This window comes from Epinephelus lanceolatus, chromosome 22, assembly GCF_041903045.1.
Source record: "Epinephelus lanceolatus isolate andai-2023 chromosome 22, ASM4190304v1, whole genome shotgun sequence".
Lineage (NCBI taxonomy): Eukaryota > Metazoa > Chordata > Actinopteri > Perciformes > Serranidae > Epinephelus > Epinephelus lanceolatus.
Genome location: NC_135755.1, coordinates 24,306,069 through 24,374,975, shown reverse-complemented (window position 1 = coordinate 24,374,975; position 68,907 = coordinate 24,306,069). Strand labels below are relative to the sequence as shown.

At 40.2% G+C, this 68,907-nt stretch overlaps 1 protein-coding gene across 2 annotated transcripts; it reads left to right on the top strand.

Annotated features, from left to right (window-relative positions):
• The first annotated feature begins 8,709 nt into the window (after positions 1-8,709).
• usp53a (ubiquitin specific peptidase 53a) lies at positions 8,710-41,076 on the top strand. 2 transcript variants are annotated; one of them, XM_033610020.2, is made up of 17 exons: positions 8,710-9,224; positions 17,745-18,446; positions 21,156-21,248; positions 21,436-21,570; positions 22,948-23,061; positions 23,957-24,039; positions 24,292-24,376; positions 24,632-24,778; positions 26,267-26,416; positions 28,606-28,774; positions 29,830-29,976; positions 31,316-31,462; positions 33,338-34,109; positions 34,989-35,053; positions 39,898-39,964; positions 40,048-40,772; positions 40,857-41,076. In XM_033610020.2, the coding sequence occupies exons 2-17, from the start codon at positions 18,303-18,305 to the stop codon at positions 40,931-40,933; spliced, it is 3,120 nt and encodes a 1,039-aa protein (XP_033465911.2). In that variant the 5' UTR covers positions 8,710-9,224; positions 17,745-18,302; the 3' UTR covers positions 40,934-41,076. The 2 variants fall into 2 exon arrangements, with proteins under 2 accessions (XP_033465911.2, XP_033465914.2); XM_033610023.2 differs by having other exon boundaries at positions 8,711-9,224; positions 40,051-40,772.
• Positions 41,077-68,907: the final 27,831 nt, after the last annotated feature.

The following is a 68,907-nucleotide window of genomic DNA, read 5'->3' as shown; positions in this document are numbered from 1 at the left end:
TTTGCATGTACGTACCTATTTAGAGTGCAAGAAATATATCAGCACTTTATATTACCGACGTGTCTCTTTACTGTCTTGAACCCTTTTGCACATTTACTACGGCTTCTTAACTGACAATGGTATCAGAAAACCTGAGGCAGTGAAGAAGGTCATATGTTTCACAGCCCTTTTCCAGCTCTTTTATTTTTCTGTTAAGATCACACTCTTTCCTTGTGCTCTCTCAGTATTGGAGCTTAAAGCCAGAAAAGAGCATATCCACTTGTTTCAACTGTGACCACAAGTTTAAAGTGCTAGTAACTAGTCTTAGTATGAAATGTACAGTCGCAAGAATCATAATTTCAAGGCTCAAATGTAATGGGTGAAAATGTGATGTGACGGATACACAATGATGGACAGTCTGGAGGTCAGTTAGCAACCCGGTCACCAGAATAAATGTTGGCACTGTATGTTTTTGCAAACCTTGGATATGTAACAATTGTAAGTTATCATGTTGCAGATATATTGAAATTGTGTTTCTTTGTAATTCTTTGTTTCTACGGTTACATTTAGGCATGAAAACCACTTGGATGTGCTTAAGAAACGATCATTTCTTGGCTTAAAACACCTGGTTTTGGTGGCAAAATCACGGCTGGCAATGACAGCAATGTCCCACCCCAAAAAATAAAAATGAAAACAAATAATTAAAATAAAATTTAAAAATTAAAAAATGTTGCGGTGGCACAATCGTCGCTGGAAATCCACCAATGTCTCTCTAAAAAAAACACATGTTTTGTTGGTTGGTTTTTGTGGTCCGTGGACTGCAGCTTGGCAGCTTGGCTGTTTAACATATCAGTGGTTTCTAGAAACATGCAATACCAACATTTTATTCTGGTGACTGGGCTGAAAGAATTGGGCTTGGTGTCAGTCCTCTAAACCAGTTTCTGCTTATTGCTGGTAGATTTTAAACAATTTCTATGAATCAAAAACCTCTTTTGTTATGCTGTTTGTGATACCATGTATTTAAGTTATGTCTACACTTTCACTCACAGTGGTTTAATAATAACAGTAGAAGAGTGCGCCACTTATCCTGCAAATAGCTAAAGATTTGGTGAAGTCGCTCACAAAATCTGCATCCTCATGAAAACTGTGTTTGAGCAGGACAAATGTTTTTCTAGGATATGACTTGTCTATAAGGGAATGTGTTTAATTTTGTTATTGACATCTTTTCTTTCTCTAACATATGAATTAGGAAATGCCTTTTCAGATTTTCCTCAGAAATGTGACTAAGTCCAGCATCAGCATTCCTCGCCTCTGTCGGAGACCCTTTGGAATGTGCAGCTCCCTGCGCCACTCCCATTTCGAGTCCTATTGAATGCCTCCTGCCAGCCTCTCCAGGAGAACGGTGTGTACAGCACACCGACCAGCATCCGACAGTGCCGGTAGCTCTGCCAAGTACCACAGTAAATATTGAGCAGTGTTTATCAAGGGCAGGCATGAACTCTCTTTGAACTTTGATTGTAGCCATTATCAAAATGCAGCAACGGAAATATTATTGGCAGGGACTGTAGCGTAGGCTGAGGGTTGGGGAGCCAGACGATTCAATTATTAGTCTCAAACTGCAACCAGTTTCCCCTCAGGCGTGTTTGCTTTGGCATGAGATGGCACAGTAGGTAGTGGACACCGGATTATAGGCTGTGAGGTCCACAGATTGCTGGGGACAATAGGGTGGCCTAGTGTTTAGAGTGACACTCCCAGGCTGAAAGGCAGCAGTCTAGCACCCTTGAGCAAGAGACTGAACCTGGCATACTTAGTCCTAAATCACTGTGGATAAGAGCATCAGGTAAAGTGAGGTGATAGCATGGTGGAGCCTCAGTAAGCTCAAATGCAGGGCAGTCCTTTTAGAAAATACTTTTAGAGAGGGAGAAACAGCACATAAACACCTGATATGAATCTAAGACTGGAGTGACCACTTGTTACACAACAACAAGGCTGATAAGATGGGAACATGCCGTGTTTGTTTGTGTGTGTTCAACAGGTGCAAGAAGTGAGAAGGACGTCTAATTCGACTCAGTTTCATCATTCAATCCTGTGGTTTGTACTCTGTGACCCAGCCCAGTCTGTAACTGAACAGCTGGCCTTCAGCATCTTCCTCAGCAGTTAACAATGGAGTCTGCTGCTGTTGCATTCACTGTCATGTCTCAAAGCGAAAGTCCCACGGGCTTCCATCTGCGCACACAGCACCGAACACCGAGTGTGCAGCATGCTGCTGACACAGACGACTGCTAAAAGGTTGAGCCACATGACCAGCCGATAGCTTTTCTCTGAGTATGCACAGGTCGGGTGAGAAAACAAAAGTGGTGTGAGATAAAAACTGCAAGGGCACCGAGCAGTGCCTAGAGGGAGACATACTGTGTGGTTCTCTCAGAGGTTTTAGCACACAGACACACTTTTCAGAAGAGTCAGATTTTAGGTGGAGTTTATGCTCAAATCTTCCACCAGACATGTTGGAAATCTGGGATTAACCTTGTAATATTGTGTTAAAGTGACCTCGTAACATGAAAATCCATAAAAAGCTGAAAAGCACACAGCTAATGGTTCGTGAACATTTTCATGACATCTGATGGCACGATGGATTTGTCAAGCATGATGGATGTGTGCAGCAGGTGGTCATTCTTGCAGGATAGTGTAAAGCCGAATGGGATATCTAAAAATATGAGTGAAAATAAAGCATCCCAGGGGTCAGTGGGGTGGTGTTGGGTTGCCGCCGAGGTGAGGTGACAGGGTCAGGGCATACATTCCTCTCCTGAAATGACGCAATGGGTTTAACTCATGTTTCACCCTGAGAAAGTTTTCAGTCCGAGGTACCTGCATGCACGTATATCCATAAACAAAGATGACTGTGCTTGTATTTAATTCGAATGCCAGATCTCTTCGTACAAATAATAAATACGGAAAATGATTGTCAAGCAATGTGTACTCATTTTCATCAAGTGCTGATGTTATCCACACACAAAAAAAATTACCGCTGGAGAAACCACTTTATGGAAGAATGCACACTGCTGGGCTAGTAATTAGCCTGTTTGGACAAATGAACATTCAAGATTGTGTTCCTGTTTACTTGCAAAAGCCCCCGAGACCAATTAGAGCTGTGTTCCCTCACAGTAATCCGACCGCTGACTTTTCACTCTTGGGGCTCATCTATATTCCTGACTGGTCAATATTTGTTAACCTCCTTTCTTTGGTTAATAGTCAGTGAAGAATTATTAACTTACAACTGCTAACACAACCAGTGAGTAAACAAATTGAGGCCTTCAGGTGACAAGTGAAAAGCTCTTTGCTCAACTAATATGGCTGGGAACGAGCAGAAAATACAGCTTTAAATGTCCTTAATGTGCAGATAGAGAGAAAATAGCTCATTCTTGATGATGTTGCCAGGGAGAGAATAATTAATGTACCTTATCTTAGTCAATGAAGGGTATTACTTTCCCTACTAGACAGCACTGAGGCGATAGCATGCTTTTCCTGTGCGCTGCAGCTACCGCGGATACGGCAAACACAGCAGTGAAATATATCACAGTCACTCCTTTGGCTGCACTCCAGAATTAATGTAACATGGTCAATTGCCAAAAAATGATGCTTATGTCATCTACTTTTCTGCAGTAAAACAATGAGCACAGTCCTACTCAGGGGTTAGACTGAAAATGGAAATTACTACAAATGGATAAAGAGAAAAATAAATGCATAAAGAAGAGTCTGGGGTGGACAAAGTCTCTCACCTGCTCCTACAGTATGAAACACACCCATACTTGGACATCATGTTATGTTTGTGGTAATGCAGTGTCATCACGACAGCACACAAATACCATTCCAGTGAGTAATATACAATGTAGACATGATGAACTAAAGGGAAATGTGTTGTATGCACTGCACTGACATGAATTTTCAGATGTCTCAACCAAGAAGAAGTGGCTGAACATAAAGTTCCCACCAAGAAACGTTACTTAATTGTTCTTGAGAAACATGAGAAGTGGTTTCATTCCAAAAAAACTCATCATTACAGGTTTTTAATCCCCGGTTAAATATAGCAGGAGTTGCTTCAGAGGCGTCGCCTCCCCGTGGCCTCCATTGTGGCGTTGGAGCATGTCTAATCTCTTATGTAACAACGGGGCATTCACCACTGTGTGGTTCCTCATTAGTAGTAATTCAATAGCAACACAACGAATGGTGTTCACAGAAAACATTACAAGCTTTGCTTTGTTCAGCCATTACACTTTGTGCAGCTTTTGCAGAAAGTGACAAAAGGGCATTTTCATTTAAGTTTAGTAACCTTGACTGACACTCTCACAATCTGAACTCACACACAAATGTATTCTTGACAAATATTCCATATTTGTTTGTGTTTATGCGCGTGGTCAGGAAAACTTGTGTCCTCATATTACTTTTCATTAGTACAGGCTGTTCTATTTGAATTATTTGCATTTCCCATGATACCACACACATCCAGGTTTGCATGTGCATACACAAACATGCACACAAACTAGGCCATTTATTATTACCCAGGCTGAGACAGGAGCAGATTAAGTTTACATTTTAATTAGATGCTTAAATTTTGCAGCAGCAGATGAGCGCAGCAGCACAAGTAGTTGTAGCTTTACTCATTCAAATTTTTGTGTTTTATGCTACGTGCCCACTGCCCCCTCCGAATGTATTTAAATAATTGATTATTGCTTTGTGATTAATCAGAATAATTTCTAATACAGTTTAACTCTGTGTGGTTAATTCTGTGCCTTGGTCTAAAAAGGACCACCCCGAATGCACAGACTTTTAAAAACAGTTGTACGGTTTTGGCATTGTTGCCCCACTTTCCCTTTGTGTCTCAGGGCTATTTAGTACAGTAAGTATGGATTGAAAAGCCAGACAACAGGGCTAAAAATATCCTACTTCAACTGGCGCAGCACATTTGGGGTGAAATGGAATTCAGCTGCTCAGTGACCTAATGGAGTCATCAATGAATCTATCTATCAGACAGAAAAAGGCATTTACAACCTGGTGGCTGTGTAGTGAGAGAAAAGGCAAAATAAAACATGTCACATTAAAAGTAAACTTAATTCCTCAAAATTGACATGTGCAATATTAAAAATAATAATAACTGTTTATACAGCACTTTAAAAAACAAAGTCATGGAGTGCTTTGATAAACAAAAAAATATTTCAAGAATGACATAGAATCAGAAAATCACAACAACACAAATGGCAAATGAAAATTAAAGTGAGAAAAGATCAACTTTTTAAATTGCTTTTGTAATTTGTTTTGCAAATGCAATGTCGCTGTCAAACAAAACATCCAGGTTTCTGGTTGCAGGTTTAACATTCTGTCTTATCACATAAGACAGAGAGCCAAAGACATTTTGTGGTATAAGGACTGATTTTGGGAGACCGAATGAATTGTTTCTGATTTTTGGATATCCAGCATTTAATTTCTGACAGACAAGAGGTAACTTATGAATATTGTTGCGTATTTCTATAGTTTTAATGGGACATAAAATTGGGTGTCATCTGTACAACAGTGGCACTGAATTTTGCGTTTATGTATATGTCCCAGTGGCAACATGTACAGAACAACAAGGGGCCAAGGATGGAACCTTGGGGAACACCACAGGTCCCAGGGGTCACAGAAGAGGACTTCTGTTTAAAGAATAAAATAAAAAAAATATAAATAAGACTTAAACCAGTCAATGCCAACCCAGTTTACAAGAGGATCCAATAGAGTAGAACGATCAACAATGTCAAATGCAGAGCTCAAATCAAGAAGAGTCAAATTAAATTGAAAATCACCAGCATCGGCTATGCATAAAAGATCATTTTTCACTTTAATTAAAGCAGATTCGGTGCTGTGACGTGAGTGAAAATCTAATTGAATTTGACAGAAATCCACTCAAAATTAAGAACCTTCTCTAAAATGTTTGATAAAACTATCTATTTACACATGGGTCAAAGACAGGTCTCTTGAGCAGTGGGTGCATAACTGCATGCTTGAGGCACAAGGGAACACAGCCAGTGGAAGGAGTTTTTTAAAATAGGTTAACAAGTGGGAGCAACACTGCTAAAAACCTCCTTCAGAAATCTGGCGGGCAAAACATCTAAAGGGCTCGATGTAGGCTTTAATTTGTCAATTATGTCCTTTCAAGTGCACAGTGAAGGGCCTCACATTTATTGAGCAAGTCCGAGGGGCTGCAGTGTGGAGAAGGATCACCGGTGACATGACCAATCTGCTGTTTCATTTCAATTATTTTGTTCACATCGTGGGGGAGGCTTCAGTTTGCTGTTTAGAGTCAATGGATTTGAAAAGGACTCTGGGGTTATTACTGTTTGTAGCAGTTATGTTGGAGAAATAGGAGGAACCAGCTTTACATAAACACACAAGCTAGTTTAACAGAGATCGAGGCTTTCAAGTGAGACCAAGAATGTTCAGGGTGTGTCCCTGTATGTGAGTGGGACCCTCAAATGAGTGGGCAAGATTTAAAGATTTTACAATGTCTATTAATTCTTAAGCAAACAAGGAACTTGGAGGGGCAGTATATGTTAAAATAACCTAAAATTGAGACTCTATTAATTCAAATGGGGAAAAGTTTCAAAAGCTTTATTTAATGTTAAATAAAATGAAATCTACCACTGCTGCTGTTGCTGGTGCTGACGAAATTATAAAAAGAGCAACACAGGCAAAGAAAGGACACAGGTTTGTCATTTGAGCAGTGTTTATCCACTGTGTTCAGCAGATCTCTTGCTGTTCATCAGGGGCTTTCTCAAGGTGAGAAGTCAGGGCAATGGCATCATCTCTCAGTGGGACGTTTACTGTGTGCACTGTCTCCTTGCAGAGCTGGCAAAGTCTCGCTAATTAATCTTAAATTAAAATGCCCTTCACAATAGCATCACACTTGTGTAGGACCAGGGCTTTGCCAGACCGTTAGATTTAAGTTTAAGAACAATTTGATCTCACATTCAGACGGTTATACAGATAATCCGAAAGTTGCTAATACAAGAAAAGTAGTGAAAACTTTGGACAAGTAGACATATCATGGGGCAGAAATGAATAAATCATACCCAAAAACCAATGAGCCACGATTCTGCAGAAGTCATTCACAGCGCACGCCAGCCAGGCAATGATGTGTCAGTGCAATGATACAGTCATTTTTAGACTTTTGGCTCAGAGTACAGGCAACAATGCTGACAGGGTGCAAACTGTCAGATTCAGCAGCTGGATTGCGAGCTGTCCACCGAGGTCAGAAAAGAAAAGTTTACATTTGTGGAACTTGTTAAAGACCCGATCTGTTTTAGCCGTCTGATCCATAATTTATAGGGGAGTATAAGATATTCAGTGGCAGCACTTCAAAGCAAGGAGGCCCACAGTCAGGGTGGGAATGTCCAACACCATAATGTGAATCTTCTCTATGTGAGCTCAGAGCACCACACTGATACAAAAATACTTTTTTTGTTAATCCTGTCTAAAAAGTTCTGAAAAAAAAAAAAAAAATCTTAACATCAATCCTCCAGAATGCCTACAGGCTGGCTTGGGTTATTTCATCACCACGTGGGGTTACAAGGTAAATTGAATACTTTCCCACCAAGATTGTTAAAAGCTCACATCACTCAAACTGATTATTACCACACTCTCGAACTTTTTCATATGTCAGGAGGAAGCATTATATGTCCCTCGAGGAAATGTGTGAGGAGGGAAATGCCATTGTCTCCTCAATAGGCCCTTTCAAATACTTCCTGGGGAAAGGCTGGACCACGCTGATACATTGTGACCCCTCACCACACGCTCAATCATTGCATATGGTTTCCTCAGCCTTAATGAGTGACTGTGATGAGTTTTGTTTTGAAGCAGAGGATTTCCTTTAACACAAAGCATGTTGAACATATGGCCTGATTTTGAGGGGTTTCAAAGAGGGCTTCTAAATCTATATTTCTCATTTATAATCAAGATAACCCAGTCGTTGCATGTTAGAATGTTATCACCGACATTAGAAATGTTTTCAAAATAAATGAATGGAACATCAAAAATATAGTTTATGGCTTTACAGTTATATGCACCATATAACATGCCCTCTTGTGGAGGCAATCTAAACTACTTATTTTATATAATATAATATAATCTCCCCAAATTAAAAAAAAAAAAGTGGTCAGCTTGCTGGGGGCCTTGAGCCATGAAACATGATAGGGCTATTACACTCTGTTGTCCCTTGCTTCAAAAAGGGGAGAAAAGCTTTAATTGCACATCTCTCTCAATGCTTTTCTTTATATAACAGGATCAGGCAGATGGTGTTTGGGTAACAGGAGCCTTACATCACTCTCCTCTGCTCTCAGTTGTTCCCAATCATCAGTGTTATGATTGTATTCACATTGTTGGGGTGTAACTAGGCAGGTAAATTTTTAACACCCCCCCACATAAGCATGTTTAATCATTGCCCACCACTCTGCTGCAGTGCATACTTTATTTGCAAATGTATGCATGCAGGTTTTCAGGAAGGTGCTGGCTTTGTGACACTATTGCACCACTGGATAAAAAAAAAAAGCATTTTCCAGTTATACTTTTAAACAAATTTCCAAGTATGTGATGCATGTTTGTATTGGGAGAGTTGTAAAGCACGCATTGTAGTGGGCTAACTGCAAGCCCTTTCACCATAAAGCAACATTAACGAGCCTGCCAGCAGAGTTGGCGCTCTGCAAATGTTGGAGTGTGTGTGTATGAGAGTGTGTGTGTGTGTGTGTGTGTGTGCTGGAGCTGTGGCAGTGGTGTACAGTAGCATGGCAGACTGCAGTAAATACACTGTTGAAGAGGCGGGGTTTGACATCTCAGCTCTGAAAACATCTCTAATCCAGTATTTCAGGTGCCGAAGTCGACCGAGCGACCACAGCTCACTACCGCCGCGCATCAGCGAACTGCTGCGGAACCGCACGCCTCTGGAAACCGGAATATATCAGTGGACGGACACGGCTGCTGTGTCCAAAGAGGGATTTTTGAGAGACAAGAATTCCCACAAAAGCAAGTGAGAGTGAAGTTTCGTGGTTTTGTGGTTGGTGTGTGAGTTTCCAGCGTGTGGCTGCGTCTTGAAGTACATTTTCAACCAGGCAGCGACTCCAACTGCTCCTCAGTCCCTCCCCCCGAAACTCAACCAAAATACTTCAACTCTTGCGCTCACTGGAGGATATTACCGCACTTTGGTGTCATTTTGCCTCTCTTAGGTGAGTTGTTCTTTTATTTAAGTTTCACACAAGTGCTGTAGCTCTTCAAACTTTACTAGTTTAAGCTTTGGCAGCTGTGCTTGGGGCGGAAATGTCGCTTTACCTGGAGCTCAGGTAAGTCGGAAACCAGGTAGGCCTAGCATTAGCTGCTTCTACTCGGTTATGTAGCGTTAGTTAGCGCACTTGTCAAGTTAAAAAAATGCGGTGTGTGAGTGTGTAAAACACTAAAATACATGTATTGTGATTGTGGCAGCTCATTTTGTATCACTTGTGAACTTATTTGTTGGCATTTTCTTTTGAAAGTCAGCCGTAGTCGCGTTGTTGTTGACAGCTAGCAATGTGTCGGTTTATCATTAACTATTTAAAATATGTAGCTAGCTTAACGACAATGAGGCTAAAGTGGCTGCTTGTGTCGTGTTTAATTTGTATTTCAACACACTATTCCCCCAGTTAAGTCAAATATGTATATACGGGCATATAAATATGGTTTTAAGGTAATTTAATAACGAGAAAACACCAGCTTTCCCCTGGTGTTGTGTCACCTCAGGATAAACAAGCACAGTCCAAGCTGGGTGCCAAGTCTCCAGATAAGTGCTGGACTGAGAGGTTTCACGTTGCGTAATTTCTGCACACCCTTTTCATATTTGGACATAACATCCAGAAGTTCATGGGAGCTCATTCAGAAGTCATTTACAGACCCCCACCCTCCATAGCCTGCTGTGCACCCCCTGTGATCTGGTTTCTCCCACTTTAATTCATTCTGGTGATAAGACCCATGAGCAGCAGCAGCAGAAGACTTCAGTCCCATAAGCACAGTGGTGATGAAGCAGTGAGATCATCAGCCGTGTAGATATCATGCACACTCATCCTTTATGTAGAGGGTTATGGAACATTTCCATTAGGATTAAGATCGTGAACTAAATGTGGAGGCATGCTGAAGAACCAGTTTTGACAGTGCGCTTTCAGTCACCTCTTTGTTTGCAAGCATGTTGAGCAAGAGTACTTGGGGTAAGTGTACTTTTATTAGGTATTGTTTGCTCAGTTTACTATGTGTGGATCTGCTTGTGATAAAGATCGTGACTCTTGACTCAGGAGTTTAAAGCTTTTCCTTTTAAACTGAATCAATCTACTATATATGTATAAAAAGTTGAAGATGAAAAAAGGAAACAGAGTTGTCGGTCATTATCATCATGCTTGATATTTATTGGCAAGCTCCTGAGAAGTGGAGGGGCATTAAGGAAGCAATTACAAGATTAGAGAGGAGGATGTTATATTTCAATCAGATTCGTAGCAGTATGGGATCCTGGATCATGTGCTTTTGTTCTCCCTTTTCCTCTGTAAGGAATAATGGGTGACTCAGTGTGGCGTGGGTGACCTGTTCAGTTTCACAGGGTTGAATGCGGTGACCGTGTGCTGGAAAGCGGCAAGCCTTTGAGCAGGAAGCCCACACAGGAAACGACCGCTGCATTGTTGCCTGAAGGCTCAAACCATGTCTGCAGTCCGTAGGGAATGTTCCAGTCAAGTTTCACTGTTTTCAGGGTTGTAGTGTGCAGGGTCATGTTTTATTGCTTCTTCTTGGACACGCAGTGGCGACTTGTACTCAGGCTTTGTGTATTTCAGACTTTTGTGTGTTTGCCCAGCCCTGGCTCTTAATTAAAATAAACAAACCGACAGAAGAGTTGTGGAGACCAAACGCATTAAATCATCGAAAATTAGAACATTGTGTTGACAGTGGAGAGGAAATGTAGAGAAAAATGTTTATGTCCTCCTGTCAGACAGTTAATTCACCATTTTATAAAAAAAAAAGCTAAAGTGGACGTCTGTGTGGGAGACTGTCATCTGTGAGGCTTCTCTGTAAAAATGTGACGTCTTCCCTGTGTTTACCATATGAGTCAGACTCCTAAGAAGTTTGAATGACTACATCTGAAATAGAGAGATCTTTTTTTAACAAGGTAAGCTTTTCCATGGAAAATGGCCACATGCTAATTGTCACTGTGTACCAGTATATGATTTTAAAATTAATAGGGATTAACTCAACAGTTAAGTAAAATTCAGCCATGCATATGTAGCAATAGGAGGAGTACAGCCTTTGAAACTGCAGTTTATAACCACAAAAACAATACAGTCTGTTTCCTTCTTCTGCATTTTTTATTCCATTCATTAGGATACTATTTGTTTTTTCCCCCAGACTTCGGCAGCACACCGCCCAGGTAATTTTCAGATGTAGTTAATGGCTCTCACATCATCTGTTCATAGAGTAGAATTTGTTTTACATAAAAGTTTGTATCTTGAAACACTTGTTTCCCTGTGACTCTGGCAACAGACTAGCTTTAAATACCATGTAGTTATGTTGTCAGCCTGCAGTTCAAGTTCGTTTGTGTTTTGCATAAAAAGTGTGTGTGGAATACTGAAGTGTAGGTGTGGAAAAGATAGAGGAAGATTTTTTCCCCATGTTACACTGTCATAAGACACAAAGTATGATCCAACATAGCTCCAAAATTATTAATCTGAATGTAACACTGAATTATTCACAAGTTTCTTGTTTAATAAGAGTATAGTTATTATTGCATAAACACACACAATTCCATTTTACTAAAAATAGAGGGGGAAAAGATGTGTAGAGGAAAATAGAGGAAAAAAAGATGTGCGATACTTATGGGAGTTGAAGTTGCTGTTGAACGTAATCCCCTGTAAGGAAAGTCATTCATCAACACCGAGTCAGAGTTGAGGAGTAACAAAGGGGATGCTCTTAGTTGTCATGCAGATGGATAATGCACCAGTTTGACGGAAAGATATATTGATCTGCTTTGAGAAAAAGGTAGAATGTACTCCAGTTTATCTCCTAGCATTTCAGAAGTTGTGGGGAGACTGAGAGTTGTACTGTGCTATGGGGCATGTTGTGTTTTATATAGGAAACGGAGGATTAAAATTAATTTAAAGGCTATGTATGACCCATGAGTAACTGTATGGGTTGTAGGTGTTTGAAAGGGAAGAATTGAGAGAGAGTATTGTCGTCTTTTATTGTGGATATTGGGAAGTGAAACTGTGCTAAATTGTAAAAGAAAGGTCTCTTTCCATGCATCAAATGCTTCAGTCTTTGTTCTGTTCTCGTCATGTCTCTTTATGTTCACATCTTACCGACATTGAATCAGTGTGACTCAATTTACCACGGATTGATTCATCAGCGGCGCTTTGAATTACCATATGAAGGGGATCAATTGAATCATTCTTAATGAGGCTATCCATCAACAGATCACTAATAGATAAATTATAGCATCCGACTCCTCATGCCTTCACACCAGACATGCCCGCATCTCGCTGTCTCCCCGCGCTTGTCAAAGGTGCTGATGCACAACACACTCTTTGGCTGATTGCTCCAAGGTGCTAGCCTTAGCATTTTCCCTATGACAAGGAAAAAGTCAATCCTGGACTTCGCCTGACAAGTGTGAGCGAGCCTTTGTTTATAAAGGAAGACTGGACTTCCTGTGCCGGTGCTGCTGAGAGAAAAGTGAAATTACTTCTTTTGTTTGACTTCCACTCAGATCTGTACAACATTTTTTGGCAACACTGCCATAATGCAGGGAGAGTTATGTTGGTTTTGTTTTTTACCTGTAAATACTCACAGGTATATCGGTCGATGTCACACTTCTCTTGACGGCTTTTTCAAAGTTGCCTTAGAAATGATTGCACACAAGCATATATGACAATGACTTTAACAGCTCCTAGCATCATTAGGGTCATTGAATTATTACTATACAGTTATTTAGAGTGATTCAGTTATTATTAGATAACATTGATATCAGTAAGATTTTTATGTTTCTCACTGTGTTGTGTTGTGTTGTTGCTTTGTTGTACAGTGTTAAACACACAGGGTCTGTCTCACGAATAGGGCTGCAACTAATGATTATTTAAATTGTCTTAAATTCTTATTATTAGTTTCTTGATTAATCAATAAGTTATTTGGTCTATGTCAGAAAAATGTCGATTAGTGTTTCCCAGAGCCCAATATGATGTCCTCAAATGTCCTGTTTCATCCACAACCCAAAGATATTGAGTTAACTGTCATAGAGGAGTAAAGAAACTGGAAAATAATCACTTGAAATTTTTGACTTTTCTTCCTTCAAACATTACTCAAACCAGTTAATGAAATTAGTTGATGATTAATGAAATAGTTGACAACTTATCAGTTAACTGATTTATCATTTATCAACTGATTTATCATTTATCATTGCAACCCTAGTCCTGAAGTAGAATTAGTACAACTAGTGTTTTTGCCAGCCATCTTTTGCAAATTAAATGCAGCATTTCGGTTTTAAAAAGATGGTTAAGTACAGTCTGAGTCCCCCAGTTGTAGAAGAAAATTCCACCGACCAAACCTGCAAGCAGCGTTTTTTTAAAATTTGCATTTCAAATTTGATGTATAAAAAAAGAAAATACAATATATAGGAGGACAAATGCCGTGATCATTCTCATTGAATCACTTTATGAACAAAAATATAGCATTAGCATTCAAAATAAAATAAGTAAATAATAGCACAGAAAAAATTGTTACAAACTGGTACAAAGACTCAGCTTTCCATGACAAGTTAATGTTTTGCAAGTATAACAAATGTTTGCAGTACAACCAGCTCTCCTCCCTGGTCATAAAACAGGGTTTCTGATGAATTTTGGGAGGACAGTTTTTGTCAGTATCAGCATTAAATGGAATACACAGTTCTTGTTCAATTTGTGTTTTCTTGTTAGTGAAGCCTGTTGTTATCAATTGCTGCAATGATGAAACAGAAGATGTCTCTGTGTTTCACAATAGTCGTTCTGTAGATTATATTGGTACAAAGTGTTCCACTGTGTTGTGATTATCTGGTAATTAAGGATAAATATCTACACAGTGAAAATTAGTTTTGTTGTCCTATTTTCTGCTTTTTCAATTGGTTCTTATTATGATTTAAGTGGTGTGCTTCAATTTGATGTCTTGTACCTCGCTGAATATTACTTTATGCGGCAGTCATGACCTGATTTCCCCAGGGGGATCAATGATTTCATCTCATTACATATCAAATACAGTGCTCTTGATCCGTCAGTGTTGCATGTAATAGGACTTGGCGTCTTTCCTGTGCTTGAGCTCATAGCTGAATTGAAAGACCAGAGTCGTGTTAGCCATTTGTCCAGGAATCACCAGTGTTAGGTTAACTGAAATCAGGAAAGACCCCAGAGTTCATTTTGATTACCCATTGCGTGAACCTAGAGAGTTATATAAAAAAAAAAAAAGGACAAACTTGTGAGGATCAGGCCGAAGTTAAGGAAATCAGCCTAAAGAAAATGTTCTATTTACCACTAAGACTTGAACCGGAAGGGTGTCAACAGCCGTCTTGGCTTACATTAGGTAATGACGTAAACTTGGCTCCTGGACAAGATCGTGACCTGCCAGTTGAATCATTTTCTCCACCTAGGTTTATAAACAAGGGGGCCAATATATCACACGGCTGCATTCACTTGAAGTCAATTATGAGGGATCTGTTTTCAATTTTGAGAATAGTTCTTTTATTAAAAAGTAATAAAACCGCAGTATATGAAGTACAGCAGGAATGTTCATATCAGCATAACCACCTGTTCAGACAATGTGCATCAGTCTTTCCAACTCTCCAGTCTTTTATCTGTGTCCCTGCTCACAGGTCAGTTGAGCACGCGCCACTTTAACCTCTCTGGACTGTAACTCAGCCAGTCTATGTCTAAAAATGTGCGCCTGTCCTGCAGTGCAAACACTACATGGTGCCAGTCACATGATGTTGTCAGATGAAAGGTGTCATGCTTAATCTAATAAGCCTGGAATGTTTTCTAATTTCTCGTGGGGGGAAAACAGATGTGGTAGAATTGTTAAGGAGTTCTCATAAAAGAAAATTAAATGACAGTGAAAGTGATGTTTGTTATTAAGTGAGGGCAAACATATTAAAGGGAATGTAGTATTATATTCCAGAGTTTTAAAATGGTACATTTTGCCTTAAGGTATCAGAGCATAATCTTTGAAAAACGATGTAATTGAATTGTAGTCAGCAAGTGCCAATTCTGCTCAGGCTAAAAGATAGCTCAATGTAAGTGAGCTTGGCAGCTTTCAAGTGGACCACCATAATTTAATCAAATTTCCAGGACCAGAAAGGCAGAGCCATATTTACTCCCGCTGTTGTCAGCAGTGTCACAATACAAAACATGCACTGGCTTCATTTTGGTGCCATCAAGTGGATGTTGAGGAATGTGGACATGCGGATGTGTGGCTTTGTCTTTCCTTGCTGGCAAATTGATGTGGAAGTGATGCCACACGGTCACATTGGCCATTGTGCGCTATCTGAACTACACAGGTTTTACTTGGGTGGATGTTCATGTATGTTCCTGGCTTATGATGAATCACACAACATGTCGGGGCTTGCGATGTCATTGCTCAAGGTGGAGTGCACAGCTTTTTCCTCTTGCACCCCAGCCCTGAAGCTAATCCGAAAACAGCAGCTCTTAAGCAACTGTGAGCTGATTGCTCTGGAATGGAATTCAGTCACAAAGCACAGAGGCAGACACATTCGCATGTTCAGTTGAATCATGTAAAGGTGGCTGTAAATTCTACATGTAAATACTAAACTCCAGGTTGCACCATTAACCTGCTGTAAGGTTACATTGGTACAACTTCATCAGCCATTGAAGATTCCTGAAATACCAGGGCGGAAATGTTGTCCGACTGGTTTTGGCTGAAACTTTATGTGGTCCTGGAGACTGTCACAAGAGGGAAGTTTCATTGTGCAAAGTAGGGCAGTAGTTTTTTGTCCTCACTCTGAATAACAAAATGTTTGAGGTTTATTCTTTGGGGTTATTTTTTTTAGGTGTTGGAGACTAAAAGGGTGAATCACCATGTATCACACAAGGAACTATTGCTCATTGTTGCTTTTTTGGTGCTGAAAAAGTACATCTGCTTCAGTTTTCCATAAAGTCACAGGACAAGCTCTGCATCATTTAGAATGACATGAAAGATTATCCTATAAAAATCACAATAAACACATTAAAACATCCAGGCTGTGACTATACAGTATGTACCTCTTGGAGCATTCACTATTGTAATAACATAGACACGACTTCCACCACCTCACTCAGCACAAACATATTCATCCATCATACTTCTCAAAGTAGTCTGTGTTCGGCGCTGCTGTCATCGGTGCACAGTGCACATTCACTGCAGATTTTCTTGGTCTTTCTCACTATGCTGTTGAAGCTGCATAGACTGCAAGTTTCATAAATTGAACTGCGTCTTCAGTGGTTTGTTGTAATGTCCTCCACCGCTCATCTTGTGTTAAAAATAGGTCAGGCCAGCACTCTTTTGTCGTTGGGTTTAGAAAAGAATGACAATGCCGGGAAAACTGACAAAACGGGACACAAAAGAAACTTGAGGGAATTTTTTTTTTTATATGGAAATTTTTGAAACTCTCGCCACAAATTGCTGACCAACAACTTTAGTGTGGGCTCTCATCTGGAGCTAAAACTGCAAACTTAAAACACATGGAAACATGGCAGTGTTTACCCAGCGGCGTTGCTTTACTTTTGGGATAGGGAAAAGGCTGTTGGGCAGTTAGTCTTTAAACGGAAGATTAATATAGGTGATTATGATTAAAGCATGTCTCAGGTAGGGTTAGGGTTAGTTCACATGATAGTAAAATGAAGACCTTTGTAGTTTTCTATTTGTTGATCAGCAAAATAAGCACTTTTTAAAACTTAATTTAGCTTCAGTTGCCTCTCACACACATTTTGATATATTCTAGACTTAAGTGGATAAAAAAGAAACAGATTAATCAATAGTGAAAATTATAATTTGTTGCCTTCCAGTCATATGAATATCAAGACGGTGGAAAGACTGTGGTCAGCAGTTACCAATACTAAGAGCTGGGGAAGATGTGTCGGTAGTAACAGTAGAGTTTTACAGCAGTTAACGTTGGATATTATTGCTGCCACCCTTATTTTTGTTTTATTATTTGTGTACAATTTCAAAATGAATATGAGCTTAATTGTAGTAAACATGTTTATATAAAGTCTGCTCGAGGTCAACATTTTCTTTATTCCTTTTAAATGTCTCCTGGCTGTTGTCACCATTGTTTAGGAAATTGAAATAAATCTGTCCGAATGTTAATATGCAACTGCAGCTGTGGCCAACTTTAGTTTGACACGCCTCCAGTGCAAAGGCTGTTTGTAAAAGTTAATGTGTAAACTTTGTTGACATGTCTCAAAAGTCTACTTTGGCTTCTAACCTAGAATGAGCAGTGATATGAAGACTGTAGTCTTAGATGCACTGTGCAGGGTAAGCGATATTGTTTACTGGCCAAATGGCTAGTGGACGTTTAAATTTCAAAACCCAAAATGGTCTCCAGTCAAAGGAGCAATTAACATACTAGAAAAACATAGTGATCACACACTAGAAGAAACAGTAGCTGATGATAAACTCCATAATGTCAAAGAAAATCTAATTTAATCTCATTCTCTCTTTTTCTCCAACAGCCCAGCCTTGTTTGCTGTCTAGCCAGGATAAACCTTCACCATGGATAGACCTCTGAGAGGGACAGTTGACCACAGTTAAATGCCTTCAATAGCATCATGACCATGTGGCAGATTTTGCTCACAGGGGTCCACAATCCCTTCTAAAACTGTCATGAAGCTTTGTGCAGAGCCGTCAAGACTACATGATGACTGAGGCACGTTGCTCCGTAAACAAACCGCATCTCATCAGACGTATCAGACCGCTGATCATCAAAGGCTTCCCAATACAAAGACTTGGGTTGTAATTTCCCGTGTTGATTTTTAATCTTTTTTTTTTTCTTTTTTCTTTTTTTTAAAACTTTTGAAGTAGTGTACACAGTAAAAGGATCTTCTACGTGGGCTGCAGACATGGACTAGAAGCCCATGTGTAGCAGGGCAGCTGCTGCAGCTCGTGGAATAACTTAGCCCCAGACTGTTTGGGAGTCACTCCTTCAGGGGCAGAGGGATTTGATCCCAGCACCACTCTGCCCCGTCGCCGTCTGACTATCCCACCTGTCTAAAGGCAGACCCCACTATCCAATGGCATGGGTCAAGTTCTTCAGGAAGCCGGGGGGCAATCTGGGGAAATCGTACCAGCCGGGGAGCATGCTGTCTCTGGCCCCAACCAAAGGACTGCTGAACGAGCCGGGCCAGAACAGCTGCTTCCTCAACAGTGCTGTACAGGTAGGTCTGTCCTGTTGCTTTGTTGTTTTGTGGCTGGGTTTAATTCAGCATTTCTTTAATGATTAAGCTATCAAATATGTGCATGTTGATGCAGGAAGCAGTTAACTATTTCAAAGTCTCATGTGAGCAGGAATCAATGCAGCTTGTGCATCCTCTTATTAAGTTACTGCATCAACTTCTTAATAGTTAATTTTGGCAAATTAGTAAGTGTTGGCCTCTTGTCATGAACTGTAATGTGAGTAGAGTTTCTGTGGATTCTTAAAAAGTCTTTGGGATTTAAAATGTCTTGCAAACCCTTATTTTTTAGTATGGTCAGTCTTGAATTTTGAGGTGAGGCCTAGTTGCATGAGAAATACCTCCCCACAGGATTCACTTATTTAAATATGGTTTGGTCGTCAGTTGCGACTCAGTCAAGCTCTTTCTTTTTCTTGTAATGTTTCGAGTGGTTCTCCACAGGCCACCTGCTCTCACGAAGGTGACAGGATTAAAGAAATTCACAAATCAGGACAGTACAAATGATGCTAAGCTTAAGACAATTGGCCACGGGGTGTTCAGAGAAGACACAAAGCCCGCTGTTATTTCTGATGGCTGTTAGTGCATAGCTGCAACAACTAATATGTGACATGACGAAGAGGAGTGGACTCAAAGCAGAGATAAGGAAGATATACTGTAATGTGTATGTTTTTTAATGTGCAGGATAAACTAAAGCCTACACTGTGAGTGCGAGAACAACAAGAAGAGCTTTATTGTTTTACACTGTTGTCAAAATTTACCGTTCCAAGCAAATTGTAATTAAAATCTATATATTAATTTTTTTAACACAGTTTTATCTAATTTAAAGAAGACAGAATTCTTTGCATGTGTCATGAATTTCACTTTATGAGAAGACACAAAAATAATAAATAGAAAATAAATAAGGGCATAAATAAAAAATACCTCTCTTCTAGGGTTGGGACTTGTTAGGATTTTAACGATTCCGATTCCTTACCGATTCCTTCTTAACGGTCCGATTCCTTACCGATTCCTCTTACCGATTCCTACATTATATTCATTATACTTGCTATACTTAAACACAAATGCAATCATACAAATACAAAAACTTTATTCTAACTGTTGCACAGAACAATTAGATGAAAATACACATTTGTGTGTGGTGTGTATTTCAGATTTAGAGCTTGTATCATCTCCCTGAGAATATATAACAACAAAAAGTGATTCTCTGATTTCTACAGTAACACTATTAAAATTAACCACAACAATGTAATAAAAAATACTTACATGCATTCATGCTTGGGCACTGTTATTTACGTGACAACACCTGAACAGAACACACACACATTGGCTGTTCGTTTCTACCGCTCCCCTCGCTGGAAGCGGACCTCCCGCCGCCAGCCTCCGCCTTGATTAAACGCTGAAAATTAAATAAAAGAGGGAGACTGGTGTCTCCTATTTTATCTCATTTTGTTATATTTCTCCCTCTCCCCTCGCTGGAAGTGTCGGACCTCCTGCCGCCCGCTCCCGTCGCCCACTCCCGTCTCAAACACGGAGGTCTCCCTCTCCGCTGACCAGGCACACCCGGCCTGTTAAATAGCCTGTAACCATGACAACTGTGTGATACAAACTCAGTGCTTTAGTAATTAAGTAATGTCGGGCTCGGTCGGGTTTGGACAGAAATATGCGGCCCATGCCGCACTTTTTCCCCACTTTTTTTTTTTTTTTTTTTAAACAATCTAGGAACCGTTTGCAGGAACCGTTACGCCAAATGTGATGGAACCGGAACTTTGGACCCGGTTCCAAAAAAGAACCGGATCCGGATCCCAACCCTACTCTCTTCAAACACGAAGCCTTCGTTTTAATTTGTTTGACTGTGGAAATTCTATACTTCAGGGGCCTAAAAAGGTCTTAAATGGCATTGAATTTGATTACAAAAAGTGTAAAGCAGCCCTGTGTGATGCAGTTTCTAGTTTGATTTGTTTATTTTTCAATAGATTTCACTTTAAAGATTAATTATCAGGATTTGTCGGAGCAGTTTGCCTTGTGCTGTATTCAAATGCATTATATTGTGTTACCTGTGTTGCTCTAATTTCGTGGAGGTCTTTCAATCTGGACCAAAGTAGTGGACTGACAGACGTTACCATCATTAGAAAAGGATTTTAGCTTAAAATTGTGATGTGTAAAATAGTCATATTATGAGGTGCTCTTTACTGAAGTTGCTTTCATTATGGCACATGCTTGTTTAAATTTATTCATTCACTTGTTGCTGTCGTCCCCCACCACATTCCACCCTCTTTCAATTTGACCATCATTTATTTAGAAATATCAAAGCTTAGTCACTCTCTAAATTCATCACAGCTTCCCAGCAGTTTGTTAAAGTATTGAAAGGTTGCGTTTGACTCGCTGGTGAGTTAGTTCATTATTGCAGTCAGCCCTACAGTGAGGTCACTCTCGGAGACTGTGACTCAGAGGGTGAGGCAACTGATGAGCTGGTTGGAGATGATCATTACCTAAGGCTTTGCTTCTGTAAGGGAGTTGTTCCCTGTCGCCCACTCCTCATCCTCATAACCTTGGAGACTCTCTCCTAATGTCTGATTGCCATATGTAACATAAGGCCCAAGTTGTCAGGTTTTTGTACATGAGAGATTTTACACCCTAATGTCATGGTCAGTGTTTGTATTGTAAAGAAGGTAACCTCCTCTTTCCCTTGTGTAGGTACTATGGCAGCTGGACATCTTCAGACGCAGCTTGAGGCAGCTACCTGGACACTTCTGTCTGGGAGAATCCTGCATCTTTTGTGCATTAAAGGTAGAATACAATCAGAAACACATGTAATGGGAGCTAACAAAAAGGTTCTGTTTGTCATTATGAATGTGTCGGCTGTTTGGGTCACACATCCAGACTGTGTATCGAGCAGGGAGGGTGACACAGCTGCTTTTAATAAACAGAATGTCCCATAGTCCATTTGCAAACAGGTTCTTGTTCTCCTCTTCAGGGCATTTTCTCCCAGTTCCAGCACAGTCGGGAGCGCGCCCTGCCCTCTGACAACCTACGTAACGCCTTGGCAGAGACCTTTAAGGACGAGCAGCGCTTCCAGCTGGGCTTCATGGATGATGCCGCAGAGTGCTTTGTAAGTTCCTGTGGCAACACGGCTGTCCTGAGCGAGGGAGCCTCGCGCACGGAGAGGAGGGATGTGTGTTTGTTTGTGTGTTACCCCGCCACACAGTTCGGGTAATGCACTGCAACAAACTGTTTGGCGAGGTCACTGAAAGAGCTTCTGTCCCTCCCTTCCCCTCCCATCAACCCCTGCCACATAGCCGCTAAATATCATCATGACAGGTTATATAAGCGCTGGAGTTGTGTTTGAACCTCTCTGTTTTGTGCTACCATATTATGTCGCATCATGTCTGGGCCTGTTTTAAGTCGATTTTTTTTCCATCCTTCATCTTTTCTACACATCAGTTCCACGTTTTCTGCTCTTTTTGGCACAACAATGCGTTGTTTGTTCAGAGATTGTTTTTCCCTAACTGCAGTGAAATTTTCATCTATTTGTGTTTCAGTTTTATTTTGACTTGACCCATCAAATATAAAACAGATCCTGCTGCATTTTTCATCCTTTGTCTTTCAACCTTGTTTTCCCTCATCCATCAGGATTCATTAGCTTTGTCTTGCGCTTGTGATCACTTCTTAATAACAGTATACCCAGACAGCACAGATGTATCCTGATTTTATCCCGCAATCATTGTTCACTTATCCACTTAGGAAGTGCAATTACTCAGCAATGGATAAACAAGAGAGAGAATCTTATGTTTATGGAACAGAAGTGGAGAAGACTGTACTATAAGCGAACACTGGGTTGTACAAGTGTGATCATGAAGTCACTTTGCTACTCAGATGAGAAGTTACACACCATATAATGAAGCTACTGTAGATGCAGAGAAAGCAACTTTTGTGCTTTTCTTCTTTTTTCATCTGCCAAGGCATCTTGTGCAAAAACTCAACAGTACCTTTTTTCATCCAAGACTGAAGCTTTGTGCCGAAGTTGCTATCTTTTGTAGACAACCTTAATTCTTAATCCCGCGCAGATCTTTGCTCTTGACTGTTCACCATGTAATGCATTGGCAGCAGCGTGCCAGTGCAGAATTTATTTGAGGACATAGCCAGTGTCAGATTAACAGTCTGTGAAGTTGTGCCTGAAGGCCTACCTTGTAGCCTTAATATTTTATAAACTCACAAGAGCTCCATAGAAACAGGTGGAAGCTAAAATAGAGTATAACTTGCTCTTTAAATGTGTTCCTTCTGCTGTCAGGTTTACGACGTGACTCCTAAAATTGAACTCTTGATATGTAACGGTGTGTCCCAGCGCACTGCAGTTTTGCTCTCGGAAATAGCTGTATTTTAGTTTAAAGAAAAAATAGCCTGTGGCGCTTGTAAAGACGTAGCTTTACAACAACAGTGTTTGGAAATGTTTTGTTTCATTGCTGATGGATGTCCTGTTGTGTCACAGGAGAACATACTGGAAAGGATCCACCTGCACATTGTGCCTGAGGAGACAGAAGACGCCTGCACTTCGAAGTCTTGCATCACGCATCAGAAGTTTGCTATGTCACTTTATGAGCAGGTCAGTAGAGCGTTAGAAAGCATAAGAAATGTTATGTATTGCTTGGACAAAAAAAGTTGGTGTTAAAATGTGTTAATTTAGGCAGTCTTAATTATATTTTTTTGTTGTTGATATTATTATTTAGTTGTTTGTTAGCACAGCCTCTACAGTAACGTGTGGATGAGCTGAACACACTTGCCAGTGTTAGGATTAAGCAGCAACACACACACACACACACACACACAGACAGGTGCATGAATCACTGTCTGAGACAGTAGAAATCCAATCCGTCATGTTTTGATACTGGGTCGCCCCAGTGGAATAAGGAGGGTGTTTCTGGTCAGATTCCACAGTGCAGCAGCACCAGATAAATCACAGATGGTGTGCACATAAATTCCAGCGCTACACACAACACCACCCTTCCCCGCGGCTGCGATGCCCATCACTGACTCTGTCCCTGTCCCAAACCAGTACTATCTCGGAATCAAACAGATAATGCGCCTTTGGACTAAATCCCTCAGGGGCACAGTCAGTGGATTTGGTTCCACCTCGATTTCAGGGCACTCAATCTGGCGAACATTATCAAGGCCTAAATGAGGATTGCCTTGGTCAGAGGGAGATTGATAACTTCACATATTAAACTGGATCACCGATAATGTCAGTCATTTGAATTTGATACCACAGAGCCCACAGTATTTAACTGATAATAAGAAAAGCAGCAAGACAGGTCAAAGACAAATTAAGGAGGGTTTTTTGTTGTTTAGTTTTTTCTAGCTCTGACTATTTCTGATCTCACTTTTTTAGAAAAAACCTGCTGACTTGATAATTAGTCCTTGACAGCAGATATGCATGCTGAAGTAACACCCGTGTATCTTTTTTTTGTACTTATCACTCTCCATCTCTCTCCCCTCTGCAGTCTGTGTGCCGACACTGTGGGGCATCCTCCGACCCACTGCCGTTTACAGAGCTGGTGCATTATGTCTCCATCACCACACTCTGGTAAGGCACAGGCAATATGAGACTTTCTTTGCCTCCCCCCACTGTCATCTGTCCAGCTCCACTCTGTTTTCGCCTTTCATGTCTGTCTCGGCACATTTGTCACAAGGCCATAACTTAACTTTTTAGCTGACTTTTCACACTCAACAGTTTGCTCTCTTCACATACCTTAGTCTTTATTTGTCTCTGTCTCCCTTCCTCTTACTCACTTGTTTTTCCCAAACGTCTGCTGACAATACTTCTCATCTTTCTCAGTCAACAGACGCTTCAGCGCAAAGACGTGTCATTCGGGGAGTTGTTACAAGTAGCAAGTACAATAGGGGACCTTCGAAACTGTCCAGTAAGTGGCCCACGCAGAGTGTTTTTTATAAGCACACAGTTCATGACCTTGGAAGAGCAATGTGTAACACATGCACCTGTGTCCCGCAGAAGCATTTCAGCAGAAATTAAGCTGTTAGCTTTCTTCGTTATCTGTTGAATAACGTTTCTTTGGGAGTGCAGGGATTCTCAAATATTTGTTTTCAATATTAACTTTGTTCTTGTACCTCTGAGTGAAACTATAGTCTCTTTCTGTGTCTTTGTCCTGTTTCTCTAGAGCAACTGTGGCCAGAGGATTAGGATAAGACAGGTCCTCATGAACTCCCCAGAAATAGTTACCATAGGCTTCGTCTGGGACTCTGACCAGTCCGACTTCACAGAGGAGCTTATTCGCTCACTGGGGCCTCATCTCAGTCTTTCTGCGGTGAGTCTGCTTTAACCAACATTTTATGCACATTTTACGCTTTGTAGTTAGGTATTTATTCATCTTTTTATTTTACTTCTCCATAATATTTTGTGGCCAGTATTTCCAGCATAAAAATGGACTCACAGTGTTAGAGCATGTCATTGACCTTTTCAGATGAAACAATTAAATATCCAGCAGGATATAATATAACTCTCTAGACATGATTCAGTTTGTCAGTGTCTTTTTGGAATTTGTTCATTCACACAGCTGCCATTTTTTCCCCCATGCTGTTAGAGTCAGTTTATTTTGGTGCAGTCGAACATATGTGGGAAATAAAGTGGGGATTTATTTCTCTGTAAGTCGGGGCTGTTGCGTAAGCAGTCAACGCCCAATGCCCAGTTGGCCAGCGTCACTGATCAAAAAGCCCATGCTGGCCTTGGTCAGCTTGTCAGAAAGCCCCTCCCCTCATTTCTGTGTTTTCCTGAGCGTGTGTGTGTGCATGCCTGTCTCAGGGAACATGTGGGCTGCATAGACGTCACTGAGACGGGAAAAAATAACGTGTTCAAGACTGCTTTTGTTGCAGTGTCTGTATTCAGACATTCTTCATCAAAAGTATGCACATATGTGGGCAAGTGTAACTCCTTTTTCTGTCTTTGAAATCACATCTTCACACACATAAATATGATTAGGGTGTCTGCAGTGTTCACATGAAATATGTATGTTAAAAAGTGGCACATGACTTACTGAATATTTCTTAGCAGCCTGCTCACAGGGGTACACTGTGTCGGATGAGCTTCACAAGCAGTTAAATCGATCGGTGTAATTCAGATCAGCACAAATGCTCATACGCTTCACACGTTACATAACTTCTTCACTGAAGTCATCAAACCATTTATTTGACAGCTCCCTCTTATGCCTTTTCCAAAGCATACCAACAGAAGAATTTGTCAGACCCCACCTCCTACTAGTGTGCCACAAAGGCCTTAATTCATTAAGGAGCGTTTCATGTGACTTTATTGAGTGTTCAAGGGAGCCCTCCACCCCCATCGTTTGCTTTGAAATCTATTGTTTGAGAGAGTGAGAGGGAGACAGAGAACGGGCTATGCAGGAAACATGGGAGTGAGAAACAAGTGATTGTTGCACCAACACTTTCTCCAGATGTTTGCTGAATGCTGTACCCTTTTTTATTTTTTTTTTATTCTTGCTGATATGTTTATATTATTTGTATTAGTATTTCAGCCATCAATAAACCTACTGTCTGAATTAGTCTAAATATCAAGTGCTATTAAGGCACTGATTTAAACCAGCCCTCATTCATACTGATCGTCAAATCAATGCCGGTTCATTCCCTCAGACTTTAATCTATAAACAGATGGAGTAACTGATTCCACTAGCTATCAACATCACTCACTTGCCTGCCCACTTACTGTAGTGTTGATGCCGAAGAGTAATTGGTGTATATATTTATATGTGTGTGTGTGTGTGTGTGTGTGTCTATGGACCCAGCTCTTCTACAGGGTGACAGATGAGCATGCCAAAAAGGGAGAGCTGCAGCTCGTAGGGATGATCTGCTACTCCAGCCGCCACTACTGTGCCTTCGCCTTCCACACCAAGTCCTCCAAATGGGTCTTTTTTGATGATGCCACGGTGAAGGAGGTGAGACAGTGCGCCTCTAGCGATTAAATCATTTGTCAGTTAACCACTTTTCTTGTGATTAATTGTGTTAGTCATTTATCAAGGAGAATGCCAGACACTCACTGGTTCCAGCTTCTTTAAAAATGGGATTTGCTGCTTTTATTTATTTTATATCATTGTAAATTAATTGTTTTTTGATTTTGGGCTGTGGGTCAGACAATAGTAGCAATGCCAGTGCGCAGATGGGCCGCTGTTTGAAAGTGTGGAAATCTCTGTGCATGAAAATGTGCCACTCTGAGTTGATAAAATATGGTCTTTTTTACAAGCAGCAGCAAACAGTAGTAATGTTCAGCTTTCTATCTCCATCACCAAGTCTTTTTATCGCCCAATAAGGGCCACATCGATTGCCCTTCATGAGCCTCTGGCTTGATGAGCCTTTATGGCACTGTAGAGTCAGCTAACCCCCACCCCCCTATTTCTACTGCAGTTTCCCAACTCTGTCAGCCACAAAGTACTGCAGTAGTGAAGTGAAGCTTAACCGGTAAAGATTATTTTACGGATCCCATCACCGGGTAAAGTTGAGGGGTCACTGAGAATGCTGATTTGCAGGTGTGGGTGGACATACACACCTACACCTTGCAATCTGTGTGAGAAAATATTTGTGTGTCTGTGTTATGTTGCCAGTGGTTGTGTGTTTGTGTAAACAGTATAAAGGCTGTGAATCCTTTCATCCATCTCCTCCTCTTTTTGCTAAATATTGGCTTTATTTCCATGGCGTGCACATGTGAGCATGCCTTTTGTTTCACATCCTCACAACCTCACAATTTTCTCGGGGACTGTGGTGCAGCGGCTGGCTGGCTCTGCGTCAATCCATCAGCAGCTTGTGCTGTGTGTGCAGCCCCCCCCCCCCCAACTGAGATGGAGGAGCCACAGCACTCAGCGCCTGCCAAGTCCGTACCTGGGTCAAAACATGCCAGCATTTCTGTGACTCCCCAAGTCCCAGCCGCTAAATGACTACTGTAGCCTGATCACTGCTTTTCCAGTGCATGAGACATTCTTTGTTTAATGAGGATGATTAAATATAGATGAAATACATTTACTTGCATGTAGTTGCAAAAATTGTGTGTTACAGCACTTGTACTTACCAGTATACCATGGCCGAGAACTCTGTGTTGTGAGTACTGGTGGTGTTAAATCATTTCTTGTAATTGATAGTATAACTGGACACCTGACACATGTGTCATATTTCAAATTATTTAATTCCCGTCACATTAACGTCACACAAATCAGGACAGTGAAACCAGCAACAGTCATATTTTGTTTCCAGCCGGGATGCCCAGAGCAGAGGTTCAGCTGTCTCCTTGCTAGCTTTTTAGTCTTTCAAATACACAGTACAGTAAATGGCAGGAGTAAGAGACTGCAAAGCATTTGCTTCTTTAAATTTTGTACCTATCTCTGCAACATTCCTTTGTTTGCGTTTCCTTTGTTTTGCTTTGCATTCGTTCTCCTTTACCTCATCTCTCCTCCTCCTACTCCCCCCCCCCGTCATTTGCTTAATTAAGGAGCACACAAGCATCTGTTAGCCTGCAGCCTGCCTTTGTGGTGCCTCTGTGGCGAGACACGCACCTTACACAGCTTAGCTAATGTGATTGTGTGATTTGGCCTCAGCGTGATATATTCACTCACAAAAAAGACCATGTACAATGAAGGCATGGTTCTGTTTTATAGTTTGCCAGTGAATTTGATGAAAGCTGTCAGGGCGTTCTCTGTCAGGTTAAGATTGACTTGGCTTGTGACACTTTGGTGATGCCACCAGAGCTGTGCGCATTTTGTAATAAGTTAAAATGCCTTTTATCAGATCAGTTGCACAACAAAACTTTTTTGATACCCTTTGTCAAATGAAAACAGATGGAGTCACAAGAAGTTATCCTGTAATGTGTACAATCTGTCTGCTCTTTTAAATTGAATTGGACCACGACAGCTTGATTTCCCGTTCGGGAAATCCAACATTTTAAACCCTCTTTAATATATTCAAATTGACTGATTGATCCCCAGGACAGTATGTCGATGACATAACATAAAAGAAAGCTTTTTTAAAATTTGTTTTGCTGTGTTTTATGGCATATAAATGTGCAGAATTAATGTGTCTAATGCAGTAAACTCTGCACGTACTTCTGAATTGACCACCTTTCTTTTGTCTCTCGCTGTAGATCGGCTCCAGGTGGAAAGATGTGGTCAGCAAATGTATCAAAGGTCACTTCCAGCCTCTCCTCCTCTTTTACTCCAATCCGGACGGGAGTGCTATCACCCCAGATGATGCCTCAAGACAAAACAGCAGCCAGTCTCACTACAAGACTCCTGTCAATGGAGACGTGCAAGGTTTGACCAGTCTCGGTTCTGCATTTGTTAATTTACTATTTTGACTGTGCCAACTTTTACTGGAATTAATTACTGTCACTGTAGAACTTCTGTTAGCAACATAGTTTTATTATATCAGGGAAGATGAGGTGCTGATTTAGTGTCCTCTTATAGAATAATAGCATCAGATTCCTTTGAGAAACATTTATCATGGTTGTTAGTGCTGCTGAGTGTTATGTGTTTTTCTTTGCTTTCACTAACTATAATCCCACCCCAAGTGACCTATTTGATTATAGTGCCCATTAATATGAGGCGTAGGCATGCAGCTACTTCTTATTTAGTATTTATAGTTCTCAGAATAATGCAGGATATGGAGGTAATAAAAGAAAAACCCATTTCCCTCCATACACCCAACTGGAGTTAAGTGTTTGACTAAGAACAAATGTAATTTTAGGAGTAGGTGGAAATTTGAAGACATGATGTTTTTACATAAAGTCAAATTCTTGCGAGGGTGGTGCTTTGTTGAAGTCGTGCTTATATTCCCACGGCGCGCATTTAATGAACTGTAAATAAAAAGTTCCTTTCATTTACAAATCAAAGTCAGAGAAACATTAGCAACCCCCCCCCCCCAGATGTAAAATCCCAGATCATATTAGTTGCCTTTGCAGGCAGTAATGAAAATTTGTTGATGACAACAGCTGAACATCTCCGCTGTTTGGATTATATATCCCTGGATTTGTTTGGTTGGGGAGGTTTTTATCCCCTTTAAAGATCCTCCTCCAACTCTCCATGCTGGCCTCGCCCCAGGTCCAAGCTGTGGCAGGCACTCACTGCCCATCAGAGCTGACAGGGCGCTGGACCAAACTGGATGATCCTGCAAAAACCAAGGAGAACATTGTGTAGATTTTGTAATTTAAATTCAGTTTCTTAGTTTCAGGTGCAGGCTGTGTGTTTATTGACATGAAATTTATGTTTTATCATACAACTTAAGTGAGAAGCTTTGGTATGTTTCCTGCATATATGGCTTTAGACTGAAATTTCCATATTTATGTGTTTCCATTTTTCCTCCTCCACAGGCATTGAGTCTCCAGTTGTACCCCACAAGCATCTGGACCTCACCAGGGAGAATCTGAATGCTCTGGCGGGCCAAGGTTCTTTCAAACATAAGACCTCTTCGACCTTTAGCAGGACCAGTGCTCAGACCAGTGGAGGACGGGGACCAGGTAAGAGAGGAAACATGAAAAATGGAATATGTTCACAATGCAATGATAGATAAGAGTCATAACCTCAAAATGTTGAGAAACACACTGCAAGTAACTTAATCAAGTTTTTCTGAAGAGAATTATTCCAACTTTACTAGACCAAACAAAACTATGGTTTAAACACACAATATGTGCTTGAGAAAATGGAATGACTTGCACACAGTCAGACTGTGTGGTGGTTGTAGTTTTTAGCCTTGAAAGTCTGCTTAATTTATAAACATTTTTGTCCGCAGAGAGTGGGACAAGCACAGATCTGGCATAGCAACCAGAGGAAGAGATAATTAAATGTCTTCGCTGTAAAACTAAATCTGGCCATGTTAGTAATACAGGAGGGGATTAGGGACCCTCGTTGAGGCGAGAGGTCACAAAGAGCTGCCGATGCTGCACATACTTAAGTGCAAGTAGGGAGAAGAGTGTAAATTGAGAAGAAGAGATTTGCTGAGATAAGTAAATGACCTTACTGGAAAGACAATGAAGTAAAACCTTGTAAATTGTATCTCCTTTGATATTATTGCACATTCTATGGTTATTATATGGCAGTGTAACATTCTGAAGGTCCTTGAGACGTGTGTGACTTTGTTTCCCATACGCAAAAGTTTGTTGCTGATGATTTGGTGAAAGAAGGGAAGTAAAATGCCAGTAGTCACTCACAGCTCTCACAAGCACCACAATTTAAGCTCTGACTCATTATCTTGTGGACTGTTGCACATCTTTCTTTGTTGACAAGAATATGGAGTCCCAAAAATATACTCTCAAAAAGCACCTGGTATGTTTTTTGAAACATCATGTTCTCTTCACAGAAATTCCTGTTGAAATCTCTAACAGTTAACAGAACCACCGTACGATCATGTTTTCCAGTGCCATGACTAATCATTGCCTTTCAAAGTGAAAATCTGCCAGAGACAGAGCAGGGAAGCTTCTGCATGGACATGTTTCCACCCTGCTACCTTTCCCCTCATGTGGCAGAAAATGTAGCGTATATATCAGCACAATGATGTGCTGAAAAGTTTGCCTCTGTCTGCTCCGCAACTGCTCAGTGCCTTGGGGGTGCTGGGGACTAAGAGACGGAAAACAGTGACAAGGAAAAGGATGTAGTGACAATAGGTGCCTATACATCATGCACAAAGATAAAAATAATTTTAATGGAGTCTGCAGTGCGAGTGTATATCCCTACCTGAATCAGCAGAGGTTCAACTGAGATTGGAAAAAAGTAGTAGGTAATTAATGCTCTGTCCCTCCATTAAGGAAATTGTTGACAATTCCTGATGGTAACACCTGACATCTCTTTTTGTTTGAACAGTGAAAATTGGCACCAACGATCCCAGGAGTCGCTTCAGGGACATTTCTCGAGAAGTTGCCCAGAGAGCAGGAGAGGTGCGTGGGATGCATCCATCCAGAAAAGAGTCTGATAGGAGCGGTCAACGGAGGCCGGAGTCACGCTACAGAGGTTGGTCGCAGCGCGGGGATGTATACATGGGGACTGCACATGCAATTCAACACGTAAACATACACATGGGAATTGTCAGGCTTTAAGATACAAAAGGCTAGCCCTCCACCTCCCCGGCCCTTATGTAACCATCAGTTCGGGAGCAATGTGTCAGAAAGGGGATTAAGTGCTGACGTCTATTGGAGCCTGCCTTCATCCCACTCTCTCATATTCAGAGCCATTGGTTCCCCTCACTGTGGTCTACATGGACATTTACAAATATACATTAGAAAGTAGATCTATCTAAACAGTGATAAATACTGTATGACTTCACTGGAAAGAAATTCACATTCCTACCACTATTTGTGTGTCCCTTTTGCCTTATAAATTGAGTGTGTGTTGCTTCTCATCAGTTGGCTGATCAGTCGACTCCGTTAATACTCTTTTAGTTCATCACAGCTTCCAATTAAGTATCAGTGAAGGGATTATGGAGCACAATTGTAACACACTCCCAAATCCACCATGTCAACAGCAGTAGCATGTGTTAGCAGCGAGCTCACGTCCCATTATGATTGAATGCAGCAAGCTAAAGGAGGCTAGTGTCGTTGCCGTGATGAATAGCATGGCTGGAGGTGACACTACAGTAATGTAAGTAGTATAAATTTACAGCAGTGGGGCTCATGCCCAGGCTAGCACTTTGCTAAAAAGTCTTTTTCAGAGAAAAAAAACACTCAAGAAAAGCTTAAGCAACTTCGCTGCTCTGCTCATATCAGACTGTAGGATAACCCCGAGGTATTTATAAATGATTTCTGGCTGTATTGATTCAGACATGTTACCGTTCTTTCAAAATGATCCACAGCCTTGTGCACCGTTGACAACACTGCAGAAAAGTCTTTGAAACACACTGGTATCATATAGATGAGCGAAAAATGTGGAGAGCAATGTTTAAAGTGATTTCACTCTGGCACACAGTCAGCAAAATCCAAAGCAATAGGGACTGTATCTCTTGTGGGCTTTCCAAGGACTGACAGTTATATGTAGTATTAAATTCACTTTTTGTACCCTCAAACATGACGTTACCTCAAATCAGATTTTCCAGGTTATTTAGATGACTCCAGTAGAAAGCATGCAGCCTCTAATTCAAGCACTGTCAGCTTTAACTCATGAAAACGCACTGGATAGATGAGCTTTATGATTTAAATTAGGACTCGCACAAGAAAACTATAATGCCACATTTTCCATTTGAAATGACTGATTTTATTTAGAAGACTTAAACACATCTTACACAGACAAGCGAGTGCTGTTCAGAAATGTCTCTGTTGTGTAAAAGAATAAGGGTGTGGGTACATGTATAGCTTGATACAAGTAAACTGGTTTCCAGGAAGGATGTCTGGCCGTATATTTTGAAAGTGGCTATTATGGCTGGAAGTGTCCTTGGAATAGCAGATGCACATCCGTTACACACTATCATGTGATGACATGTCACTTATGGATTCAGAAAAACACACACATGTATGCACATACACACGAAAATACACACAACATCACTGCCTTTTATTGTGTATCTGCATGAATGTTTGTAAGAGAGCTGGCTTCCGTCTGTGTACACACCATAGGCGAAAGTCGACTGCTGTTGGCTGCAGTTCACACCTTCCTGTCATCTGCACCCATAAATGTCAGCAACCCTGTTGTTGTCATGCCCTCCCTTCACTTTCTGCCCAACCTGCACTTAAACACAGTTTTGTGTCTTGGTGTGGAGCTGTCAGTGAAAGTCAGTTTTTGGTCCTATCGACGTTAGAATTTGAATAAATGTTTATATTCTTGAATCTATTTAAAAATGTGTTATGCTGTTCTTATAGTTCAAGCTCTCATGAAACTTCTTGTGTTTAAAACCAGATCCAGGTCAGGACAGGACCTACTCCCGCTCCGTCTCCCCTCCAGAGAATGGCTTCAGAAAACACCTGGAGACTCGTCTGTACAGCAGCCAAGGAAAAGGTCCGACACGGACTGAGAGAACACCCCACCTTGGTGGACGGTCCTCACATGATCCTACTCGCTCTCTCTCGAGGGTCCAAGTGTTGCCCAATGTGCCCAGTATCAGCAGTGGTCATCACAGCCGGAGATTAGAACAACTCTCCAACGGTTATGATACTGACAGCAGCCAAGACTCCAGAGAGCGTCCCGGAAGTCGCAGCAGGTCCAGCCGCCCCTGGAAGCCCATGCGGGAGGCTCTTAATGTGGACAGTGTTATAAGTGGCGTCGGTAATGCGGGAAGTCAAGAGCGAAGGCAGCATAGCCCCCGGAGGAGACCCAGTAGTCAGTCGCCCACCCGGGACCGAGAGCGAGACAGAGATTTTACGTGGGGAGGCCGAGAAGAGCGCAAACCCAAGAGCCTAATGACCATCTATGAGGATGAGCAGAGACATGAAACAGGTGGCAGCCGAAGCTCGCTGGACTCAGATGGCCGCGGCGGCTACAGTGACAAGGACAGGTCAAAGGGCTCAGCAACTCTAAAAATGCGGAATGACAACTGGAAGATTCAGCGAACTGAATCCGGATATGAAAGTAGTGACAGACTAAGCAATGGCTCAGCAAATCTTGACTCACCTGTGGTAGAGAACCTTTCCTCTAAGGACCTGCGGCCAATCCTTGAGCTGCATCTGACGAGGTAAAATAGACTGTCTGAGTTCCACGTTTTTATCAGCCAGGTACGCAAAATGTTGGCGCACAAAGGGCTATCACACAATTTTTGCTGTGTGATGCCAGCGTCAGAATGCTGCTGTGTCATCCCATGCCCCAGTCATATCAGGATTTGAGTCTCAAAAGTGCTGCCATCTTTAAATGATTAAACATTACAAACAAACTGTTCTAAGAATAGCAAGACCCATTTAACATAAATGCACACAAGGCAGATGTGCCAGCCTTATTATGCTGGGCTGTCATTTGTTGGCTTTGTAGTACAGGTCTTGTTTGGAGATAATTATCTCAACTAGCTGACAACTCCTTTACTCAGAGGGGAGAGCCAGCAGATAGCTGACTTCTTCAACCGCAAGTGAATTATTCAAGCCCGTTTCTTGACAGTAAATTGGTGAAGCGCTCCTTTGATTATCAATTCTGCAACATACGGTGAAGATGTTCTGGGACGGGGTTAAGGCACTGAAAATGCTTAAAATTTGTATGTTTACTTTGGTGTAATATGGCCTCACTTTTTTTCCCCCCACCAGTTTTCATTACAATATCTTAATAGTTTAACAGCAGATACTTCAAAAAGAGCTTAAAAAAGGAAACTATGTGTGCCCCACAGTAAAAGTCAAGAACAACAATGGATAAATACGTTCAAGAGAAGAATGTTGCAGGAATTGGTATCAGGTTACGCTACTGTAAATCAGTCATGATAAAAAAAATATTAGTCATTAAGGGTTTATTTCCCCTTTATTGCTGCATGTCTCCATGTTATTCATTTTAAGTGGTTGGTAAAAGATCATGCTCTGGAATATCTTGTGGCATTCCACAATGCATAAATAATTGAATTTATTTTGTATTTTAGGGATCACTTCCTTCCCAGAAGAAGTGATGATTTGAAGGCTGACATTCACTCTACATTTTCCACTGGTAAGTAATTCTCCCACACTTTTATTATTCCATAGCATTTCAAATGTGCAGTGGTTAAATTTTGGGCACATTTAGACTTTTTGTAGGTTTCACCAAAGCAAAAATATGAAATATGTAGCCATTATTTTGTAATTTAAACATGTAAAACCAGAAGAAATATAAGTTTTTAGTGTGTTAGGTAGTGGAAATAAATCACACATTAAAATATCAGTCTTTCACAAAGGCTTGGCCCTGACATTATACAAATTTCCCCTGCCCGTAGACTTCCGTGTGTTGTAAGGATCTGAAACATTAAGATAGTACTAAGCAATTTCCTTGATTTATTGTTCCATCAGTACTGTAAGGTCACCGCCTGATTGAAGGGATACTGTATGGAAATAAGTGTGCTCTGGTTGCTCACTGACTGGCCTTGACCTTTTTTTCCCTGAGTAAAGTTTATGTAATGCAGCACGCAGAGAAATGTACGTGGGCTTAAAGGAAACACCAAGTAGAACACTGGTTTTGGTTGTCTCCTTCTATGCAAAGTCAACACTTTCAACATTATTGACAGAATAAAAAACCCTGGTTTGTGTCAGGTCCTCTGTCCTTCCTCACACTTTACATAAAATGTGAAATAGGAAATGGTGAAAAAAAAAAATCTCAAGGACTTAAACCATTAACCACAGTGAATAATGTCCTCTTGCATCAGGAAGAAGACAATTTTAGATCCATGGGGATACAAAATCTGGGGAGGAAATCGGTTTGGACACAACTACTGTTAAAGAAAAAAGTCTGCAAAAAGTGAAATATGATGAGCCTCAAATATGAGTCATGTTGTGCAGTTGCAATAATGGTTATTTTTATCTTCCAGACAGGATAGAGGGAGATTAGATGACATGAATAGCACTCGGGGGTTTGTCGCCTGGACACCCTTCACATTCTTTATCTAGCACATGCTTGCTTGTGACACAGTATCAGCACAGAGAAAATGGATTTTTTTTTTTAAATGAACAGATATCTTGAAAAATACATCACTAATTCCCTCAACAGGAATTTGCTGTGTTAATCCTGAATAAAAGGAGAAGATGAGTGAGCTTGCAGGGGCCACCCAGCTGTGCCCAGCCGGGCAGAAAATGCCATGACTGGGCCTGTCAGAAGGTGGTATTCAAACACGAGGCAATGAAAATGCCATTTGGTAGCGCTGCAGTTATTTCAAGGTCCCAAAGAGTTCCGACATGCAGCATAAAAATAGCAGCAAGAATCTTATCTGCCTTTAGTTTTATTCAGAGTTGAAAATAGCTTTTACACAAGTGAGCTGAGTTTGGGCAAACGAGCAGAAATGCGTCGTGTTGAATGCTGGTCTTGTCAGTTCGCCTGTGAGCATTTACACATGCAGAGCAGCGTGATTCATGTGTAAGAATCCCTAGCAAAGAGACCAACACTTCTGTGGCAGGCATGGTTATTTATTCACTGCTGCAATCTCTCTCTTTTTTGCATTTCTCTAAAGGATACCCCCTAAAAATATCACCATTAAGTGTAGTCCTTTTCTGATCAAACCTATGTTGTTAATTGACTGCACAAACTTAATTTTTGTACAAAGGTATATGTATTAATACTTTTCTTTACTCACTCAGACTGTTTGCCCCCTAGTGCCTTTAAGGAGATATGACAGTATCAGTATTCAGTACACACTGAAGCAGGTTCATTCGCTAGTCTCCTTTTTGATTGGTATAATTTCACAACTCTTTTGTATTTGAAAACTATCTACAGCTGTATCTTAGCTTAGTCTTGATTAATTTGACGAATGTTGTAAAATGCTGCATTTTAAAACATCGACCTGGCTGAAAAACTCTCAAAGGGCCTTTGAGTTAAATTCCTCAGGAGCTATTTTCAAATCAGTATTGGATATTTATGCCCCGCTGCCTGCAAATTGTATTGACAAGCTGCAGTTAATGTGTCCTAAGTCAATTTGGCCTGAGTTCAGTGGCCTGAGCTGCAGTTTCAGAGAAGGCTGAGCAGATTTCAGTGTCCCATTAAAGTCCAAAATCCTTTCTAAAAGCACACACGTGGGTGGGCAGTTGCGAGGAGCTCAGTTGACATTTTGACCACAGGCAGTCATTCTTGTGCTCGTTTGTCGCATCAAAGCAGGCTCTTCTTAGTCACCTTATTGACAACCTTTATCCTTGTGAATGAACCTCATTGAGCGACATTACACCAAAACGGAAATGGTAGCAGAACATCCTGTCTGTATCAGCATGAAAGGCCACGGCTGTCAGGAGATAGGGCCAGTTCAACCTGCTATCTTGACAGGAAATCACGCCTTTACTCAATTTGTCCTGATTGGCTCTGGTGTCTCCTGCAGACCTCATTAAGTCCTTAGAAAAGCTCTTATTGCACACGACCACACCATTTTTAAGGTTATGATTACATAAATGGAGGAGATTTTGTTCTTAACTTTGCCCCCATGTACGTATAAAACCTCAAAATTAGGATTCATGTCGAGGATTTCAATCTTAAACAATGCTTGTGATGAAAAGTTCAGAAAATGTCCATTGTGATTGCATACATCTTCAGCAGTGAATGTGCATCTAAGATTTAGCATGTTGAGAGCTGCAATGCTAGTCACTGTTAATGTGTTAATGCCATGGGGGATGTGTACATATTTCTATTGTGGCATTTGGCTCCCTGTTTCTATCCCCATGCCTTATCAATAGACTCAGAAACAAAGGGTATTCCAAATGTGTGATGACTTTTTTGGACAGATAAAAGTGTTGAAAACTTGACATTTTTTCCAGGGTTCACGTTTCTTCCCCACATAGTTCAGGTCTTAATGAAAAGCCGAACTGCAAATATGCATGCGAGCCTGATTGATGTTCAAGAATTTTAAGTACCCCAGACAGCAGTACGCACAGAACTACAAATCTCAACTTGACAGCCTTAGAACTGAAATGTGTAGAGTTTTTTTTTTTCTTTTTCCATTTTTTGTCGCATCAACAAAACTTCAAAGGGCTGTCAGGAATTTTTGCATGTACAATTTCTCAAAACCTAGTTTGGGTTTGCTTTCATGATCTGTATAGAGGCACATTTTCTGTTTCCTCTGGGAGTTCCTCACTCTGGCAGTTTGTGTAATTGAAATGATGTCAGATCGCTTCTCTGTTCCCCCTCAGTTAAATGTCCAAATAACTTTTAGTGGATAACAAACAGGTGCCTCTCTTGAACTTTTCTCAGAGTTATTCCTTCTTTTAGAGTGGAATTAGAGACAAGTCTTTGAGTGATTTACATGAGCAGAGCGTCTCGATACTGACAAGTGTTTAAGGGATGAATATATAGTCGCACACGCAGCGTGGCTCTTAATATGTCAGCCACTGACAGCTCACGCATTTAGCAAGTTCAAGAGAACATGTATGCGTATGAGACGGCTTCACTTTCTTTAATCCTGTTGAGCAACTTAACTTTATGCTTTCCAGTTAACATGGGAATGTCAGGGAAATTTTGTTGCACACCACTTGCTTCAGTTTAGATAGCACATTGAATGCCACTGAACCGCAGCCTAATCCATGCAATCACAGTACATGGACGCTTTCCCAGGCAAGTGCAGTAGGCCATGTAAACAGCAGGACACCTTGAGTACATCTGTTTTGCTGGCATTCGCGGTAACATCCCCAAATTCCGCTGAAATAGATGTTTTCTGGAGATTAGCCCTGAACCAGAAGAATTGATTCACGTTAAATTCAGATGGAATTATAGCAATTGTTTGATGGCTGTTTTCTGAAAAATCTTTTGATTTCCACTGTGACGGACAGGCAACAACAACGCAGCCGCCTTGCCCTTTTGTTATCCAGCTGCTTTCACCTTCAAGCTTTCTCCTGGCAACAGTGCATGTGACCGTAACGATGAGGGGATTTTCTAGGGACAAAGCATTGTAAACTGCATCCTTTTTTTGTGTGTGTGTGTGTTTTTGAGAATGATATTGTTGCAGTTGCTTGCCAACATTGCAGATCAGCGTCATCAAATTGTGAATTGCCACATGGACTTACCGGCTTAAAAATGCAATAGTGTTGTGGAAGGGATCTGGAGTCTGGAGTCTGACCCTGGCGTAATTGCATGCCAGCACAAAGGATTTAGCCACTAATGCTTTGAGAGAGCACAGGGGGAAAAAAGAGGGTATGCTGACACATCACAGATGGTCCTCAGCCACTCACTCTCTTCCTTGTACTGTTAGTCAGCTGTTGTCTGTCTCAGGCCTTGTAAATCACACCCACCCTGCTAACTTGGCTAAGCTCCACACCAGCCCCCACCTAGGGACCTGTTTCTAAACATGTGTTTTTGCTGATCTAATGCGTGAAATCAGCTATTATCTCTAAATTAACGCAGCATAATTCTTTGACATCACATTATGACGTTAATCGACTGTTAGAATTTTCCCTTGCTTTCACCAGCGTGCGTATGCTCCAACTTCTAAATCTGCTCGAGTTCATTCAGGGTCCTTATTGTTTCATTAGTGCTGTTAGCTCAAAGCTAACAGGGCCTGGACGTGAACCCAAATTCCCTTTGAGGGGCCACGTTCTTTGGCTGGATCAGACAGTCAGAGTGGTACACAGGGGGCCTGAGGGCGCTCTGCCAGACTAGCTGCTTTGATACTTCCTCTCACAGCACCAGGCAAAGGGCCTCACCATGACCCCAGTTAGATAACGTGTCTTTGCTGGAGAGACACAGGAAAAAAAATACTGTAGCCATGTTCAAATAGAAACACATGACAGATGTTACCTAGCTTTGTTTTTTTGACCATCTGGTAGTGATGACGATGAATTTACAAATGAGTGTGTTGTGATATAAAATGCTCATGAGGCTTTTCTGTTATCTAGGTGAACAAGGAAGACAATCTCCAGATCTGCAAGATGCAGACAGCCTCTCTGGTCAGCCAATACAAAGGTAAAAAAGACCTCTTTTCTGTAAGTAGTCAGTTGATTTGGAACAAGTAGAATACTAATGTTTTTGTTTATGCTCTGTATCAGAAGAAGAGCCTTCCGATACACTCCTGGGATCTTGGAAAAGAACAATGGTCTGGACAGTGAACATGAGGAAAACGTGGATGGCAGCCCCGTGAGCCCCGTGCCTCCTTACTTAGCAAAGACCAGCAGTTCTGAGTGGAACAGCTCAGATGACCTCGCTGGACCTTTCTCTGAACAAGAGGAGACTGGCACCGTTGAACCTTTCTCGCACAACTATCCCCCACCTTTACCCCCGAAAACTTTTGGCAACAGTTACGCTGACCCATCTGACGTCCACTCCCAACCGCCGGAGGTGCCAACCCGGACACTTTCCAACAGTGAACCCAAAAATGGCTCGTCCTCACTTTCGCACACCACCCTCCGTCGGTGGATCGAGACGCCTGCCGAGCTCAGGCTTTCGTCAGATGCCAGCTCCAAGTCGGGGTCGTCGGACCAGGACAGGAACGATCTGTCGGCCAGCGAGAGTGACGAGAGGTTACCCAGTCCGAAGCCTGGGCACGATGACGGTACAGACTCCCCTGGTCCGGCTGATATAGCTCTTCCCACCACTTACTTCTCTGTGGATAGCTGTATGACTGACACGTACCGGGCCAAATACCACAAGAGGCCTGCCTTGTACATGAAAGCAGAGGACCATACGTCATCAGGGGAGAGTGATGTGGAAGGGAGGGGGCTCCCTTTGCCAGATGTTCAGCCACCAGAGCTTTCCAAAAGCAGATCAGATGCAGGTACCATATGCTAATATAAATGCTATTCATGAGCCTTTTTGTAAATGTTGGCATTGATTACACGTTTCTACTTTTTTCTTGCAGGCTACCCGACCACAAAGACTACTGCAAAGTGGAACCCAGTTACTCCAAAAGGACTCGATGAGCACGGTTTCCTATGATTGAATCAAAAGCATCAAAAGACTGGATGCCAAATGGAATTGTTAGTATGCACTATGATGTCTACACAGTTTGACTCCTTCTAACTGGGTTGAGTATTAGCTTATGTACTTGTCATAACAGAGCGTTAGACATGAAACTGGATGCCAAAGAGATTGTAAAAAGAATGGCAGGTGTCCTTAAAAGCTATCTTACTGTTTTTGGTATGAGCTACTAAAAGCTTTGAATGAATTGTGAATTTGCACAGTGAAGAGCACCAGAAAGGTACAGAGGAATAAACATGCCTAAAATGCTTAGCTGTTGATCATGTTAGAACTTTCTGAGTTTAAAAGCGAAGGGAAAGGGTTACTAAAGAATGTGTCACAAAAAGCCACTTTACCACACAAGAGATTAAAAGATTTCTTCTACATGAAAAAATAACCAATTTCTTGCAGTTTGACTTCCTCTCACTCTGTGGAGTGCTTTTATTTCTTTCTTTAACAACTCCTATTTCAGTGTTATCAGGTGTCTGCCCCAGTTCTCTCTACCAACCTTTCAGGCGTTTTTAAAAAACACAAGAGGTTCCAGGAATATTCAGAACATGTTTTTTGGTGTAGATTTTGGAAAATATTGGGCACTCTTTTGGCACGACTTAAAAATGGATCCCAAGGATCCGTGTGAATATGAAGCTTCAGGACACCCACATAGATTTTTGGCTGATGAGACCTCGTTGCAGGGCTGTTAAGGCAGGGAAACTTACAACCTCAGATTCTTTTTGGTACATGGAGTTTATTGATCTCTGCGATTAACAGTCGCAATTCTTTCTTTTGTCTCTCAAACTTCAACCAAAGGAGGTCTAATACACCAGTTTATCTCTGACCACCAGTGTAGGTGTCCAGATCATGGGTAGCTATGTTTAATTGATTGCCGATTGATTGAGAAGTATGTGGCACATAACTTGAGGCACATCCCTATCTCCTCACATGCACACCTTCACACTTCCTTACATATTTACTGTGTTTTATGTCTTTGCACTGTATTTCTGTATGATTATTTTTCTTCTCACACTCCGTACAGTCATAAGCTTCCATTATTTTTGTCTTTACTCAGCTTTCCTTCCTGTTTCTTAAAACTAGTTCCTATTAGCAGCAAGTCTGCGCCGGTAGGACACGGCCATTTGAAATTGCCATCTAGAGATAGACGAGGCATTATTGTTTCTGTCGAGGGGGTTATTAACAGTCACACGTTGTAAATCTAAGTAGTGGACTGCTTTTTGGTTGGAAATGTTTTATATATGCAGCAGACTCTAATGCACAGTGCCTTTTGTACTTTTCTATGTCATGACAAGTTTGAATTGGAGCCATGATTTGTACAATTCTTTGATTTTAAATAATTTTTGTAACATTTAATTTTATTTTTATTGATTAATAATTGTTGAATAAACAATTTTATTTAACCATACCTGTGTCTCAAGCTGTTATATTTAAGAGCACAAAGTTGAGCTTGAACTTTTAGTACTTAGAAGAAACTAGGGGCCATGTTCACAAACATCCTGAGAATACTCTAAGAGAACTCCTAACTTAGCCTAATTTTTTTTAGTACGAGTCCTAGGTTAGGAGTGATTTAGGAAAGTTCTCAGAACAACTCTGAGCAAGTAAGGGACAGAAACTTTTACCTTAGTGAGCAGGTGTGGTCGACCCCATTGCATGGTGTGATGCATTCTTTTAACAGATGTGATTGGTTGTCACAGACTTTTGTGACCCTTTAAGGTGTGACAACTCAGTGGAAATGGAATGAACTTTTCCAGTTTTCCAAATATCGTTAGGTGGGAAATGTGTGTGTATTCCTAATGAGATCAACCACACATATTATCCCTGCACTATCTAATCTGTGGGATTTCATTTTCTCATTGTCATTTAGCGTTTGGAGAATATTTCTCCAACCTCTGTGTTTCCACCATTTTCTCATCTGTTTAGGAAACTCTCAAGCCTCTTAAAAGTCCTCCTCCCTGCTCCGAACACTTTTCCACCTCAGGAGCTCTTTTAAGGTGTGAGATGCTTTGTGAATAACTTTTGGAAAATGTCACAGTTCTAAGAATTTTCTTCGAATTTTGTCGCAACTAGGAAGCTCTGTGAATACAGCCCCTGGTCTATGATCAATATAGTCATTTAGAAATTGTAAAGAAGTTCCTGAAAATAAACTAAGTCTTTACTGAGTGAATCATTGTTACTGAAAGAAACATGCACAACATTTAAGGCCACAAACGCTGGAAAATATAGTGCTTTGCTGCCCCCTGCTGTCATGTTATTTTAATGCACCTTCTAACTGGCAACCCAACTAAAAATCCCCAGGCTGTAAATCATGCTGTTCTTATGCCACATATACATAAAGCCACCTTTGACTTTAACCAAAAACCTTAATGTTTTCTGCTGTTATATTTCCTGTAGTAAGGGTTGCCCTGCTGGTTTGAGCGATTAAATGGATTTCAGTTGATCCTTTTTTTCCTTTATTGGCCTTTGAATTGTGCATGTAAAGTATTGCAAATGGCCACTTTTACGAACATGGCCCAGTAACATTCATCCATTCAACATTCAATTTGTCATTCTTGTCCAGATTATTCCTGTTCACTAGATAGTCCCTTCTCTGTAGTGGGGCATCCCAAATTTCACCTCAATACAAGTTCTCTGTTACACCAAAAGGGCGTGACTTATCAAAAAGTATCAGTGAGCAATATATTTCTGACTTTAATGTGAGGGAGTGTCCAAGATTGTTAAATTCTCATAAGGGAAGCAAAGAAAGGTCTATCCTAACAAAATGGTAACTTGTGGCTCTGTGATTAACTGACAGAGGACAGACTATATAGATGAGTCTGCCACTGGATCAGAATGTGGCCTGAAAGCGTAAAAGACTTTACATATTTCAAAGAATCACACCAGTTCCTTCCTAAAATACTGTATATACTGTAAAAAATTTCCAAAGTTTGATAAAGGCAGGGTCAAACCTATGTCAACTTTCTTCAAACTGATAGAAAAAAAACATCAAATTTACTTGTGTGATCCTTGAATAATTTGACACAGTGGATTCTACATAGTTTCCTTACTCTAATGAGCTATGTAATAATGCTGAAGTACAATCAATACCACAGATTGGGAATTATACGATCGGACCATGCTGACACATTTATTAGTTTCTTTCAGAGTAACTTTACAGCCACTTGCACAGCCAATGGATTTAATAATACCATAATCTTGACTGTGAAACAAAGGGATTTAAGGATTATTGTGTTATGTTGGCGGGGTAACATCACATAAACAGGTTTTAATGTCTCCTTAATGATCCGAGGCTCCCTGAAAAGGTCTCCTGATCTTTCTGTTATCTTGACGATTCAGAGCACGAAATAAACGAACATGCTTTTTTCATCCTCAAGAGGGAAGTAGAGGACTTTGCAGCCAAGATAAAAGATGCAGCTTGATCTAGGCTTTCACATAAATGCACACTATAACTCTTACTTTATTTCATTGTCACTGCAAGTATCTCTTCATGCGTCTGAATTTTTGTGCACAAAAGTGTTCTAGTCTGCGTGCACTTCATTGACCGTTGGTTAAGAAAATAACAGACTGAGGAAACTCATGCCTGTAAAGCTGATATATTTGTTCACTTTTGTACATTTTCATTTTCAAGTATTCACCCTGAAAATCTTCATTCTCTAGCAGTAACAATAAAGATGATTCACCACAGGTATTTTAGGATTTTACTGACTCTTCAACAGTGCTGGAAATATTCAGAATAAGTTCTCCAGAGAGACGTGAATGTGAATGTGAAACAAAATGGACTTTTATGCTGAAACTAAAATGGCAACCACATAATTGATTTAGAGAAACAGGTCAAGGATGGATTTTCACCCTGCAACAAATAAACACTTTGTTGCCATTTGTAGGAACACAACTCACAAATGCAATCAAGAAGGGATAATGATTTTTTTGTAAATGTCAATCCCACACCGGACAAGAACTTCCCTGATGTCCACTGCAGGGAAAACACACAACCATGCAATGTATTCAGAGAATCCTGACAATGTTCTGCCACTCAGTAGGCCTACTCTGCTCCTCACTGCACGGCACGTCTATCATAGTTTTGGTATGCTTAAATCGTAGCTGTCTTCTGGTGTGTGTGTCTTCTCCACCATCCGTCAGAGTGGGACTCAGCCTGTCAGCGCGGGCTCCTCCTCTGCAGCTGCCGTACTTCATTAGGGGCCATCAGCTGAGCTCAGTGCTCCACTGTCAGAGTCAGACTCCTGTTTTCTCATTTCGCCCCTTTTTGCACTCTCTCTCTCCCTCACACACACAAACTGTCCCTCAAGCTCACTCACATCCTTCATCCTCATATGATTTCTCACTCTGTCAACTCACCTCAGTCTTTTACCTCCTGCTGAATTTCCCCCTGCCCTCACTCTGCACCATCTCCTCTCCACATGCTCCTTTTTAGCAGACTTATTCCTGCCTTTAAATCAGCATAACCTTTGTGTTTCAGAATCAGCTCACACAGTTGATTTTCCTGCGCAGTGAGAATGGTTTCCATTGTGTTCGCTCCAAAATTTCACATTCAGACTATAGGAATACATGTGTTGTTTCATGCTATGCCTGCTGTGTACATTAGTCTTGTCAAAAGGCCTATGCGATCTTTCCATTGGAGTTTGGAGTAGTGCAGAAAATAAGCTGTGTGGCGAACAAATGTTTATGATACTTACATGTTTTGTCAAATGATCACCACTTTTATGATCTTTGAAGCCTAAATGCAATCAAGCTACACCACAGTCACATGACCCAACATCCCTATCACAATGAGACTGGAAAGTTGTGTTCGGCTGATGAGGTTCTGTAGTCTCATTTAGCCACTTGTTAGCAACTGCCTTTTTTAAGACACATAAAAGCTTCAAAATTTACGAGTGAGGTATTTACTGATGTATTTTATGTTGTAGAACAAAACATGAAAGTCTCTTAAGCTTTTGTTAACCATCTAACTAAAAATCCTTTCACAAAAACCATTGTCTTTTAGACAAGGTAGTTCAGAATGCTAAAATGCTAACTCATTTCTGGGTTTTAGGACTCATTCCTGGAGCACTCTATGAAAAGACAGGGTTTGGGGTTCTCCTCCTGGAAAATTTGAGTGCCAAAACCTTAATTTCCTCCATTCTGTTAAATTTTCATGCACTAATCTATGGTGGAGTTTAATGAAGTTTGATTGCACTAAGTTGACATTGTCATTGACAGCTACAAATCAAGCCAGAAATCTTGGTGTTATTATTGACTCAGACCTGAACTTTAACAGCCATTTAAAGTTTATTACTAAATCTGCCTATTACCACCTGAAAAATATAGCTAGAATTAAGGGGTTTCTGTCTAAACAAGACATGGAAAAACTTATTCATGCATTCATTTTTAGTAGGTTGGATTATTGCAATGGCTTATTTACAGGCCTTAACAAAAAATCAATCAGACAGCTGCAGCTGATTCAGAACGCTGCCGCCAGAGTCCTTACAAACACCAGGAAACTGGACCATATTACACCGGTCATTAAATCGCTACACTGGCTTCCTGTGAGTCAAAGAATAGATTTTAAAATCTTACTGCTGGTCTACAAAGCCCTAAATGGTCTCGGACCAAAATACATGCTTGATCTACTGGTTCCCTACGAAGCATCCAGGCCCCTTAGGTCATCTGGAACAGGTTTGTTGTGTGTTCCAAGAACAAGAACCAAGCAAGGTGAGGCAGCATTCAGTTATTATGCTTCTCACCTGTGGAACAAACTTCCTGTAGATCTGAGGTCTGCTCAAACTGTCAGCTCCTTTAAATCAGGGCTAAAAACACTATTGTTTACTGAAGTGTACTCTTAGATTAAATATTTACCTGCTGTATTCTACTGCCCGTACTTTTTAACTACACACTGCTGATTTATGCCTTTTATTATTCTACTTCTTTTCTTATCCTGACTGTTCAATGTATTGAGCCTGTTTTTATTTTATGTTACTGTATTTTATTATTATCACTATCATTCTCAATTTCTATTTCCCTTTTTAATCGACTGTTTTTATTGTTTTAAATTGTGTCTTGTTGCTTTTAATGTCTCTGTAAAGCACTTTGAATTACCTTGTGTTGAATTGTGCTATACAAATAAACTTGCCTTGCCTTGCCTTGCCTAAGTTGTGTGCAGGTTGTGTTTTGCTACATACCCTAAAACTTCAATCAAAAGCCTAGTCTCAGCTAAACACCCAGTCCCTTTTACTAGCCCGGTGTGGCTACACATTTTGATGCAGCAACGCCTGTCTCAATTAGACGCCTGATCTGGTTGCAAAGCAGTTAATTTTTTTTATAGGTCTTCGGATGTATAAAACTGGGTTGTTGGCTACCTTAAAATTATGTGTCCATTCCACTATGGAAGTTATTCATATTCTTTTAGTCCGTAAGGGTCCTCAGATCAAAATAATCAAAAGGGTTTTTCATGAAAATGAATCCAAGTTGTGAGTGTAGCTATAACAGAACAATATGGTGTTGTCTCACTATGCCTTGAATAATCCTCACTCTCTCTGATGTGCTGTCTGTCAGAGGTACATCAAAAGAATGATTCATAATTGATATATCCTCCTCAGACCCCATTCACATTCTGGGTTTACTCGACCTTACACTTCATTCTACTTAACTTGGACCTGTTGTACTCGTTTGTGGACACCTTTTGTGACATCTAGTGGTAGTAAGAGCACAATACACTAATCCATGTAAGAACAAGATGGCAGTCATCTCTGCCAAGTCAGTCTGCGGCTGATTGCGACATAAAAATGGACAAGGTCCAAAACCTGATCACATTTTATGGTTGAAACTTGTTTATTTATGATTAAAATGTTTGTAGTTTGATATGGCAACAGATTTGACCAGTTTTAGCAACAGTAACAAGCTAAGACACTGTTAATGAGGAAGTACTTGTTTGAAGATATTGGGGCTTTCATGTTGTCTCCTTGTGTTTTATAATTATCTGGTCGTACTGATCCCAAATAGCTAGTGGAAATTAAAAATGCACACAAAACAAAAGTTTGGGTCTCAGGAGGATATTATCAAAAGCCAAATTTTTAATAAGCAATATTCATAATGGTTTAAATAAACAATTTGATTTTATTTCCCAACTTTGCTGAGCAACTGTTCTGTTTGAAACGAATTAATGGCCTGTCTCATGTAGACACCCATCCCAAATATAGGCCTGTTGATTCCAGTGGGCCATTAATGGAAGTTTTACGGTATTACATATAAAAGTCTGAGGTTCACCGTAATTTTCTTGAAGAAAGAAGTAGAATTCCACCTGCAATACAGTGGGTCTGTATTTTTGTGACAACCTTTATCTTACCAAATGATTAGAGGCCTCCAACCACGAGAGGAGCATTAGATTATATCATATCATATCATATCATATTTTGGCAATTTTTATTTTTTCGAATGGAGAAGAAATTGTGTACTACTACCTACATCATATTCCTAAGTTGGGGCTTTACCAGGAGTACATGAACGCAGCTCACCAACGCACCTGAGCACCTGCCGCTAATTACAAACACCCGGTGACTGCGATGGTGTCGATACCCAGCCGTTAGTCTATCAATTCGAATACCAAAAACTGTCATTTAAAAGTGACTGTGCGAAACAACTGAAACCAAAAGATAATTGGCATTATTAACTTTATCCTGGAGTAATACTTGGGAATCCCCAGAAGTGTGTTTTAACTGCGGACAAAGTCAAAAAGGCTCCCCAGTTTTCCCAGCACTTCGGCCATGATGAGACACCGATGAAATGGTTGACACCGATAGGACCAGCCCTTGAGTTGGTGAGTCGTTGTCTGTTTTGTTTTTGTCCGCTTTTCCTCCGAGAAACCATACCTTTTTATACCTGGAAAAACTTCTAGAACATTCCGGCCTATTTGATGAAAGTACAATTAGCAATACTCAGCTAACGGTTGTAAATAAAAATAGCTATACGTTAGATGCAGTGTTGGGGAAGTTAGCTTTGTAAGCTAACATGGTGTCTACAGGTCCTTACAGAGTCTTAAATGTCTTAAATTCAGTTTTACAAGTTTTATAAGTCCTTAACATTCATTAAATAGTCTTAAATTTTAATTTGTGAGGTCTTAACTATTGCATTTCTAATGTTACAAAACTAAAAAAACAAAACAAAACATAATACTGTCATTTTACTTCATACTTGCACTTACCTGTTGGCAAAATGTAGACTGACTTAACTTACTTTAATAACCATATTCCTACATAACACTACTATATTATATATAATACTATATTCCACATAACTTGCCTACAATGCTTACCTGCGATGCTTAAATAAGTAAATCATGATGTGTCCTAAAACTTTTCCTAAATTTGGTTAAAAGGTGTCCTGAATTCAACTGTCTGATACCCGTAGATACCCTGACCTGAATAACAATGTACATATGATACAAAAATATAACACATATGATACATAAAAGTCACATGCCAGAAAAAAAAGACCACTCTACTGAGATTATTGAAAAGAGTGCCCACTTGTTCACTGGTCATTCATAAACCAAAGTAAATAAAATAAATAGGTGGGGGTACTGCACCAAGCAGGATTACTCAGTTACTCAGGTAACTTCAAAAAAAGCATGCAACAACTTCTCTGAACATTTGTTTGTAAATAGCCATAATCAACACTTCTGACTTACTGTGGTCAGAGAGGGTTCAATTATGGAGATGCAATGGTAAATTACAAAGAATGAATCATTTTTTTTTATTGCCCGAAATTGTTTGTAGTTTCAGGAGTTAACTACACAAAAAATGTCAAAGAAAGTAATGTAACTACTTGAATAACGATGCAGATATGAATGTTGTTAAATGCTTAGTAAATGAAAGTACAAACATATTATAACCAAAAAACTTTTTAACACTATTTCTTTCTTCAACCATGTGTTCATGGAGGCTAATACCTGTTAGTTGAAAAAAAGAAACTTGCAATAAAGAAATATTTAATTATGAGGGAGTAATGACTTTGCATTTTTTGTATACCTGCAATGAATGTTAACTCTTAATTATAAAAAGTTGAAATCAAAATAATTCTTCTTGGAGAAAATATACAGTCAAAAATATCCTAAGAAGTGGAGGTTTCGATTAGAACTTTATTAATAGTACACATAATCAAAATTTGGTGGCAAGAAATTGAAAACTAGAGGAGAAACTAAGCTTTGGAAATTAAAGATTCTTTGTTCAGGTAATATTTTTTAGAATTTATAATTAATTTGATTTAGGACTGGGCAATATGGAGAAAATCAAATATCACTAATCACTAAGTTGGTTGTTCAGTAGGGGTGGGAATCACCAGCAGATCCACGATACGATATTATCACGATATTTGAGTCACAATTCAATATTATTGCGATGTTGCGATATGTTGATTATTACGACATATTACTTTTATCAACTGTTAATTATGTCCTTAAAGGAGAACTTTGTCAACACCTGTTTTATCTAATAAGTGAAGTTTTCAGTCTGCTCATCTCTACTCAGCCATCATTGCAGCAGCAGCAAAATGTATTTGGTGGACTGAAAAAGTGAATGATTGTATTATTCTAGTAGGCTGCCTAAAGTTTATTTGATATATTAGGGCTTATAATACACATACAAAGAATTTCAAAGGTAATGCTTTGTATGTGTATTCTTTGTCATTCTTTTCACTTCTTTGTAAAGGTTACTCAGAGGGCCAACCTTCAGAAAATCAGAACTAAAAAAGTATTAGTAAAGTAAGTGATTGTAGTCATAGGACTTTGCAAGGTCCCATGAATTTAAAAAGTTTTCACATTATTTTTTTCCCAACAAAATCCATGACATGAACTGGGAGGTCTTAGGTGAGTTGGTGAAGAATAACCCACAACACAACAAACGAAACAAAGATTATATTACATGTAGGTGAGCTGTCTCCAGAGTCATTGGACTGTATTGTGCATGCTGGCTCACTGGTATAGCTTACCGCGACACTTGATGGAACTTAGCCAAACACAATCCATTTCATCTGTGCCTCTCCTGCTATGACAGGTCAGGATGTCTGCTGTGAAGAATCTATAGCAAACAGTTGAAACAGATTAACCCTTTTAAGTAGTGGTCACAAAATTAAATTAAAAAAAAATGGAACAAGCTACCATTTTAAGTAATAACTGCAGTCTTCTTAAATATGCTGTTGTATTTTCATAGGAATGGAATTGCTCTGCATTCTTGGGTGGCGCCAGCATCTTTGAGGATAGAGGTATGTGGCTTTGTTAGCTGTCATTTTCTGTCACTGTCACCAGTCATTTGTGATCTGTCAGTCGTTCATCATTAGAAATGTATAAAGTACATGTGAAAGACAAATGCCCATATAAAGAGAAGCTCTCGAGGGTGTTTAACAGGGTGGTACAGTGGGGTTCAAATGTCTGAGACCACATTGAAAATGTCTATATTTTGGAAATAGTCAGAAAATTTGAAGATTCAGGAACATCTAAAAAACAAGAGGAAATGACGACATGGCAAATTAAGGAGAAATATTTGAAATTCTGCACCATTTCTAGGTCACCAATTAAATTTAAGCAAATTACAAATTTACAAAAGATCAGATCACTTCAAGTTCTGTTCCTTCATTGAAGCATGTGTTCAGATGACACCCAGGTGGATTTGATCTACTCATCTGAGGCTCATTCAAGTAACTCACCTTGCAGCCAGTGTTTGCCTGTTATGAATATGGCTGTGCCTCAAGTTTCCAACACATCATTGCTTACTAGGTGACACTAGTAGTATGGCATCAGAACCAAGTGAAAGTGTCAAAGGTCAAAATTTTGTTCTACGTAAAGAGGGGTTTCTCAGAGTCAAACAACAGTTAGAAGGTTTGGCCAGTGCATGGAACTCTAAGGGCTCATTTATGCTTTACATCAGATATGGACATGGACGGAGCCTTCTGTCTGTACTCTGCGTTCATTTTGTCCGTATTTGTGTGTGTTGTCTGAAAACTTACAGATACAGACAAAATGCAGCATAGATCATGGAGTCAGTGTAGTGTAGTTTAAGTGAGATACGCCCAAATGACATGAGGAAGATATTTTAAAAATGGGGAAATGTGAACAAATTAGTAATATGGTTGAAAAAAATTCTCCGTCCACATGTCGTAACGTACTTAATAGCTTCAGAGACCACTGCCATCTACAACACTGCCTCTGTTAGAAGGTACATTATGACAGTCTCCTCCACCGTTGCCGCGTTTGCGTAAATCTTTTGACTCTGCCCACCACTGCCATCTGTAGGCTGTATTTACGCCAACATAAAGAACGCATGGAAGTATGAGGGCAGGGACGTTTACGACGTTTCAAACAGACATTTATTTTTGTACGCAATTGGAGTGTAAATGAGCCTCAGAACACTTTGCAAGAACTAGCTACTGGCTGTAGCTCATGACATAGAGCAGGTTGTTCTCTAATCAGGAGATCGGCAGGATGAGGCTCCTGACGTCCACCTGTCTGATTTTCCTTGGGCAAGATATTAAACCCCACGTTGCTCCCAATAGCTTTGCCATCACTGTGAGTGCATGTGAATGTTTAAGAGTAACAGGTAGCACCCAGTGTATGAATGTGGGTCAATGGGTGAATGTGGCATGTAGTGCTAAAAGTGGTCAGAAGACTAGGAAGGTGCTATAAAAATTCCAGTTCCTTCTATTTACCATGAAAACCAAACAAGATCAGGGAGTCCTCACCTTCATAAACGCCATAGATAGCTAGTGAGCTTGCAGTATTGCATAAAGGAATTTTGCTCTTCCACTATCTGGTGACTGCATCCTGAGGTGCTTCTCATTGTGAACTCAGGAATTTATTTTTGCCTCGCTTTAATCTTTATAAAATACCATCATTTTAGACATTAACTGCTGGAGTCTTTTTGCAGAACATGGTTCTCACCAAAAATAGATGCTTTGACATTTGTTCTAAAAACAGCCTACACTGACTCAGACGTGTAAATACAACGGATAAGTGCAGATTCTTAAAACTCGAGTCAACAGCGTTATTCCATAGGCTTTGTATGGAATTGCTGCGCCTCTAAATTTTGTTTTGTGTTCAATCCAGACATACTGGCATTTTTCTTGGAGGCAGCATCGAGTGGCCATTAGAGGAGTTATAGCTGTGGGCATTTTATGTACCTTTTGGTGATAGTGGTTGTTGCTCGGGTGTAACTAGACAGCAATAGAAAATTGTTAAAAAACAAAACAAAACAAGAAATGTATGTTTACCAGCGCTAATGCAGTGCTAAAGCAGTGGCACCCCTACTTCTGCTGTGTGGTGTGAAGCTTGTTGCCTAGCGTCTATATAAATGTATTTGTTGCTGCAATATATTTTTTTTAATGCTGAACTAACTTGGTTTGTTGCTGTAGGGGGCAACAACATTTGTAAAGTAATGATTTTCTAGCTTTAAGCTGCAAGTTTATGATTTTTATCGCTGACTAGATCTCCAGATGTGAGGAAAAGGATTTCACTGTGTCCCATTTAAGAGGGGGGATTGACGAAGGCTGGAGTTGAGAGTGATAAATTTTAGTTTTGAGATTTAGTGTTGCTTTTTCTGTAAAGAAGTTCTCATTGAATTTGAAGTGCCATATCAATAGTTTAATATAGCTTTTAAAACTGTTAGGTTTAAACTTATTTTTTTGTGGTTGTGATTCACTTAACAGCCTTTTTTTCCACTTTTTTTTTTTCAAATGTGCTATTTCCCTCTACCCGCAGTGTGTCTTCCTTTTTCATTTTCCTGCTTTTCCTGACTCGTTGGTAGTTCTTCTTCAGCAGACCACCCTGTGCCCAGTTGTGTACATGTGCGTACACTAACAGGCACACGCAGCCCACAGGCTTCTGTTCTTGTTGTCATCCTGACAAGCAGTGGGATCAGGATTATGGGTAGAGGCCCTCTTACTTGGGGCAGAAGAAAGTGTGAAATCTGATTGCTTCGGAAGATTTAAAAAATAGGACCCCGTGAGGTCGGTGGAATCCTAAATACGAGCAGGCTGAAGAAGTATAGCAGTAGGGTGTAGTCTGTTCCGCGGATTTGCCAAATTTTCAGACTTGAGAGGGTGGCTTAATAGAGGACAGAGAGAGGAAGCTGCAGGGTGCATAGGTGGCAATAGCTACTTTTTCCCAGCACCTCTTTTGCAAGTTTAGTTTTGTTAATGCAATTCTGTTAACGTGCTAAAGGATGTTTTTGTGTCAAGATGAATCAAATACTTTGGAGGTAGTTATTGTCTTGGTGTTTTAAAGCTACACATGCAAATGTCATCCCAAATGCATTTCTAATATAAAACAAGCTTTATAAATTACACATGTAAAGTTCAGAGGCAGAATATTTGACACACAGGATGTCTCTTGTGGCATTATCATAATTCATCACTAGGGGGCATTAAAGTATTGCGTGTTTGTTCCACTCCAGCCTGAGGCTGTTTGGCAAAACCCACTTGCCAGTTTGCACCACTTCCACTTATGAACCTCTTCCACTTGCCTGCATGAAACGAAATCACTGTAATGACTGCATGGTGCAGAGAAACAGTAGCACAAGAGTGTGAATGAAGAGCTGTCTTTTGGGAAACATATAAACATAGCAGCATGTTTTTTGTTTTTCTGGCACTACCAGAGTGGAGGAGGTGTGCCACGCCAGTAGGACACACGCTGAGATTAGCCACATAATGCCAATCTCTTGTCTTACTGAAAGACTTTACAAAGGCTGTCAGAGATCGTATGGCTTTGGTGGTTGAAGGCATCATCAGCAGCATGGCGTTTTTTGTTGCATGCTCTGCTTCCTGTATGCCTTCCCATCTTTATCTTTTCTGTCATCACCTTATAATTTAGGTGTCATATTTCCTGATATTTTCCCCTCCGCTATATATAAAATTCAACTCAAGATGGTATTCTATGATGACATGAGGCTGCTGTTTGTTTTTGTTGCCTTCTCCAGGCGTGTTGTTTGTTTCTCTACACCTGCAACAAACCGCTATCGTCTTTCCTCACCTGCAACAAATCAATATCATAAAAGAAGGAAGCTTAGACTCTATAATACGCCAACAGCAATAACAAGGATTAGAGTGATAGAGAAATGTACAGAGCAAGAGCGAGACAACACTGAACTTGAAATGTGTCTTTCATTAATAAGTGCTCGCTGTTAACTTTTTCTCCCTGTGACTTTTGAGTGTTTTTAATTGCAATTTGAAAATTTTAATCCTTTCTTCAGCTGAGAAAAGTTTTTTCTTTGTGCCTGTGCCATAATCTTCCTGCTTTTCACAGAGGCCACGCTGATTGCATGTTAGTGCTTTGACCCCAGCAGATCGTTTTTGAAAACTAATTTAGGAAACTGTTCACATACTTTTTTTGCTTTGATCACTAAGCCCCCAAAGTTGTTAACATTAAACTGTAAATATTCATGCAAAAATGACATCAACTGTCGAGCCTTTGAAACATGATGGTTCTGTGTGTGTGTGTGTGTGTGTGTGTGTGTGTGTGTGTGTGTGTGTGTGTGTCGTCAGGATTTAGCGATGTTGAGGTAGACAGACCAAATTCTCCTTTGATTAGTTCTGACTACATGTCTTGCTGTTGATTGTTGTTGGTTCATGTGGATTGGCTCAGTTAGGTTTCTATAAATATCTGCGTTAGCAGCTGAATGTTACAGAGTTAAATTAATACATCATTGTCCTGCTGTAATAATTTCTTTTAAATCAACCACAGACATGTCTTATCTTTGTTTTTGCCTTGTACTTTTTGCTTTATAAATTAGCCGTTTTAATCAAGTTCCAAGTCTTTATAAAATGTTTACTATTTCGTTTTAAGCGAATTGCCCTTAATATACTTGGGCCTTACTTACCTTTGAAGAACATCAAGGCTGGAAGTTTAACTCTTACTAAAATATATATATATATATTCCCTCTTTTGCACTTTAAACCAATCAGTTAAACCTGATGAAAAGAAAGTTAAATATTTTTAAAGGGCACTGCTAATGGGTTGCAGGAGCAGGACTAACAAGTTCTTTGAATTCAAATGCCTCTTAGAATATTATTTTTTCTGTGAATGTCATATTATAATTACATTATTGGATTATAAAGATCCAGAGTATTGAGTTAAAGTGGGTTTTTTTTTAGAACACTTTTACAGTATTTTTTGCATTGGTCGAAGTTTTACATAATTGCTTGTTTCAAATATATTATACAAGCAAAAGTGAAATATGTTAAAAGGCTGCAAAATGGCCAGAGAAGATGGAATTACTCACACACTCATCGGTGGGTGGCAACAGCATCCTCAGTTCTTAGTGCCTGAGATGATGTGGTAAACACGGGTTCAGGTAGAAGCTTGCTGGATAGAGGACTCAGTGGCTTGCCTGGGAGGAGAAATGGGGCGTAACGCATTGTATCCCTGTACATCTAGGAGCGTTGCTTTTGCCGTCTCCCTGGAAACCATTACTGTGCTGCCACTTGCAGCGGTCTGTCACAGATTCAGGTGGAAACACAGGCGTCTTCGTGTGCCAGCGGAAAAGGGAAGGCGAAGTAGAAATGGAGGGGAGCATTTGCAAATGGCTCTGAAGTCTGCAAGCTTAAAAGTGTTGATAACCACGGATTAGCTCTGCCTTTTCCCTCGAGCAGCTGTAACTGTGTGGTCTCTTTCTCCTCAACCTTTTCTTTGTCTGCACATGCTGTATGCAGAGTTGCATGTGTGCACAAAGAGTATGTAGGTGATGTGTTTGTGAGACTGGATCGATGAGTTTTATTCAGTTGGATAATTATTTTGTTGTCTTTGTGTGTCATTATCTCCCCCAAGGTTATGTTTTCAGTGCTGTTTGTCTGTTTGTCAGCAGGTTTACAAAAAAAAAAAAAGCTACTGGCTTGAATTTCGTGGGCCAAAGAATAACCAGTTAAATTTTGGAGTGGATCTGAGTCATGGGGTGTACTCACGAATTATTTTTCACTTTCCTTAACACTGCAAGATAGGGCACTTATCTTTGGTGGCATCTTAAAATCCAAGTTCCAAGTTAATCCAATCCAAAAGTTAAAATCCAATCTTAAATATAGCCAATTGCAGAAGTATGTTAACTCTTTATCACAATCCACAGGTACCAATATTCCTGGGGGATGGCCTACACAAACGTCATACAGAACGCAGTCATCATGAAGCATTTAGGGATTAGCTTTTGCTATTGATTGCAATTCAGTACATAATAAATGCAAAGCTGAGATGATGAGGTTTCTGGTCGCAAACATTTGCCATAATTCTAATAGTTTTGGAAATATATCCAGGCATATATAGTTCTTGTACTTGCAAGTTTGCATGTCATAGAAGACTGAACTATTGGCCTTGGCGGAGGTCGCCCTCTCTGAGTGCTCCTCTAGTTTTATATGTTCTCTGCATGTTTTGAACCACTTATTTATATGCAAATACCGTAAAGATACTGGGCTGTCTTGTACTTCAGCATGCTTACCCTGATATTATTTTGCATAACTTGAAGCAGCACAACAAATGTCTTGTGCTCGAGTCCAACCTTGAATATGAGGTCAATAAGGTAATCTGTCCCTCAGCCATTTAAAGTATGCTCAGTTTTGCTAAGCATGAAATGGCTTTGCAACTTTGTCATTTGTTTGATGCCAAGGAGGAAAAGCAACCTTATCTTTGACACTTGTTTAAACAGACCATGGATGCATATAATTTGTAATCTCCATCATCCACTCCTCATGTATTTGTGTGAACAGCTTTGGCTGCAAGGATCAGTTGATTGACATTGTGCGAGCAGACACAATTTAATGCTCTCAAAGACTTTTAGTATTCAGAGTGTTTATTGTTCTGTGGTTCCTTTGCATGCTGCAAATTATCAAGCTTGATGCTCCCGTGTTCTTGGATGGTCAAAGCACCGAGGTTTATTTACACTATCACTGGAAGTATTGTTGCTAGCACTGCACTTGTTAGGCAGGTATAGTGTGATTGTATTGGCCGAAATGATTGTGATGATCATTAATTATGTCATCCTAAATGGAGTTAACACATGCCATACTAAAAAGAAAAAAGACAATTTCAGTGAGTTTACCACTTGATGTTGAGCTAGTACGTGCAAAAACAAAATACAATACTGCTCCATAGAACTCAGCTTCATGATTTATTGTGCGTATGTACTTTGCTTGAATGCTTTCGGGCGTCAGCTGTGTGGTCAGAGTTGTCCCTTTCCAAAATGGCTCAAATCCCATTGCTCATCTCAAGTGCTTCCAGTAAAGAAGATACCCTTGTAATCATGCATATCATAAACAACTTAATTTTCATTAAGCGTCTTTACACATTATGGTAAATTTAATTTAGACGATCCTATGATTAATGTTCTCAGCTGACTATACTTAAGAGGAGCGGTGGGATAACATGTACCGCTCCTAGCATAGTGGAGAATTACACATTATAGGGGCCAGGTTTGGGCAACAATGCATAAAATGTAATAGGGCTGCAGAGGACCGAATTGTAAATCATTGTTGGGATAAAGACAGGTTAAAGACATTATAGTTGGGGGGAAAAAAGCACTGATTATCTGTTGGATGATTTTTTTGGATATTTTTTGTGAAACTTAGATTTTGAAGTTTTTATTTTGATACTTAACTATGCAGCTAGAAGTTTATAGATTATGACTGGAAATCAAAACACTCAAAATGTAAATTAATTACCATTTTTAAGACATAAAAGCCCAAATTTGAATCCTAACGATATTAGGGATTGGCATAATGCAACAAGCCGCTTACAGTGCAGTACTCTAGGCTCTTGTCTTCTTCATCCTACAACAATAATGTCATTCTCATATGCTTATTTCATAGGGAAGAGTACAAGTAAATATTCTTTGACATTTGACAAAACTGTCCACACAAACACGTGCATACACAGAGAAAGATCACAACCCCCACTGCTGTCATCAAATTAATTCATTTTGGATTTCACAAATATGACCTGTGATTGCTGGTTGTCAGTAGGGAGGGGGGGCAGTAGGCAGCTGATACATGAAATGATTGGGAGAGTGCAGCGTGTTCCCATTATCTTGTCCCTTGCATTGTAATTATCACTCCTGCTCTTTCTGCACCACTGCTCCCATCTCTCCTCGCCATTGTAATCGTGATTGACTGGTGCGGCGGCCAAAACAGCGCAGTCTGAAAAGGCATCAGACACACATCTCATAACCGCCCTGCCATTTGATCTTCTCCTCCTCCTCCTTCACACTGACTGCTCCTCCATCTCTCCATCCTTCTCGTTTTTTCAGGTTGAAGGGAAGTGGCAGCCAGACGATAAGAAAACATGCTTGTAGATAAGTACAGATTTGACATGCCAGAAGCATGTTGTTCAGTGTTTTCTTATTGGTGTGATTGAATATAATTACAGTTTATGTTGGATCCATGCATGGATTGATAATACATGCGTTCAATAGTGCTGGGGGCTGTGCTAAGCTATATGGAGTGATGTATATACATAGTTTTGCTTGCAGCCATTCAAGGTACTGGTTGGCGAGAGATCATTTAGAAACACAAATGTGTTGTGGACATAGTTTCAGTAGTGTGGACACTGTCTGCTCAGTTTCCCTCGAGTAAAAAATTTTGGCCTTCAGTTTCATTGGTGCTTTGAAATGCCAGACAGAGTCTTGCTCTGCGACAGGTCTGAATGATACACCTTGTCAGAAGGGGAAGTTCATCAGCAGCCACTGAGAGTGCCATCGATTGAGCTGCCCTGAGCCCCGCCAGGTAATGGATTGGATTTATCCCTCTCTGGATAAAGCTTGTGCTCAGATGTGTACACACATGCACGCATGCACTGACACACACATGCCCGCAAATTGCAGTAGTGCTCTCTGCACATTTCTGTGCATTTTACACAATCAAGCACCTACACATCACACACCACACATACATCTACGCAGCACACACTGACAGCCTGTGTGAAAACTTGTGTGACATTCAGCAGACATTTAGACAGTTGGGATCAAAGGCGGTGATGTATTGTCAGCAGCTGCATGGATAGGGAAAAAAACAAGACAAGGAGATAGTACTTTGATAGATATCAGGACATTTGTCAGGCATCTGTCTGCTTATTTTGGGAGTGAGAGATGAGTATCATCAAATCCATATTTTGAGGAGGAAAAACGGCTCAAAGTTGATGGAAGATGTTTTTGATGTGAAGGAGTCACAGCAGCTCAGCTGTTTTCTCGAGTATTTCTTGTGTTTTTGTGGCCAACCTTTCTCAAACAAATATTAAGCAAATCGTCATCAATAAATCGTTTCGAGAGCCATTTAAGCATTTCAAGTCTCATTATGATGACAAGGGTAAACAGATTGGAAGATGTAAAACACTCGATTAAAGCGGCATTCTACTTGCTTCTCTAAATCTTAAAGAGGCAATGCATCATGAATGTGTCCAACCGAAGATGAGCATAGTTGAAGAGCAAACTAATTAGACTAATCTTTTGCCAGGAGGTTTACCTATAATGGTTATAATCTATGGACTGTAATATGATTCAGAAAACACTTAGTGGCAATTCATCTTTTACTGTGCCTCAAGGCAATGGTGTGCGCGTTTGTGTGCATGCATGCATATGCACAGATTTGCAAGGTCTGAATTTATTTGTACTTCCATTGTAACCATCATTGTTAATGCTGAAAACTGCAGAACCGTACTTTCAAAACTCTTTGATTGTGTTTATTGATGAGCAGAACAATGTGTGTTGATGTTATGAAGTGTAACACTTGTCTGATACATGCTTTTAAAAATTACCTCATCCATCATATATTTTACTCACAGAACGACTACCATGCTTGTATTTCTTGTGTTATATGTTAGAGTTCTTTTTTTTAAAAAATGGACATTTGAATGTGTCAGTTAACAGAAAATCTGACTTAATAATGCTTTTGAATGGATACGCAATGTTTTTAGAATACAGATGGCTGTGGTCAAAGTTGTAGTTACTGGTTCAAAACCTTGATGGCCCTTGCTAATGAGTCTGCGTGGCTGAAGCATCTGTCTGGATATCTAATATAGCTCGCCATGTGGAGAATGTCATCCACCGTCTGGCCTCTAGCCACAGTCAAGTCTCTACTGGCAGGGTTAACATTATAATTAGTCTACAATCATCATCCTGAGAGGTTTAGTTTACTTTGTACTGACCATGACCTATTGGAAGTACCATTTTCTTTTCAATGGAAGTTTGTATTATACTGAAACCACAAGAGAGGCAAAAGGGGCTATGAGATAGATCTCTGCTGCCTTGTTGTAGAATTAAGAAATAATGTATTGAATAGTTTCTGCAGGGATAATTAAAATGGGGTTATGCAAGGTTTTATGAGTGCGCTAAAGTGTCTGTAATGTCAGAGCTGCAGGGTGGTCGTTTATGCTTTACTGAAGTTGTCATGCCATTCTCAATAACTCTAAGGTGTATTGCGTATCATGCCATTCTCCATAATTTCAAAGTGTATTATGTAAAATTATTAGGGCTGAAATGGATGGGTTTTGGTGGGGAAAAACATCGCTCCTCCATTTCTTGCTTGGAGTGAGACCATGAAACTTGCAATTACTACAGTTTGAGACTTTCTCGGTACCACATAGCCATCATACAGACTTCAAACTGTTACAGTCAAGGGCTCTTTGGGCGCCTTTTCACTCTACGGAAATCAGAAAAACTATGAGCAAATACAGGCAACTCGGCATAAAAGCTAATGAAGCACCCACGTACCCGCTGTCGCAAGGTAATGAGTGTACTTAGCTCTAAGGGAAAGGACATCTCCAAAGGATTTTCAGTGTGTGCCCACTTCCCCAAGTGCTTAATCATGGTGCTTGATTATGAGCAGCCATTAGAAGCCTGTGAGTCAGCCCCACTCATACACTGCAAGGAATTATGGTGTGCTTGATTGAATTCAACATTCTTTGCCCCTGGTCTATGAGAGCTTGCCAAAAGATGGCAAAAAAGCCTACAAAAGCCTCTTTGAATTGGTGTATCACTTCAAGCAAGATGACAAGCCTTGTTTGGACTGCGCTTTTTATTAGCCTCACCTCGTGATACTGGCTTGCAACCCACCATCTGACTCAGTCACGTTTAGCTCGCTGCGTTTTCTCCACAGGTGGGAGCTGTTCAGTCACTGTCGGTCCAATTCTGAACATTACAGCCCATGGCACCTTTAGGAAAGGAAAGTAATAGTGTCAGCAGATGAGATCTGCAAATAAATGGCCATGTTGTTAGCTACAGAGGAGAAAGGTAATAGCTGCAGCCATTTGAATACTGTCACCACCTGCAGATAGTGTGTATTATAGCACTATTTTTATATCTGTGTGTGTATTTACAGTTATCTGTGAGCAAAACAAACTGAAATGATCTGGATCTTAAGTACTTGAACAAAAATTAGGGATGCACTAATCCAACTTTTTCTCTCCTGATGCAGACTCTGATACTTTAATTCAGCTTCTCAAATGATACTAAGTACTGACCCAATTCTAGCTCTCTCTTTCCCCAAATATAATATCTGTATACCTTGTGTGTTGAGCTCATTGGCCCACCCTTACTGAATGAATTTACTGAAAGCATCACAACTAATTTTGTAGTGACAATGACGGTGAAACCGTTAACGGGGCTTAGTTGTATGTAATGAGTTATACTCCATCCCCTTAAGATATTATCTGTGCCAATAATGATCCGGTGCATTTGATTAATAAAGTACAATTCAGCCCCTGGCTATATATCACTAAATGATCAGGCACTTGACCACAACACAAATTAGTGTAACTGATTTTAGTAATACCTAAGTACATAGTTCAAATATTTAACACCAAAGACAAACTTAGTCAGTCTTCTCTTACTACTACTACTTCTCCTTTGGCCTCTGCATCCTCCTGCTCTTTTCACTTTGTTTTTTTCCTTTTAATGGATAAAGTTTGTTTAGGGACCTTCCTCTTTATTATTAGCCTTAAATATCTGTGCTAAGGAAAGGTAAGACTCTCCCTCTGCCTTTTTTTAATTCATTATCACTCCCGTTTCCTCATCCCATCTCGTGATCTCTCTGTCCCTTTCTCCTTTGTCTCTCTCATCGCGCCACTGTGTCACTGGGCACACCTGCTTCATCCAGCTGTCAATTACAGCACAGAATTACAGACTGGCACACAATTAGGGTCCGCCTCACGCACTGGCCCACGCTGGTAATGAGTTTCCCCAGTCATTGATCAAAGTCACAATCACACTCTAGCCCAGAGTTTCCCAATTAATTTTCCCTTTTTCTTTTTTTTTTGCGATCCAGAGAGCATCTATGTTGACCCGCCTGAGACTGTTTCTATATTTACATGCCCAAGCAGCCGAATTTCCCACCCAAGGAAAAAAGAGATGCTCCAATTCCAAGTCAGGAATGACTGTTTTTAAGAGAGCATGTGTAGAGGGAATTTAAATTTGCACGTGAAAATTGTTTCCCACAATTTTGAAGTGTTAAAAGAGGGTGGCTAGCATGCTAACCAAGGAGCCAGTGAGGTAGCTGTACAACTGATAGAATTCTTCCACGTTTTAAAAATTGGGTTGTCAACACATGATTTTAAAGGTATTTTTAAAAGCACATAAACTACAGCTGCAGAGGACATATTTGCCATTGCACTGGAGCAAATGTCCATACATTTTACCTCTGTGTATTTTTCCTTATCCAACAAACTCATCAAACTCCTTGGGCTGTTGCTGCAGATCATTTAATAGAGCTCTCATCTGAGGAGGGGCTGCATGTACATCTACTTCTCATTATGCAAGTGTCAAGACTTGAGTAGTGGGCTTCCTTGCAAATAATAGAGGAATGACATTGCTTGTTTGTTTTCCCTTAGATGTGAAATGCGCTGAAGCAGGAGGGAAATAGGTGGCGGGAGGGGCGGAGTGAAGACGAGAGTAAAAGAACAAGCCGAGCATGGTCGCACACAGTGTTCAAAGCCGCTAGGCACAGGTTTCTGTGACTGACAACCTGCTGTAGATGGGAACCCCCCAGTCACACTTTGCTGTCTCAATGAAATTGCCTCAGTGATACCGAGACAGTCTGTAGTCTTATTCTTCTTCGCCATATTCACTCGAGCAGTTATATTGTGTCCTGTCTCTTCTCTGTTTCAGCTAAGTTATTCTAATTAATCTCGCAAGGTTTTGTGAGAAAATATAGAAAACGTCAAATGTTTGAGTTTGAAATGAGGACTCAAATCCAGCTAAGATAGCAATCTTGTGGTGAAGACAAGGTAATGAATTAATTTTGGTTCATGGCTCAGTAGTGAGGAGAACTAGGTTGAGTAATGAGAAGAGGAAGCTGTGATAATGGAAATCTAAATGATTAAAGTGTGTTTGCGTGGGGGGGGTGGGGTGGGTGCTGGGGCTTGCAAGAGAGTTGGGGTGGGGTGATCGTCTGCAGAAGCAGTCCTGTGTTGGAGTTTGTATACTGTCGTTGTTTGCTGTCCTGCTTGTAAGCATTGACCCATGCTGCGGAAAAAGACATTAATTTACTTTCAAATGCTTGAGATATACGCTGCTTATGTAAAAAGCTGACATTTCAAGTTTAGGTTTAACACATGATAATGGCAGCTTGAAATATTTTGCCAGCTAAATTTACAGAGATGCACAAGTCTTAATATTGTCTGCCATTATTACAGAGGCAAAACGTAAAGACAAATAAAGAACAGTAAAGTACAAGGGAAATGCGTCACACAATAAAAGGGACAACATACTTTAAATTGAAATGTGCTCAAACAAATGATCTTTATATTATAGTTCAACAGCCAGTGTTTATTTAGGCCATATTCAAGAAATTTTTGATTGTGTACTATGTAAAACATTTGTTTAAGCATTGTGTGGTGCAGAGACAGCATAGCATAAAGGCAATAAACCAGTTTGTCAAGAGTGCATATAATGTTATGTATTATTTTTAATGTCAGAGCTTTAAGACCTCCCATTATAGGTTGCCTCACATTGCACTGATTTAGTATTCTACGCTACTGGAGCCATAACCCTTGAGATTAGTGGGTTAGCAAGGTATGTAGACCTTAATGCCAGAGTTTTCCATGTTACAAAGGTGTCTCGCTTTTGACCTGACTGGATCACCATGGTAACTTATGCTGCACAGCTATACTGGTCTGGACCAGGGGCGTCATTCAGCACGGTTACATGCGCACAATAATCAGATAACTGGGAATAATCAGGTAATGGTAATAATCCGATTTGACGTGTTTACGTGCACTTCAATAATCTGAAAATCAGAAAAACCTGGTTTACATGATTCAGTCCTTCAGTTGGATTTCTCCCCAAGTACATGACATAAAACTCAAACTTCCTGTTACAGTAGGTACTCATATCCTTGAAAAACCTCGAAAAGTATGCAAATCATATATTTGCAAAATAAAGCACTCATCATGCTGACAGTTTATATTCTTACAGTACTGTTTGTTTTTATCATTAACAAATACATGTGAGAGCATTCTAATGTGTAGTTTATCAATGTGGAGCCAATTTTACATACTTTGGGTAGATTCGGAGTGAAAGTACTGCAAAGTGCAATATACAAGTGCATTGTATATAAACTTGTCACACAAAGTGCATAACATATAAGTAATATAAGAATATAAAAATATATTATTTTATGTAAAATCTTTATCTGAAAGGAAACAGAAGCTGTCAGATTAACGTAGTGGAGTAGAAAGTACAATATTTCGCTCTAAAATGTAGTGGAGTGGGAGTATAAAATAGCAAAACCTGAAAGAAACCAGATTAAAGGGTATACATGCACCGAATAATCTGACTATTGGGGAAAAAGCTAGGTGTGTTTATCTGATTTCTCATAATCAGATAATGACTTTTATCTGATAAAGCCTATCGGATTATGCTGTTTACATGACCACTTGAATAATCAGGTAACTCCAGAAATCAGATAATGATCAGTTTATTAGTGTGCATGTAAATGCGCTCATTCATAGAGCATTGTGTAGGATCCATACTAAAAGCAACAGCAAAAAATGGTGTGTGCCAAAACATATTCTGATTTATGAAACCGTGCATATGCCTGCCAGAGCACATTTTCCTGTTATAAATCATAAATCAACTTGGAATTGTCTGCACGTGGATCGGTCTCATATCCTGCACTCTACACGCCCACATTCAACCACAAATGGTCAATGCAAAGCACCTCATGAATGTTGATGCATAGAGATGACCCTTCTCATCAGCGGGTCTTTACTGTGAATCATGGCAACAGCTGAATGTCACTGCAGTATCTATATGTTTACAGCAATCAGACTGATTGCTTCACGTCGTGCCAAAATGATCACAACAGTGATACCAGTGATATCGTTTGAAGATGAAAGTTTGATAGGTGAACGCAATTTATTTATGCATTTTTGTTATGGCCATCTTGGCCTGCATTGTGATAAGGACTCATATTGAGGATATAGAGTTTAATAATTGTGCAAGAGCTGTCATTGGCTTTATTTCCAGACTTTGCTAATCTACACAATCTGTATGTGCAAATGGTGAAGATGAATATAGTGATTGGATAACGCAGAGTGTTTGTGGCAGCCACCGCAATGTCTCTACTGCGCTCTGTGTGCGCGCACAGTCGTGTTCACTGCAGCGATTTTACAGACAAAAACCATATGAAACATTGAGTTGAACTTGGTGATATATACTTACATTATCGGAAGATGCTGAAAACTGTTGACACTTTGTTTTGTGATATTTGATGTGCATATGTCAACAGTTGTGGTGTGCCCCACAGCTGACCAAGAGTGTCAGCAGCATACAGTCTAACCCTCTGCTCTGCGCTCTGGGAGGAGAATGTGATGGTGAGACAGTGCTGATGAAATTTCGAACGGAATTTGATATGAGATTTGAGTTGGCGTATCATTTTTAAAATGAAGGGTGCTTATGGAAAAGATATGGTTCACCATCACAAGCACAACTTACACTGCTGGATTAAATGTTTATGATAATGTGGGTCTATAAGTAACGTGTGCTATGAAGCGAAATGAAATGTGTGAGGTGCATCATTATACGTACAATGATTCCTCTCACATTTTATTTCTACAATCTAGTTTCAGTTCACTACCTCACCATCTGCATCTGCAATTTTTTCCCGTTTCCAAAATGTTAGTACGCATGGGTCAGAATTCTGCTGTCAAGTTTGTTTTTATAGATAACTTTTGTGCAGGAAATGGTGTACACCTCTTTTAGGCTTTGTTCTGTGCATATGCAATGGTTATAAATGAGACCCCAAGGTTATTTTCAGAGTTACAGAATGAAATCAGCTTAAAAGCACCTTTCACTAATCAGCTCCTTTGGAATTAGAGTCACTCTATAGTCAACAGTCAGTGTATGAGCGATACAGATTCCCAGCTGATTATCATTTATATACGCAAACTTGTTGAGCTGTAACTTTACATTAGAAATCAGAACAAAGCTGTGCAATTACAGTAATGCTTACTTTATGTATTACTTTCCATTTTTTTTCGCCATGGGAACCTACATCAGTGGCCCTTTTTAATGCAGAGATCACGATTACACAGAACTAAACATTGGTGGCATCATGCCATGTAACTCAACACGTGTTGGACAGCACTTTCTAAACAATAATAACGGCATAACGTGGCAATAACAATCCGTTACCATCCCTGTTGTATGGCAGCTGATCTCGTCCTCTGCTCGGATGGTAAGGAGCTTCAACATTGATTCTGCGCTGTTACTACCTCCGCTGCTGGCTTAAAGGCGAGACAACTCTGTCCCCTGCTTCCACAGTCGTACCTTTTTATAAAGTATGGCGAGATGAAACACCAGCCTTGTGTTCCGCCTTGAACAGGCTGTGTAAAAGGGATAAGAGATGCAGAAAATCTGAGCAAGAATATTGTTTTATTATATTTGCGAGGTTGTTCTTGCTCTGACTGAACTACTGGTTGTATTAGTAGTGTTCCCTGGCCATTTGCCCCCACTGGCTCTAAAATAAGCCTTCTATAGAATCACATACAACATATATTCATAGTTCACTGCATTATTAACCAGTATGACGTTTACTTGCATATGAAATGTGGTGTAATTTCTTCAAACCATACCATTACATTTCCACTTTGGATCATGTTTTTAATGCTTGATCCTGATTTGCTATTGTACACTGCTGGTATATTGTATCTAATACAACACGATTAGAAAATTCATTGGTCTATTGGTATTTATAACAGCTGTAATTCAATCACTAAAAATCTATCTATTGTTTATACTATACAATTTAAATCTACTGTTTAAAGTTTAAGAGCTCCATAACGTGGAGCTGTCACGTATTGTAAGTATTGAGAGTGCACTGAAATAGATATCTAACTTATGAATTCACACAATTAGTCATTTTCTGCCAGTGTTCCTCTCTTGCCTGATTCACAGTAACAATGTTTAACAGTTTTTATTTGTCATATTCTAAATAGGCAGCAGTAGGCGGCATGCCATAGATCTATTTTGTGCTGCAGTAGAGTCAAATAATGCGCTGAGTGCTCCCCTTTATGGGAACGTGCACGGAGCCTCACGAAGAAAGCCTGGGTTTACAAAGACACTTGGTAACAACTGTCTTGGTACTGTTATCTCTGACTGGGGTTTTAGGCTTTGTCAAGCCAGCTAACCAAAAGAAAGCCTGGCTCTGTTAAACTTGATTTGTAGTATCCCCCTCTGAAGGTAGTAAATCATAACAATAGATACATACGGATGATTCCTTGCATAGAAAATAACCCTATCTCGGCTTTTTGGAGGTTTATTGGAATAATATGTAGTGTTCAGGCCAAATATGTCTTTATTTGCAGAGTATTATTTGTTTGTCATAACACTGTGTGTGACTCTGACAAAGGCTTTGGCATTTCATCAGAGCTCCACTGGTGCCTGTAAGGTGCCAGGTGATGTGATTCAACACACATGGTCATTAAAAAGAAGATTTTC

Coding starts and splice junctions, on each gene's coding strand:
- usp53a (XM_033610020.2), top strand. CDS start 18,303: ATGGCATGGGTCAAGTTCTTCAGGAAGCCGGGGGGCAATCTGGGGAAA. Junction 24,377..24,631: donor GGGACCTTCGAAACTGTCCA/GTAAGTGGCCCA, acceptor CTGTTTCTCTAG/AGCAACTGTGGCCAGAGGAT. Junction 40,773..40,856: donor CAAAAGCAGATCAGATGCAG/GTACCATATGCT, acceptor TTTTTCTTGCAG/GCTACCCGACCACAAAGACT.